The sequence below is a fragment of the Silene latifolia genome, chromosome 11 (assembly GCF_048544455.1).
Source record: "Silene latifolia isolate original U9 population chromosome 11, ASM4854445v1, whole genome shotgun sequence".
Classification (NCBI taxonomy): Eukaryota; Viridiplantae; Streptophyta; class Magnoliopsida; order Caryophyllales; family Caryophyllaceae; genus Silene; species Silene latifolia.
Window position 1 is genome coordinate 30082935 of NC_133536.1, and position 72089 is coordinate 30155023.

Consider the following 72089-nt stretch of genomic DNA (forward strand, 5'->3'; position numbering starts at 1 on the left):
TTACTTCTCTTGTTGAATTGCCTTTCATTTTGTTTAGTCTAGTTGTTAGATTAATAACCTCATTCTTTTATTGTCGACTTAGCTAAGCTTAAGGATTAAAACGATTAGTAATCTTCCTAGCTCCTTGTGTGATCGACCCTCAATTTTGCACAACGACAACCGTGCACTTGCGAGGTATAATTTGAAACCATCACTAACATTTACTTCGACCAAATTGTTTGCTAAAACACGTGTTAACCGACATAGTCTAATTTCACATGCTAGGATTAATCCATGTTTGTTGCATTGCATGCATTACATCGACGACATATCAATTATGAACTACTTCCCTAATCATTTGTAGAGGCCGCTATCGAGGCGGGCGGGATTAGGTGTTCGAATTAAAGAACTTCCTGATACGTACCCTCATCCCTTACTCCAGTTATCTCTGGACATCCGTGTTCATTGGTATCTCAAGAGTCACTCTAGACAGAATGCTAAGCGTAACGAATTCTTAGTGTTCATGTCATTACTTTGTGTCTTGACATGGCACGAGGTATTCGAACGGTTTCCAATTTTCCACAATAAATTGGTGGAGACTCCACAAATGCAGTCTTATTCAACCTTTCACCGGTTTCAATGCCTCACAAATCGGTAACGGCCCATGACGTGCTTTGGCAAACCAAGGTTCCGTGGGAGAAGTATCGTCGCCTCGAAACCAAAACGCGCGGGTAGCCCTGTCCACACTGTGTGAAAAGTGTGATAGAGACAGCACATGCGCTATATATATAAGGTCCAAAACCCTAGGTTTAAATAAAACAAAATTGGGCGAACTCCCCATACCATCTCGACTTTGCCGAGTGACCGAACCACTTGGTCGAGTGAGCCCTACTCGGCCGAGTGGGAACTCACTCAGTTGAGTGAACACCCACCAGAAACTCCCCACCCAAACCACTCGATCGAGTGGCCCTATTACTCGACAAAGTCACTTTTATGGTAATACGGAATATTATATTACAAATTATAGTGTCTGGCATGGAATAGGAGGAAGGAAATTAAAGGGAGGAGGGAGAAGGGAAAAGGAAGAGGAGAAGAGAAGGAGGAATGGGCGAGGAAGGGAGGGTGGTCGGTCGGCGGTCCGGCTGTCGGAACGTGGTGGCGGGGTCAGTTGGAGCAGCTAAGGTGGAGTCGGGGCGTGAGATGCGATTTGGGTTTTAATTATTGGAGTGAGGATATGAAGGGAGTCGCGTCTGTTTTGGTTTTGGTCATTTATAAAAGACCTGCTATGAACGGTTTGTCGCAGAATTAAAAGACTTGCTACAGATTATATGTAGGCATGTAGCAAGTCCGTCACATAATTCACACCAGGGCCGGCCTAATGGGTGTACAACCCGCACCAAGGAACAGGGCCCCCAATTTTTTAGGGCCCAACTCAAAAGCCTGATATGTAGTAAAAAAAAAATTGCCTAATATGTGATCACTGATCAAGCGTTCTCTGCTTCCCCATAATCCCCAAATAAACAACCTTCCATCTTCTACTCTAATCAAATCCCTAAGATCTCTCCATCTTCAATTATAAGAATTATTCTACCTTAAATTAACATTATACTTCTTTTATTCATGAAATATATTCCTATTCTAAATCAATTCTCCATAATTTAGTCTATCTCTTGTTCAATTGAACCCTAAAAGCTACTGCAAACATTTGAGACTCATCATTCTCATCAACAAATCAACAATATTTTCCACTATTAATGGTTAATTTTTGTTTGTAATCAAGTTATCAAGGATCCAAGGTAAATCCCCTTTTTATTATGTTTCTAAGCTTTAACTTTTATGGTATAATCACTCTTTTGTTCTTCAATAATCAATTTCATGCCTACTTTTTAATATTTTTTCTACAGGTTTACGATACAAAAGTTGGAACTTTGAAGACCTATGGTGGTCTAGTGCCCGACGAAATATTATAATAGGTGTTTTCCTAACAATTCTTTGCTTTATAATTATATTGTGCATTTGTGCCGTCTTTTAATTCACAAATGATCATATTTTGTTTGCTAATTTGAATATTTATTAGAAATTTAGAATGCATTGCAAACTCGAAAATATGAATCGGGTTATGAAAAACGTAAGAAAAAAGAGAATTGAAGAGTTAACCCTTTCTAAAAAAGGAGCACTTGATAAATTTATCATCAAAGAGGTTGAAAATAACATTGCTGTCAATTTAAATGAGAATGAGAACATTGATAACATTGATGACATAACTCTACCAGATGAAACAAATAGTGAGCACTCTGAACCCGTTGATGATGATGATGTTGATAATGTTAGTGCTGTACCTTCTGAAAGTGGTGAACAAGATGTTAATAATATTGATCAGTTAATTCTGATGAGAATTTTAATGTCAATTTTGAAGGTGATATTTTTGATCCACGGAATTGGGATAAACTGGATGCTAAATCATTAGACGATTTAGCAGTTAAGGGTCCTAAACGAGATTTGAGTATTGAAAATGGTCCTAAAGATAGATCAAAAAGACATTTTTCGTCAAATTTTTATACTAGAATTTTGCCAAGTGGAGAAAAATGGGATAGAGAATGGCTTGTTTATTCAAAAGAACTTGATAGAGTGTTTTTTCTTTTGTTGTAAATTATTTAGAAAATTGCAAGGAAGGGGTGATTTAGTAACTAATTAAAGGATTTAATGATTGGAGTCATCTTAGTGTGAGACTTAAAGACCATGAAATGAGTGTTGAACATGTAAAGAACATGACTACTTGGTATGAATTGTATTTGAGACTAAGTAAGAATAAAGCAATTGACGAGCTGAATCAAAAACAAGTTTATAAAGAGAAGGAACATTGGAAAAATGTTATGGTCAGAATTATTTCTGTGAACCCCCGCGATAAAGCGGAAAATATAACTAATAAATTAATGCAAAAATTAGGAAATTTTTGAAACTTTTAAAGTTTAAGCGCGGGTTCGTTAAAATCCAAAACATAAGTAAAGAATGCGGAAATAAAGATTAAATTTATACAAACATGATAGTCAAGGTGAGGGAAAATATATCCCTCGAATGACAAGAAAGCGGGGAAAAGATATCCCACGAATAAACAGATAAGGGGTTTCTAAACTAGTAAACTAAGATCCAAGGGTTTAGTTCTCGCTAGCCCACACGTCTTCCCCACGTAAGCATCTTCACAACCCGTCATTCATGTAAACATGAACGCCACAGTCAGTGGGGAGTAACTCAAGGTTCTCCCAGCCACAATATGTCGAAATGCAAGTAAACAAATACTTAATTAAACATACTGATCATGGAACATATATGGACAATAAAGAACAAGAGAATATAATTGATAATCATGATGAGATAGGCATAATGCATTAGAATAAATATGCAAACAAGAAGATAGAATAACCAAGTCAACCAACTCATACTGACACAACTCACAAGTGTAAGACCAACACAATGTGTAGACGGAGTATCCGGCTCAGAGGCTACCTTTAAAGCATGTCCGAGATACCACACACAAGACTACATCCTAGGCTCCAACCTCCTGGTAGGACGACGATCATAATACGGTCCTAGTCTAAACCTGGATCCAGACTCTCGGGATGAACGTCACCTGATTCGACATACGATATACCAATCGTATCCAAGACTCGAAACATGGCACACTCCTAACCAAAGGTCGAGTAACCTCTAATCGGGAACATGGCACACACCCGTAACCAAAGGTCCGAAGAAAGGCGGAAGGATATCCTAATCCGGAAACATGGCACACACCCGTAACCAAAGGTCCGAAAGAGGAAAGGTAACCCAATCCGGAAACATGGCACACACTTGTAACCAAAGGTCCGAAAAGGGTAAAAAGGAATGTCAAGTCGTCATACAATGTAAAACGTCACACTCGAGTCACAGTAAGAGTAAGAATGATCATGCAAATATTGACACGATAGAATATCATATGACACGGGATCACTAATGTCACATTCCTACTTATGGCTTGCATCTCACCATAAGTACGGATGGGAACATCAATCCCGATGATCATATCGCAACTAGAAGGCTTATAGCTCACCTCTAGTATCCGATAGGACCGAGACTCTCACAACCGAACAATACAAGACATAATCAAAAGTATGACTCTTACAAGTAGTTATATTAAATATCTCATGCTTGTATTATATTAATGAACATTCCATTTTATAATTTAATATGCCGGTTAAATAAAACATAATAAGTGATAGTGAATAATTTACGTTATAAGAATTTCGAGCTAAAACATAGACAACCACAAACGGGCCACTCATAAGGCCATACCATCTTATAAAATTGACCCAATACCATGAGATATGAACAAGTCCAATATAAGGCACAACAAATATCGGACAAAAAGAGGAAGGGAAACAAAGTGAGTAACCAAAGATATGTACCACAAAACATAGCCCAATAATAAAATAGAGACAAGCTCAATTAACTTAACAAGTTAAGCCCAAATGGATGGGTATGACAAATCCAATTAAATTAATATGTAAATGAATGATATTTAACGAGTTACGTTATATAAACCATGAGATGGAAATTAATAATATTTTACATAAACCAACTAGCACTCAACAATTTATAGACACGGCTCAAAAGCTTTTATGGCAACCTCACACTCGACCTCGCAACAAACCACACGCGGCCTCAACCCGTAACTAGCTAGGCCACTGCCTAGGCCACGGCCAGGCCAATAGTAGGCCACGACAGGCCACTTCTATACAAGTAGCCATCAACAAGATCGTGTAGCAATAATCAAAACGAGACAAGCTTATGACGGATATTGTAAACTCTAATTATACCACACGTTTTAACCACTCTATTATCACCCCAAACAACCAAACTCAACCCGCAACCTGCTTCCCAAACCAACATAACCCATTTCAACACTTAACTATCGTCCCATGGCCGCCTACAACAGTCCACTCATTTGCCATTATGCGGCTGCCAACGGCCTGCAAAACGGCTCCAACACCCGAGTCAAAACTACTCCCAACCCACGGCTCAAAGGAGCCACCTTGGGCAGCTCACCACGGTCTGACAACCGCCCATAAACACCGTCCAACCACCATCGTTCCACGGCAAAAGAGAGAGCACTAGATAGACCCAACGACTCAAATTTAAGATGGAAATGAAAACCACGTGAAGACGTAGGCAAAACGCGACTAAAGCATGATTACTGCCCCTTTTAATCCGTCCTAACCATACTCGAAAAGGTCATGTTCATCGCTGTCACGGTTCTAAAACCAAAAACCAGTAACCCCGTTTCAGTTCGGCGTCAAGACGGAATTTAAAGCAAGGATGAGATGGAAATTAACATATGAGTGCGAAAAACACAAAGAAATAACCTTTACCAAACCAGAGCATATAAAACGACATAGAAGACGGAGTTTTGACATTTTGTCGAGTAACCTATCACCGTTACCTTTAACTTCACGAATTTCCGAGTAAACGTCCAAAAGCATGAGCCTTTCTTCAGTCTTCAGCTAAACGGAGGAAAAACGAGTCGATTAAGACAAGAAATCGAGTTGTCATTTAAGACGGCATTTTCAAAACCTCAACAAAGTCGAAGCTTTCTTACCTTAAAATAATGAGGAAGGAAAGAGGAGGAGAATGGTATAAAAATTAGAGAGTTTGGTTGAGAAAAGGAGGAGGGATCTATGGTTGAAGGTGCGTAAAAATGGTGGTACGGACTGCTGCTGTGTTACTGTTGTTGTTCTGTTCTTTCGAAAAGAGGGAGGAGAAGAAATGAGGGGGTGGGGGCGGTATTATGACACACACACAACCACATATAATAATAATAATCATATATATATATATATATATATATATATATATATATATATATATATATATATATATATATATATATATATATATATGAGCAAAGTTCTTCTAAGTCCCTTTTTTTTTGAGTCCATAAGTCCCTTCCACAACCCTTGGATCATGCATGGTGGAAGGTTGAGATTGAAAGCAAAAAACACACTTAATACTAATTAATTCACTTCTCTTTCTCTAGTTTTAATAATACATTCACTAATTCATTATTATACACAATTAACACCATATTTTGTCTTATACTTCAAAGTTTATGAAAATTTTGTTAACATTTTTCCTGTTTCGGTTTTTTTCTTTTTTTTTTTTCGAGACAAGTTTTCGACTGTTTCGTTTTTTTCGTTTTTTTTTTTCGAGACAAGTTTTCGACATTTTAGGATTTTACGAGTGTAATTCTAACAGCAAAAAGTGTAATTTTAGGGAATATTTTCGAGAATTTAGCGTTTTATAAGTTTAACTTCAATCTTTTCCGAGTGATTTTAACGAATAATATTTTGAATTTTTGTCATTTTATCACAAGTTATTGTAATTTAGCATTTTACGAGTGTTATTTTAATGACAAAAAGTGTTATTTTAGTCCAGGTAAGTGTAATTTCAGTCCAATGAGATTGTTATTTTTAGTCAAGGAGAATGTAATTTTAGTCCGAAAAAGTGTAATTTTAATCCGAAAAAATATAATTTCAAATCCACTTTGAGAATATAATTTTAGTCCATTGAGAGTGTAACATTAGTCCAATGAGAATATGAGAATATGACCAAGTCCATGGAGAGTGTAACATTAGTCAAATAGAGGTAAGTGTAATTCTAACCGAAAAAAGTGTAATTCTAACAACAAAAAGTGTAATTTTAGCCGAAAAAAGTGTTATTCTAGCAAAAAAAAAGTGTAATTTTAACAGAAAAAAGTGTAATTCTAACAACAAAAAAGTGTAATTTTAGCCGAACAAAGTGTTATTCTAGCAAAAAAAGGTATAATTTTAACAGAAAAAAGTGTAATTCTAACGACAAAAAGTGTAATTTTAGCCGAAAAAAGTGTTATTCTAGCAAAAAAATGTATAATTTTAACAGATAAAAGTGTAATTTTAATGGAGAAAAGTGTGATTTTAACAGAAAAAGGTGTAATTCTAACAACAACAAAAAATGTAATTTTAGCAGAAAAGGTGTAATTTTAGTCGAAAAAAGTGTTATTATAGCAGAAAAAAGTGTTATTCTAGCAAAAGAAAGTGTAATTTTAATAAAAAAAAAGTGTAATTTTAATGGAAAAAGTGTAATACCTTAAAAATAAGACTATATTTTAAATATATCTAAGATTAAAATCAACAAATAATCTTAGATCTATTTTGTACATCTAAAACTAAAATAAAAATATCTCACAAAATAAAAATAAGAACTAGTGTAATTCTAACAGAAAAAAGTGTAATTCTAACAACAAAAAGTGTAATTTTAGCCGAAAAAAGAGTAATTTTAGTAGAAAAAAGAGTAATTCTATGACTACAACATCTACAACACAATAATAAAAAAAATGTAAACAAATCTCAAATAAAAGAAAAGAAACTAAATACAAATTTAAACTAAAAATTTAAACATTAAAAAAATACCCACCACTATCCTATATTTTAAAAAAAAATAGATCTTAAATAACTGTACATAAAATGAAGCATTTACGTACAAAACTATAATTAGTTTATGTGAATTCAATTTGAAAGGAAACAACAGAATGAAGATCTTTTTTGTGTTCCTTTTCGTTGGGATAATTTTTGATTTTGAAAGTTCATCAATAAGTACTGAAAGACGAAGCAAAAAAAGCCCAACCACGACACAGCCAACCACCCAACAAACAAAAAAAACGAGAATGAAAACAAAAAAAAAGCAGATCTGATCAGTTGGGTGGGTGTTGGACGGCGGCGAGAAAGTCGGGTGGATGGTGTGAGGGTGAGGGTGAGGGCGAGACGGAGTGGTGGTAGTTGTGCATGAGGGTGAGTGGTGGTGTGCATCTGTGGTGCGTGGTAGAAGGAGGCGGCAGTGGGGTGGTGAGGAGTGGTGGCTGGCTGGTGGTCGGCGTGGCTAGAGCCGTAATGGTTGCAGATCTGGTGGTGCTCGGTGGATGGAGGGAGGCGGTGTACCATCAGGGTATGGTGCGTGGTGTAGGTGTGGTCAGAAAGTGACGGTGGCTGGGTGGTGGATAAGAGTGGTTAGAAGGCGGGTGGTGGTGTGTGGCGGTATTTGCGACGGGAGTGGAGTAGGTTCGGTGGTGGTGGTGGGTGTGGGTATGCGGTGGTGGTGGTGGTGGTGGTGGTGGTGGTGGGTTATTGGCGGCGGGAAGGGAAAATGGGGGAAATTTTTTGATTTTTTGGTTTTTGAATTTTTTTGGTTTTTGAGAGATGAGAGGTTTTTGAGATAAAATATGAGGGAATTGTGTAGATGAGAGATAAGTTAGGTGGGAGGAAAATGTATATATATTGAATTAGTGATTAATTAGAATTAATTAGTTTGGGTAGTGAGAGAGTGGTTTAATTAACTTTAATCCCCTTTTTTCTTGTGTAAATCCCAGCCATCCTTTTCCCTCATCCAAGGGCTCTAAGGAGAACTTATGGACTCAAGTGTAAGACATGGACTCACTTGATCTTTACACTATATATATATATATATATATATATATATATATATATATATATATATATATATATATATATATATATATATATATATATATATATATATATATATATATATATATATATATATATATATAATGTGAGCATGTTGTCGATTTCTGGTTGGTTCGGATTGAAGTAGGTACAAAGTGAAATGTGACGGTCTTATGCCGGACGGGAATTAAGACGAAAATTATTATTATTACGGTCATTATTATTATCCGATCAAAAATATGTATACATATATTCTTATATAAATTATGCCTCAAGAATATAATTTAATAATAAGTATTTTTATAAAAATGAGCTTTTATATAATACGTTTATACAAATCGTGTTTGACATAAAATTAATTAAATTGAATAATTCGAAAATATAAAATAAAGCAGTCAAACAGTTTAATAAATTTTAAATGTCAGAATGGGAAATTCACGGGTGTTACAATTTCAATTGTAAAGTTCCTTGGAAAACATAATTTAGCATTTCGTGGCACTAATGAGAAGTTGTATCAAAATAGCAATGGTAATTTTTTAGGATTAGTTGAGATGTTGGCTGAATTTGATCCTATTATTCAACAACATGTTAGTCGCATAACAAATACTGATACTCATCGTCATTATCTTGGTCACAAAATTCAAAATGAGTTGATAAGTTTGCTTGCTTCTAACTTAAAATCTGAAATCATCAAGAACATTAAGCAATCAAAGTTTTTTTCTGTTATACTTGATTGTACGCCTGATACTAGTCATAAAGAGCAGATGTCTATAATATTATGGTACGTGGATACATCTTTGGATGAATTTCGAGTTGAAGAGTATTTCTTAGGATTTTTAAATGTGAATGATACTAGTGGGTTAGGACTTTTTAATGCTTTGCAAAATGAATTAAAGTCTCTTGATCTTGAGATAGATAACATTAGAGGCCAAGGGTATGATAACGGGTCTAATATGAAAGGAAAACATCAAGGTGTGCAAAAGAGATTGCTTGATATAAATCCTAGAGCTTTTTATGTTCCTTGTGGTTGTCATAGTTTGAACCTAGCATTATGTGACATAGCTAATACATGTACTAAGGCTAGAGACATTTTTGGAACCATACAACGCGTGTACACAATATTTGCCCATTGTAACAAAAGGTGGGATATTTTGAAGGATAATGTACCGGGTATAACTCCTAAACCCTTGTCAGCTACTCGTTGGGAAAGTCGTATTAATAGTGTGAAAGCTATAAGATTTCAAATGTCGGAAATAAGAGAAGCGTTGCTTCGGGTGGGAGAAATTGATAATGATTGTAAAATTAGAGGTGAAGCTAAATCTTTAGCAATGAATGAACTTGGCAACTTTGCATTTTTGGTGTCAATAGTTATTTGGTATAAAATAAAGTATTTTGTCAATGAGGTTATTAAAAATTTACAATTAAAGAATATGGTAATTGATGTTGCTATTCTATAAGTAAAGGCATTAGTTTCTACCTTTGAAAAGTATCGAGAATATGGGTTTTCTAAAGCTATAGAAACAGCCAGACATATTGCTGAAGAAATGAACATTGATTGTGTTTTCCCTAAGCGACGTGAAATTCGAAGAAAAAGGCAATTTGATGAGAATGTTGACGATTCACCAAGTTTATCAGAAGAGGAATCATTTAGAGTTAACTATTTTTTATTTCTTATTGATCAATCAATATCATCTCTCAAAACCAGATTTGAACAATACCAAGAATTTGAAAATATATTTGGCTTTATGTTTACCACTGAGAAATTGAGTTCGCTAGATGATTCAATATTAGAGTCTTGTTGTCTTAATCTTGAGAACACACTTAAGAATAATGGGCAGTCTGATATTGATGGACATGCATTGTATTTGGATTTGAAATTTTTTCGAGAATTCATGCCTGAAAAAAACATGGGTCCGCTTGCTATTTTGAATCATATGAAAAACGTTGGTGGTTGTTTCCCTAATGCAGTGACAGCATATAGGATTTGACAATTCCAGTGACGGTTGCAACTGCCGAACGAAGTTTTCCGAAACTGAAGTTGTTGAAATAATATTTGCTTTCTACTATGTCACAAGATCGTCTCAATGGTTTAGCTATGATTGCTATCGAGAATCAAGTTTTGGATAAATTTTGTTATGAAGAATTAATTGAGGAGTTCGCAGCAAGAAACGCGAGAAGAGCTTCGTTGCTGAAGAAATGAAACTTTGTAATTGTTTAATTGGCTTGGATTGTATCAATATTTTGGGCAGGATGTTGAAATATTTTCCTTTATATAAGTTTTTTTCCCTAATGTATAATATTTGGGGCCTCTTTTTCAGATTTTACACAGGGCCACCGTAACCTCCCAGACGGCCCTGATTCACAAAAAAAAAAAAATTATCTATATCCGATCCTAATCACCAATCCCCCCCCCCCCCCAACAACCCGAACCGGCCGTTTGGGGCTAAGTCTAAAACGCCTGAAGTAAGGTTCATTTTTTGCAGTGATATTTACACTGGAAAATGAAGTGCTCCACGAATATTGCTAGACCACTTTTTTTCAATCGAGATATAAGAGCATTAGTAATAGTAGCTCTTTTTTTTTGAGATCTTCAACAAGAATTTTATTTAGAAAGTTGATCTACTAAATCATAAAGTTGGTGTAATCTCTTTGATTAATGATATTCACATTTCCACCAAAAAAAATTTAAGAATTGAGTTTTAAAATAAGAACTAGGTTGATAAGCATATGGAAATGTGATGACCAACGACAATGCATAGAAAATGTGAAGTGTCTTAAAACTTTGTCTATTTCCAAGGGAAAACAAATTTCCTCTATTGTGCATTAAAGTTCTTAAATATTAGAAATAGACAAATATGATATAACATGAGAAGAACTTTATATAGAGTTTTTCTATTGATATTGCTCTAATAAGTTTACTAGGTTTGTGACCCGTGAAATTCACGGGTTTATCTGTTTTAAGTTTTTAAGTTTTATCTTTTTGTTTATACTTGTCTGAGCAATTAGTTGATCCATTTAAAAAATATAGTCTTGGAATACATAAAAGTTAGTCGGTTTGAGTGTTATTTCTTTGACAACTTTGGTTTATTTTCAAAACTATATATTGTACTTTAGTTGTTTATTTTGATTAATATACTAATAACATATCATGTGGTTTAAAAAAAAATTAATTACCTTTAATAAGTCTAGTAATTCATGATAAATGTTTAAGATTACCTTTTAATTAGATTGTATAGATTATGTACTAAATTTTCTATGTGAAAGCTTGAATGTCCCTTTGTCATTTAGGCCAATAAAGTCAGTATGTGAAGATGAAAGAGTAAATTAAACCATAGTGGGTCTCCTGAGAGACGGTCTCTCACTAAATTTATTGAGAGACGTGTTGGGGCTGGTGTCCTCTACAGTTAGTGCAATAACATTTAAATCTCTAAAAGGATCAAAGGGTATACTTTTGTATTATTATCAGTTGGTCCACGTTTATCAATAACGGTTGGCTTGCTAGATAAGTTTGACGTTATTCTCATACTGATGGCGGTGATCAACTGGTCCCTAAAAGTCACACCTATAGGATACGTTTGAGAGATGTGACGGTATGAAAATACAGTCATGTTGATGCCTAATTTGACTAAGCAGTTAGTCGGAGTTATTGACTAATAATTAGTCAAACGCGATGTTGAGATAATTATTTAATACGGATTAAATAATAATGCCTAAGGCGAATTAAGCAGTTAATTCGTAAATTAAATATAAACGGTTATATTTAATTAATGTATATTGAATTAATTAATTATACAATATTGTCATTGTCGGACAAGTATTAATATATCGACTGAGTCATGTTACTAGTTGATATTTTAATAACCGATAACCGATGACGATTTATAATAAAAATCCCGTCATATACATTTTAGCATTTTGAGTCGGATCACGAGTTAAAAAATAAGGAGGAAGTGAAAGCCCACTCCCTCCCCTTGGCTCACGGTTTGGACGAACCAAACAAAAGGAGAGGCTCTCTCTCCTTTTGCCCTAATTCATTCATTTGAAAGAAAATTAGGGTTTTGGAGCTCTCTTCTCTGAAATCCTAGATCTCTCATCGAAAAACCTCACAAAAGGCTCTCTCAATATTGCAAGACAATTAGAGAGCAATTCTAGCACAAGGGGCATAGTCTCAGACGATCTTGGGTGCAACGATTAGGAGGAAATCTACTTTGATTTTTGTTCTTAGGCCGAATTTCAAAGGACCCGAGGTTGATTCTTGTTCTTTATCGTTTCTCTATTGTTTTTCGTTTATGACCATAAATCGCATGTTAAACTTATGTTATAGTCCTAAAATTTAAGGGTTTTATACGGATATTACCCCACAAGTGGTATCAGAGCGAGGCCACGTTAATTTTTCATTGTGATTTTCATTAAACGAATTGAATCGATAATTTTTTTGCATAAAAAAAAAACCGTGCGGCCGAATCATTATTCACGGCTGTTTTTTTTATTTATTTTTTTTGCATTGGGAGCCGTGTCACACGGCTTACTGCTGATCAGTCTCAATCGTCTGATTTTGTTTTTCGATTTGTTTTTGCATATTGTTATTTTAAACGATAATCATAGCAATGTGTTAAAGATTTGTCAATTGTAATTTTGTTTTAATACGGATTATGTTCAAATTGCAATTGGTGTTTTTTGTTCAATTGTTGGATTTGGCCGAGCTAATAAATATTTTGAGCCGCTGAAAAATTTTTTTCCTTGCTCTCTTTTGCTCTCGGCAATTCGCTGATAAAAAAAAAAAAAAAAAATTTTGTCATGGTCCAGCCGTGAAAAAGGAAAAAAAAAAAATTCGTGTTCATTTTTTTTCGGCCCTATTGTGTAAACAATACGGATTTTTGCACTCGCTTGATAGTGAAACGATTCACTCACGTACCATTTAGTTATTTTAAAGCGATTTAAAGTAACGGATTATCATGGATTAAAATTAAGTTGATTAAAGCGGTTTTGTCACATAATTTTAATCATTAAAGGTGGTTTGGATAAATTTAACATAATTACGGAATTATGTCACGAATAAATTTTATTTTAATTGATGCATTTTTATTTATCGTTATTTTGAATGCCTTGAATGTTTTAATTACGTATTTAATTTTTACAAACGGTTGTAACTTAGTGTGGCCTTAGTAGAACGTGTTACCGTAATGATGGAACACGGTCTTGGTTGTATTTTGAGATCTCGCATCTCCATTTTGAGTTTTCCTTGTAATTACAGTTTTAATTTAGAATGTAAATAGGTTTATTTTTGTAAATTTTAATTGTAATTTTGAGAAGACCAAAGATGGAGATCGGATGCTCACTCCAGCTGCATGGACAAAGATGGAACATCAAGACAAGCTTCTCGGGTCCAACGGTGGATTCCAAAGTTGTATTATGTTCTTTTTACTAGGATAGGCCACACGAAGACTTTTATTTACGTTTTGCATTCTTTTATTTATTTTATCGTAACGATAGTTTGCATCATTTTCCGCCTAAACCAAACCACCTAATAATTGCATGAAAACTGACTCATATAGAGGTCACGCGTTAGTTTTCTATGATATACAGATATCACACGTTTTTATAAGCCATCACCTAAATTAATTCATTCATGCAATGCTAGTTTTTCGTTCACTTAAAATGAATTAAAACTAAGTTGATGGGATCTTCTTCGTATAACCAAAAATTGAGAATAGTCTTTATAGGTCAAACTCCAATGAATCCCTTCTTCGTCGGTAGGCATAATATGACCCCTTCTACGTCGGGTAAGTTGGAACTGATTGACCTATTTTATCTCAACACTATGGTCACTCGTACGATGCTGTGATTATGGTGGACTATAGATAGGATTTACGGAAATCTATCGACCAAGAGTTCTAACGATAGAACTAGCTAAACAGTTGGCTTATCAATTTACGGAAATTGAGTCTTGGGATCACTTGTATTATTCTTGAGGGAGATCAATTATGCAAGTGCAATGAGTCTACACGATTAAAATGAATTTTAAATAGACTTAAATCACCTCGATGAGTTGCTTATTTCGTTTTGTTTTTCCTTTCTTTTGCGGTGTAGATCACGATCACTTAAACTGCTAATAACAAAATGGCTGGCCGTCTTGACGACCCAATGCCAAGTGCCACATTGGACCGTGAGTCCTGGCTTCGGATCTTCATGAATCGGATGAATCGTCTACTCGATCAAGAATGATGGATCAAACTTCGCGGACTGGGAGGCGGCATTACGGAATGCTGCCGCTGCTGACGGGAAGCTCAAATATCTGACAGAGCCCATCCCATCAAACCCAGGCCCCACGGATGGAGCTAACGAGATCGCCAAGTATAACGATTTCGTCATGGAAGCGGGTGCGATTAAAAACGTACTCATTTTTGCAATGGAATCCAATTTGTAGAAACGCTTCATAACCCAAGGTGCAAACAAGATTTTCACCACGCTCACTAAGGAATTCTCGAAAGCACCGAGAATCGTGACCTATGAGCATACCACTCGCTTCTTTGATGCGAAACTCCAGAAGGGCCAACCGGTTAGCCCACACATTCTCAGCATGATTGAGAATGTCGAGAGACTGGAGGCGCTTGATTGTAAAATCAGCGAGAACATCGTGATTGACCGCATGCTTCATTCACTCCACGATGGTTTTGCGCTCTTTAGAGCGAATTACTATATGAATGATTTGAAGAAAAGTCCTCATGAACTACACTCCCTACTCGTACAGACCGAGAAGGATATTAAGTTTAGTAGGAGCTTGAAACAGGATGTTCTCGTTGTGTCAAACAAGGGCAAGGGTAAGGGCAAAGCTCAGGCAGACCTAGCGGTAGGCAAACCGAAGTTTAAGAAGTCGGGATCAGGTAAGAGTGGGCCTGGTGAGTCGAGCACCTCATCAGGCGAGACAAAGAGCAAGACCGAAAACATGGAATGCCATCACTGCCACAAGACTGGGCATTGGAGGCGTACATGTCCTGTTTACCATGAGGACATAAAAGCAGGTCGCGTTAAACCTGTTGGTATGTCTTCTTCCTCTTCTACTTTTATTCATATGATTGAGATTAACCACGCAAGTTACGGAACTTGGGTACTAGATACTGGTTGTGGTTCTCATCTGTGTAATCATGTGCAGGGGCTCCGAAACATCGAACCCCTCGTAAAGGGTGAGGTGGACTGCGTGTCGGGAATGGAGCACGAGTGGCTGCCGTCTCGAGGGGAACATACGTGATCCGCTTCCTAGCGGATTTGAGTTATTTTTATATAACTGCTATTATGTACCCAGTCTTTCTAAAAACATTATTTCAGTTTCTGCACTTGACAAACTTGGTTTTTCATTTGTAATATAGAATAATACTTGCATTTTCTCATTACACGATATGATTTATGGCAAGGCGCTTCCATGAATGGAATTTATGTTTTAGATCGGACCACCGAAATATTACACGTAATGAATAAAAAGTTAAAGGTTGGTGACAAAGATCAAACTTATCTATGGCACCGCCGTATGGGACACATTAATGAGAAACGCGTAAAACAGCTCATAAAGAATGGAGCTATCTCGGCCTTTGATTTTCAATCATTTGGCACGTGTGAATCATGTCTCATTGGTAAGATGACTCGAATTTTCTTCAAAGGTGTTGGAATGCGCGCTGCTGACCTATTAGGACTCATACATACGGATGTGTGTGGACCTATGTCAATCACCGCACGAGAAGGCTATAGGTATTTCATCACTTTCACGGATGATTTAAGTAGATATGGCTATGTCTACTTAATGAAGCACAAAAGTGAATCCTTTGAGAAATTCAAGGAATACCGAATCGGGTACGTAACCTCTTGGGTAGAAAGATTAAAACACTGCGATCAGACCGTGGTGGCGAGTATCTTTCTCACGAGTTTGATCAACACCTCAAAGACTGTGAGATTGCCTTGAAGTTAACTCCACCTGGAACACCTCAGTTGAATGGTGTGTCCGAACGGAGAAATCGAACACTACTTGATATGGTTCGATCCATGATGAGTCACACCGTGTTGCCCGACTCATTGTGGGGTTATGCTCTTCTCGTCACTGCTCTAATACTTAACCAAGTCCGTCTAAAGTCATTGACAAGACTCCATGTGAACTATGGAGGGAACGGTCCCTAACTTGTCCTTTATACGGGTTTGGGGCTGCGAGGCTTATGTCAAGTGGAGACACGAGGATAAGCTCGGCCCGCGATCGGTCAAGACATACTTTATAGGTTATCCTAAAGGAACGCTTGGTCATTACTTTTATTCGTCAACCGAACAACGTGTATTTGTTGCGGCAAGTGCGACATTCTTAGAGAAGGAATTTCTCGAGAATGCAAAGAGTGATAGAACCTTCGAACTGTCGGAGATTTCAGAACCAAATACCGAGCAACCATTGGAGGAACCAATTCCTTCAATCCCGGCTGCGGTTAATATTCCTGAGGAACCTAGGAGGTCGGGAAGAGTCTCTATTCCTCCACACAGATACATTGGTATGGTCGAGGAACATGACATAGATGACATTCTACTCTTAACGAGTAGTGAACCCGCAACCTATAAAGGTGCCATGACTAGTTTCGACTCAAAGCTATGGCTTGAGGCCATGCAATCCGAGATGGACTCCATGTATGAGAACAACGTATGGGATCTTGTTGACTTACCTGCTAAGGTTCGTCCCCTTCAATGCAAATGGCTTTACAAGATAAAGCATTCTGTGGAAGGTCAACAAGATATCTATAAAGCACGACTAGTTGCTAAAGGTTTCACCCAAGTGCCAGGTTTGCACTACGATGAAATTTTTGCACCCGTAGTCATGTTGCGTTCCATTCGGATTATCTTAGCGATTGCCGCTTTTCATGACTATGAAATTTGGCAGATGGATGTGAAAACCGCCTTCTTAAACGGTTTTTTGGAGGAAGAGTTGTACATGGTACAACCCGAAGGTTTCATCGATCCTGAACATCCTAAGAAAGTGTGCAAGCTTAAGCGTTCCATTTATGGACTTAAGCAAGCTTCTAGGAGTTGCAATCATCGTTTCGACCAAGTGATAAAAGAAAATGGATTTACTCGATCAGTCGAGGAACCATGTCTATATATCAAGTCGAGTGGGAGCAAGATTGTCTTCCTAATATTGTATGTCGATAACATACTCCTGATTGGGAATGACATACCTCTCTTAACTTCGGTAAAAGTATGGTTGAAGAACCATTTCCAGATGAAAGATCTGGGTGAGGCACAAAGAATTTTGGGCATCCGTATCTATCGAGATAGATCACGTCGGATGTTATCTCTCAGTCAGGAGTCTTATATAGACAAGATACTAGAGAGATTCAGTATGACTAACTCCAAAAAGGGGTTTCTTCCTATGACTTCAGGGGTGCATTTGAGCAAGTCTCAGGCACCAGAGACACCGGAAGAGAAAGAGCGCATGACACAGATTCCTTATGCCTCGGCTATAGGATCAATCATGTATACCATGATATGCACACGTCCGGACGTGGCATATGCATTGAGTATGACAAGTCGATTCCAACAGCATCCAGGTGAATCACATTGGATGGCTGTCAAGAACATTCTTAAGTACCTATGGAGGACTAAAGATTGGGCATTGACTTATGGAGGCGAACAAAAGCTATGCGCAACCGATTCTGCATTGCTAGCTTCCAAACGGATCGAGATGACTCGAAATCTCGATCTGGATTCGTTTTTACTCTTAATGGCGCCGCAGATCACCGGAAGAGTTCCAAACAAAGTGTTACAAAGATATTCTACGACCGAGTCCGAGTACTATGCCGCGTCGAAGGCCGCAAAGGAAGCGATATGGATGCGTCAATTCTTACAAGGACTATTCGTAGTGCCTAGTTCGAATGACCCGATCACCATCTATTGCGACAATAGAGGTGCCATCTTCCAAGCTAAGGAGCCTAAGTCTAGCAACAAGTCTAGACATGTACAACGGAAAGCTCATCTAATCCGAGATTACGTGGAGCAAAAGGAGGTAGTGATAGAAAAGATTGCTACAGATGATAACATAGCAGATCCTCTCACTAAACCATTACGACATGATAAGCATGAAGGACATGTTAATTCCATGGGAATTAAACGTGTTCCTGAGTTGTAGTACTCTTTTATGGATTAGATTCATTCTCTTTTGTACTCTATACGACATCATCATTTTGATATTTATATATTTTGTTTTTCATGTGGATTTGTACGACAATTTTGAACACCACAAAGTGAACTGAACAAACATTATATTTTTGGTCCTTAATTGCCCACGTGAGCTGATAACTCTGGCAATTATTTTGTGACGTTGGTTGATGGTGGGTTGAACGAGCCATAAGTCAAAAGGTTGACTGACCAATCACAGAGGCGAGTTATACGGATATCTCGTAGGACACAATTGTGACATCGACATGGAGTCCTAAATGTTTTATAACATTCGATGCCAGGTCGTGGATAGGACCTCCATGGTGATCCTAAGAGTCGATTCTTTTGACTATCGACTGTCTCTTGAGACTAAGGCAGAATTTGGGTGACTTTAGTTTCTTTCTCACGGTCATCCGTAACAGGGGGCCAAGTAGGTTTTTTTCTGGGTCATTTCATGCTGTGCTTAGATCGGCAGGAGTCGAATTGAAGGAAATATTCAGCCTTTATCAGGTACTCGATATTTCTCAGGGCCACTCGAGGAGTCAGAATCGAAATGCATGGCCATGCTCGAATACGAATTCGTTTTATCAGTTAAGTTACTCTCTAGTCGGGGAAACCACTCTTGATACAGATCGGTTGTAAAATACGACCTTTGCGGATTCGGATCTGCAAATTGTTTTACATTGAGTGGGAGAAATTTTAAATGAATATGAGAATCGGTTATCGCACCTACACTTGTACGGACAAGTGGGAGTTTGTTGGAGCCGTGTCCTCCAGTTAGTGCGGATAACGTTATTGCACATACACTTGTACGGACAAGTGGGAGCTTGTTGGGGCTGGTGTCCTCTACAGTTAGTGCAATAACATTTAAATCTCTAAGAGGATCAAAGGGTATACTTTTGTATTATTATCAGTTGGTCCACGTTTATCAATAACGGTTGGCTTGCTAGATAAGTTTGACGTTATTGTCATACTGATGGCGGTGATCAACTGGTCCCTAAAAGTCACACCTATAGGATACGTTTGAGAGATGTGACGGTATGAAAATACAGTCATGTTGATGCCTAATTTGACTAAGCAGTTAGTCGGAGTTATTGACTAATAATTAGTCAAACGCGATGTTGAGATAATTATTTAATACGGATTAAATAATAATGGCTAAGGCAAATTAAGCAGTTAATTCGTAAATTAAGTATAAACGGTTATATTTAATTAATGTATATTGAATTAATTAATTATACAATATTGTCATTGTCGGACAAGTATTAATATATCGACTGAGTCATGTTACTAGTTGATATTTTAATAACCGATAACCGATGACGATTTATAATAAAAATCCCGTCATATACATTTTAGCATTTTGAGTCGGATCACGAGTTAAAAAATAAGGAGGAAGTGAAAGCTCACTCCCTCCCCTTGGCTCACGGTTTGGACGAACCAAACAAAAGGAGAGGCTCTCTCTCCTTTTGCCCTAATTCATTCATTTGAAAGAAAATTAGGGTTTTGGAGCTCTCTTCTCTGAAATCCTAGATCTCTCATCGAAAAACCTCACAAAAGGCTCTCTCAATATTGCAAGACAATTAGAGAGCAATTCTAGCACAAGGGGCATAGTCTCAGACGATCTTGGGTGCAACGATTAGGAGGAAATCTACTTTGATTTCTGTTCTTAGGCCGAATTTCAAAGGACCCGAGGTTGATTCTTGTTCTTTATCGTTTCTCTATTGTTTTTCGTTTATGACCATAAATCGCATGTTAAACTTACGTTATAGTCCTAAAATTTAAGGGTTTTATACGGATATTACCCCACAAGACGGTCTCTCACTTTATGGAAAAGTGGTACAAAAAGTAATAAAATAGGTATGCATGCTATAAAATGAGGTACAAATAAAATGTTTACAAAATATGATAAAATAGGTACGATTGTTATGAAAACATGTACCAAATGAAAGAGACTTTTTAAGGCACGACCAATAATAAAAGGGGTACGAAAAGTATGTAAAGAGGTACGATAAAAGTAGTCTCTCAATAACTTATTGAAAGACCGTCTCTCCAAAGTTTTGGTGAATATTAAATTATTGATCCTTTTTTTTCTTCTTTTTTTCGAGAATAATAAATCTCGAAATGTAAGGAGTTAAGAAGATATAGAATTATAGGACTTTTTATCTTTTCAATCTTTTAATTCTCATAAATCATATTTTCTAATAGTAGCATAATTATGAAGTTTAATAAATGATAATCTTAATATATTGTTTATATCAATTTATCAAAAATCCTAATTTTTAAAATTTTGCATAAAAGATAAAATGAGTTAAATGGTAGCCTACTACAAATCTCATTGCAATCTCATTTGTGCTATTTTTTTTTCTGGTTACAATCTCATTTGTGTTATAAGACATACACACAAGATAATATGACATGTACGCATAAGTATTAGACAATAATTTACATTTAGCTATTATCAATACCAAAAGAGATTTTTTTCTCCAACTTGTTAATAAGATTGAGATCCTCGCAACTTCAATTTCATTCTATGAGAGCTATTTTTCAAAGAAAAAATGATGAATAAAAAAATAACACATACCCAAATAAAACATATAGTTGAAAGTTCCTGAAATAAAAAAAAAAATTATGAACCTAAAAACAATTACTCATTCACATTCATGTTGTCAATCTTGTAGTTAGTTTATAACATAGTATTGAGTGTAATGGGGGAGTATTTGTTTAAGCAATTATAGTACTTGTCTTCTTCATATAGTCTTCTTTCTTCAATTAACTATCCATACAAAAAAATCCATTGAGTGATTAATAACAAATAAAATAGTGGAATTTGATTTATATAATATTAACCTTATCGTTATTAATTTAAGTTTTCTCTTACCACTCTTCTTCATATAGTCTTCTTTCTCCAATTAACTATCCATACAAAAAAAAATCCACTGAGTGATTAATAACAAATAAAATGGTGGAATTTGATTTATGTATTATTAACCTTATCGTTATTAATTTAAGTTTTCTCTTAAATAAGGTAAGAAATAGGCATTAAATTATAAAGATATAAGTATATTTACCTTTGAATAGTTCAACTCCACAAATCTTGATAGTCTCTAAATGAAAACAAAATTACATATATATTAAGGTTAAAAATGTGAAGATTACTTCAAACCAATCGAACTTAAAAATAAATAAATAAATTATTAATTTAAAAACCTTAATACACTTACCTTGATGTTGATACAATGATAAGAAAGATTATTGACACATACATAAAATTCGTTTGGCAATAGGGTTTAAAAAAATTTGGCTTTAATTTTGGCTCACAAATGTGCCTTCCATAAAACATTTATATAGCCAAATGAGGATGCATTTTATGACTTTTAGACTTTTTTTTTTATTATTATTATTATCAAGTTAATATATACATAAATATGTAGAAAGGTTTCATGACTTTTGAGTATTCGTTTTCATTATTAACATATTTATTATAGACATAAATATAGAATAAATAGAAAGAAATGTAAAAGGTTTTTTTTCTTTTCTTTTTTTTTTTACAAAATTCACATTACATGGATATTTATTTATCAAATTTAACAAAATTGAGCAAGTTTATTTCAATAAGATTTAAGATGGAGTTGCACATATAAAAAGTTTAAAATTAGAGTGATATAAATTTTTAATTTTTCGTCTAACCTATACTAGTTTTAAAAATTAAAATATTAATATTTAATGTTGAGTATGTTATTATTTGCTCTTAATATTTACAAATTATTTATTATTTTATAAATGGTGTAAAATTATAATTATTTGATATTTATTTGTTGCTTAAAATATTCTAACAATAAACGTAAAAATTTTAAATTTAGTATGAATTTATTTTTAATGGTTGTTTAATTTATCTAAAAATTAAAAAAAGCTAAAGTGAATGTTTGTTATGCTATTTGCATTTAATGGTTCAATTTTTTTTTCTTTATAAATAAGAAACTAGTTTTGTGACCCGTGAAAATCACGGGTTTTGACTTTTTTTGTTGTTTTGTTTTTGGTGTATTGTTCGTGAAAGTGTTTTTCGGCTTTTTCTGTATTTTCTTTTTTACTTGGAGATGTATTATAATTAGGGTATTTTGAAATTTTGTGATATGAGTCAAAACTATTTAATGAGGAATGACACCAAAACTCCTAAATCTGTATGATGGTTTGATTTGTCTTAATGACAACCCCTAAGTTAGCATTCCATTTTAATATTCGAGCATTGTAACCACTAAATTAAACTTACTTAAGCGAAACAAAAATACTTGGTATATGTGAAATAAAAGTAAAAAAGAATAAAATATTAATTGTTTATACCTCAACATTTCACGTTTAGATCCTTGGTAAGTAACTCTGAAAATAAACAAAAATAAATTAGAATCCAATTAAATAGAGTGTAAAAGACTAAACAAAATTATGCAAATAAAAAATTATTGGTGAATGGAAGTCCCCCGCCTTTTTGTGGTCCTATATATAATCTTGGATTATATGACTTTTATTGATATATCTCTTGAGTTATCGGTTATAATTGATCTAAATAAACCCTCCTAGTGCTAATGATAATGAGAGTTATTGAAATTAAACTTTAATGAATTATAATGAGTTGATGTAAACATCATTTTAATGAGTTAATTTAACCAATTTTTATTTTTTGTCTTTTTAGTTGCCAAGATCATTAACGATAATGGAGTAATGAACAATTTAATGCATATTTTCTTAGAGAGTTTTTTAAGGTTCTTACATAGTCATTTATTTAACCAATTTTTATATTTTGTCTTTATAGTTACCAAAATCATTACTCATGTAGTTATGAAAAATTTAGTGCATATTTATCTTTTTTTTTTTTTTTGTCTTTTTAGTTACATTAGTGGTTATGAAAAATTTAGTGCATATTTATGTTAGAAAATTTATAAAGGTTCTTAAATGATCACTTAGTTAGAGTAAGATGATGTCACTTGATACTTAAGCAATTGTTCAAAATATCATTTTTATGTTATTGTAATAATAATAATAATAATAATAATAATAATAGTAAAAAAAATAGTAATAATAATAGTAATAATAAGGATAATAATTTATGAATGAATGGATTATAAAAATGTCATGTGAATTAATATTAAATGATTTAGGTAGCCTTTTGATTGTATATTCGTTTTGTCACCTGTGCAATGCACGGGATAAATATAAGTTTTCTTACTAAAATTTAGATGTGCTTTTTAATACTCAAAAGTGAATAATAATGTTTAATTGAACTAAATGTACAATAAATTCTTGCACAAATCAAGATATAGTAGTATAGTAGTACAAGACAATAATTACACATTGTGTTTGAAACATAAATAGTTTGATCTACGGAATTAAATATGAGAAAGTGAAAAAAAATTACCCTAATATGAACAAAATAGTTATACAAAATCTGTTATACAGACTTTACAACTCATTGTCATTTGACACAAAGTACATTTTTTTGTCTTTATCTACTAATAAAGCGATACATCAATGATTTATTAGTTTATACCTTAAGTTTTATCTTTAGTTTTCGCCTTAGTCTTGTGCCTTTTGATTATCTTCTTTCTTCAAACTACTTGTATGAGGCTCTACCATATCTACATTCACGTGCCTTTGATGATGCTGTAGAGTTGATACACATGTTTTATTGATCAAAGAGAAAACATCAACATGACAAAGATTTAACAAAAGAATCGAAGTATTCTCATATGTAGGCCATTTAAATTAATCCAGATGAAAAGTATAAATTCCAATATAAAGCAAACGATTCATAAGAACGAATAACATAAAAAATTAAAATACTTTATCATACTACAAAACAACAACAATAACAATTTCATATAAGAGATGTTAATTCATTTTTATATACCATACGTTCATACTCACCATAATCAAATATAATATTCAACAATGAAATAAAGTATGTAATTTGAAAATTTATGAACAATGAATATTAAACGGAGGATTAGTGAATGGAAACTATTAGTTTTATATACATTATACAACCATTAGCTTTAAACTTTTCATTTTACTTTTCATTTATTTTGTGAGTTATGAGTATTATTAAATAAGATTATACAACCATTGATTCTCATTTTTCATATTCCTTTTCATTTATTTTGTGAGTTATGAGTATTAATAAATAAGATAATTGATTATGAGGACCTTAATGAAGGAAATGTAGATTCATATACATACTAACATATTCATATATGTCTAATTTAATTTGTCATAAAATTAAATATGGATTTTATGCATGCAAACTAATAAACAAAATAAGGAAGAAAAATAATTTTCTCACCATAAAATCGGATTTATGGGCACAAGTGAGTTCACCTACTCACTTGTTCTTGAGCTCTCCAAATGGAAGAACAAGGACTCAAATGTAGAATCCCTCCCAAAAGCATATACCCAAGGAATACATCTTAATAACCAATATTATTTAGATCTAGCAATAATATTAGTTTTGCATTAAAATATGACACAAAAATAATTTTTGTTCTCTTGAAAATTTCGGTCAAGAGATAGTAATCTTTGTGAGTTTATTTATCTAGATTTCATAATATTTAGAGAGCATGTGAATTTTTCTTACTCTAGGAAAAATGTTAGTAAAAAAAATGAATAATAATAATGAATAGAAAAGGAGAAGCTCTTCTCTCTTTCTATTAGGGTGGCCGAAAAGAGGAGCATTGGGTAGTATGCCCAATGCCTTTTGTTTGTGCTCTTCACAAGAGACTAGGCATGCAAGCCTACTATCAAGTGTTATGATTGTGTTTCTATTTAAAATAAACAACACAATATAAACCATGTACACACACCCACATTTTTTGGTTTTGGCATAAAATGGAGAATCCATTTTATTTTGTCATTTGTCAAATTTGTCACATGTAACATGTTACATGACATGTCACAATGTAATGCATTTTTATCATATTAAAAATCAACGTATTATTAAAAATACGTCACATACAAAAATCGACTTAGTAATATCATAATTACTTGTACCAAAAATGTTTCCGAATTATAAACTACAACATTCTGTATTTATAATAATTTATTCATTCCGTTTCAATTGTTTCTGTAAACAATAATTTCATCCAAGTAATAAAATAATTCGATTACTTAGACCGTGTCTTATTTAATCATATTTACAATAAGATACGTAAATTATACTCACAAAATCATCCGTCAATTTTAAGCAATTTAATTAACTCGTATCGGTATACGATTAATTAAATAATCAATTAAGAGTATTTCCCTATAGGTATGACCTAAGGGGATCAATCGATCACCACCGTCGCACGACGACAATGTCAAACTCTAGTCAACCAATCATTACCGATATGTGTGGACCAGTTGACTGTAAAATATTACATCCCACATGTATTCTTAAAATGAGATTTAATAATGATATTTAAATCATGTGATCGCATTATTGTTGAGGACACATTTCCCAACAATCTCCCACTTGTCCTCGACAAGTGTGCGTCACCAATTCTCTTGTCCTATTACTATCTCCCACTCAATGCAAGGTGTCTTTCAGGTCGTACTTGCAAGTGATCATATCGAGAGTGGTTTCCTCGATCTGGAGAATAACTGATTGACCGGATTTATCCACTCTGGATACCTTCCGAGCGTGGCCACGCATTTCCAGTTCATTACTCCTCGAGTGGCCCTGAGATATTGTTCTAACCCTGACAAGGGGATGGACAATTCCTATCGCACTCATTCCCTTCGACTAGCCACAGCCATCATAACCCAAAATATGCCCATTTGACCCCATTTACGAAGGTCGTAGTAACACAAATCAAAGTTAATCTGAAACTGTGCCATCTTAGGCGAATAGTCTTTAGTCAAAAGAATCGACTCATTTGAATACTATAGCAGCTCTCGCCACGACCAGGCTATATAAATTGCCAGAACTCTATAAGCGGTCATAAGGCCCGACAAAATGTTCCTAACAGTCTGCCTATGTGATCGACTAGTCATCTCACATGACTCTATGGCACTTGAACTTACCATCAATCGCATCACACTCTAGTTACTTCGAGACGTCACCTCATACAAGTAACTATGGGCAAATACAATGTTAATCCGTGTTCACTTTAACGGGGTTCAATTGTCTCCACAACCCGTTTGGATGTAACAAAGTATAATAAAAGAGTTTTAAAAATAAAACTCGAACGACAAATGTGATTATCACATATGAATAGTCAATGCTTGATTACTATTTCATATTCTATAATCTAATTTGATCTTGTACGTAGTTGTTCATTTCAATTCAATTGAAATGACATGACTCATCATGTTTAGCCTTTGAGAAGGCTTTGGTTAGTAGGTTTTATCAACTTCTTGTACCTTACTCAACCTCACTACATACTTGTTTTCCTTTGTAATGTATACATTTGCATTACAAAACTTTCTGAGTACGTGTCGAGATCCAATCAAGACATAGGCCCTCTAGCCTAAGAATAGCTCCCACTGTTTTCACAGTGTACGGGACTCATCCTTCTTGCACATCTCATGATCGCAAGTGTACTCAATTTCCGTTATAAATATCTCTCATTGTTCTTTATTGCCTAGAACGATTCTAGAAAATCTACTTCTTAATTAACATTGCCACAATGGTATCTTAACCATCCTAATGTGTTTTGATTATGGTTTTGTCGGAAACCATGCGCAATCTCAATTGTCAATTGTCACTTGTGTAACACCCTTACACAAAATTGCATCATAAACACTTTGCTTTACTTCCTTAATGCTTCTGCATGCACTTAAGGGTAATCTTTATATACTAGGTAAAGATTACTTAAATTCGATTTTGAAAACAATTCATCATACTCAAGGTATATGAAGTGTTATACATCATTACTCATTTAATTGATCCGGCAAAATGCGGAAAAATGGAATCAATCAAATATATTCAATTTAATTGAACTAGTCATGAATCTTATCAACATAAGACTTCTTAACGACGCTAATATCATGTGGATTTATCTTCATAAATCCGGATATTCAAGATGTATTATAATACTCCAAAAGTCTTGAATCATTCTTAATGATCAATATGTCATCCACATATCGGACTAATTAAAATTTCCGTAACTCCCACTAAACTTCATGTATAAACACAACTTCTCGACTTATCGAGAAATGTTTTATCACATGATCAAAATGTTGATTCTAACTCATTGATGTCCTACTTAAGACCCTCTCTTAAGTTTCATATTATCTTAGGATTGCAAGAATCTACTAAACTCAAGACATGTATTGAATACATTCCTTCTAATTGAAGAAGTGGGTTTTAGATTCACTCGCTATGTATTTCATAATAATGAAACACAATCCCTAAGAAGATCCAAATAGGCTTAAGCATTTCAATTGGTGCAAAAACCCTTTGCAACCAATCAAACCTTGAAATCTCTCTTTATTAGTGCAAAACCCTTTGCAACTAATCAAGCCCTTTTATTTCGGATTTCCATGGCTCTAAGCCTTATATTGAGTTGTGACTTAAACACTCTTATGTAAGTCATATGTTCATTACTTTCTAGAAGTAATTAATTTGAATCAAACGATTTCTTTGTAAGTTATAAGCTCTTTACTTTCTTAAAAGTAGCATGAATTCATCATCTCCAACAAGTGACGAATTTAACCTCCTAGGTTTAAAAGAAACAACATCCTACAAAAACGTCTCATGTAGCCAAGAAAGACCAGTTTCTTGTGACATAACATTCTTTGTGGCTCTTGAATAATTTTCTCCCACTCTGTCTTCTAGAAATAAACTTGTATTTTAGAAAGACAGCTTCACGAGCCGCAAATCCGTCGTACTCGTGATAATTGAAAAGGAAAAATGAGCATTTGTTTCTTGTGAAAACTTACAAATATGGTACATTAACATTTCATATCTCATATGATTTAGTGGAAAATAATTTAGACAAAATGATAGAATCCCCAAAACGATCATGTAACTCAAAGTAACTTGATTGAAGTCCAAACCATATCGAATAGCGTTTGAATTCATATCCAATCACACATTATTCCATAATGTGTGTTAAGAGAGATTAATTTGTGATACAATATCACATTTCCTTTGGCTTATATCAAAGTCTTCACTTTGATAATCCCATCACGACTAAATCGTGATTCCTTGAACTCTTGAACTTCTTCAAAGATTTCTCTATTTACCGTATTAAGTGAACACACTAGTGTCAACTTAAATCGTTGGTAAAAGAAAATGATCAACCTATTTTGGATAAATGATTTACAATCTCGATCTCCTTTTTCAACCAAAAGGTACGAGATATCTTGCTTTGAATACAAGATACGCATATACCATTAACAATCTAATGGTTTCAAGAGTACTCGATAACTCTTTGCGTTCATCATTCCAAAATTTAAGGTTTGATCTTGGGTTACCAATTTGAGTCTTGCATCATCTTCATGATATATTATTCTAGTTTGGTTTAGAATATATTCACCTTGATAATGGGCTAGCCATACATCAAATCGTGGTGTATAGGGTCACAAAAGTGAAACCTCTTTTGTATCGTAACAAGTTTGTATTCTAATTTAGAGTTTATGTACTTAATAGTCATAATTAAGCACAACTCCAAACCCAAAAACTAGATTTAGTACACAATGACTCTTTCTCTCGACTTCATTGTTGCTAGTCGTCATATTCTAATCATCTTATGTATCAAGTACAATGATGAAAACCTCCATTGGTTTCTAATATTGACGAAGTATTACTAGCAAAATTTATGTTTAATCAAATAAACATTTAAAGAACAAGGTCCCATTAGATGTCCCACAACTAACTTGTTGATTCTTCAATAATTTGGGGTAGTTTCCTTTCTTGTGTCCAACATTTAAGACAATAGAAACTTTTTATTCGGTCGGGATTGATAGGTTTAGTATCGTCATTCTCAACAACTTTACCTTTAACATTACCTTGTATCAATTCCATTATAATCTTTACTTCTTGAACCTCGTCCTCATCTTAACGGTTTAAGAGAATGCTCCCACTCAATTCAATGAGTCTTTACTTAGAGAAGCAAAGTTGAATCTTATGAAGATTACTCTTCATTTGTTCGTTTTAGTCTTAAAACTTTCATTGAAGTGGTTGCGTTATTTTGGTCAATTACGAATTCCAACAAATCTAATTACCAAAACAATTTATCGCTTCAAGATACTTAATTCAATTAAGTATATGAATAACAATCCATTGCAAGTAGATGTGTTAGTCAAGAATCAAAACCTGTTTGATAATGAATAACTTTAATCTATACTCTTTACAAGAGATCCTTAGCAATGGTTCATTTGAGGTTTTAGAAGCAAATTCATATTTGTCTTTAGTTACGATATTTTAATGGAGATTTGAATCAAAAACGAAATGATATCGTATATGAATTGTGGTAAAGAAATAGAACAATATGATAACGGAATAGTGGAAAACAAAACATTTATCGTTAAATTAATACTTGTAAACAACAAGTAAAGCATTTACATAGTGACCTCTACCCAACTATGATAAATGATTCCAAGACCCAAATTCATATCGACTTAGGCACGGTATGGCCGATGAAACCCTTATCAATATAACTCGGTGGATTAACACTTTAATCGATTCTACTTTTAGAACTCTTGGTCGATAAAATTACTCTAATATTTATCTATAGCCCGGAACACATGCAACTACGGTCGCGAATACTTCCGTTGAGCTCAATCCAAATTTCGAATAAATGTGTCCATGATCCAAATCCACATCAACTTGGGCACGGTATGGCCGATGAAACCCTCATCAACATGAATTCGGTGGATTGACATTTATCACCCACTTCCCCTACGTAACAAGGTTTGTACCCCGGTAGGGCCGAGTGCACTCCCTCACGAAATAGGTTTTCATGGTTTCTACTATTTGGTAAGGCTATGTCTCAATTTATTGTTTTAGCGAGAGGTCATGTCAATTTATTATCTATCACGTTTTAAGTGAACTAAAGCGGTGAACTACGATAATTCTAATTGACACGGTCGATAAACTCGATAAAAGAAGATGCATGTTTAGTTATGGCGATTTAGCGATGCATGTGACATAAAATAAAATGCAAGCATAAAGGTAAATAAATCCTAGTATGGCCTTTCCTAGAATAGAAAAACTATTAATCTATTACATATTCGGAAACCAACTCCATTGGTCCCTTGAACTTCGGTTGTGGCACGCATCTCGAGGTAACACCGTCTTTATGTATCGCCATTCTTGAAGAAATCCGTCTTTAGGAACTCCGGAATGAATAAAATTACATAATAAATTACATAATTTCCTATTATACATTTGTAACTAAAATAAAATAAATCTATTAAATTACAAAACGGTGATACGAGATCACAATAAAATTACAACCGAATCGATATTCCCATACATTTCGGGAAATACCAATTAAAATCTAAGGCCATACTAAGTAAAATTACATAATTCAAAATTACATAAATTAAAATTATGACAATCATAAAGAAAAATGCTGCATTATAATATGTAAGAACATGCTCAATTTTATGCTAAATCGCCTTTAATTAGCCAATATCGTATATTACTCGGTTTTTACGGATTTGCGTGATTTCAACATTTTATAATCACAAAAATGCATAAACTCATATTTATGCATAAGTTAATTACCCTAACCTCTTAGGACTCAAAATTTAGTCTTCACTAATAATTTGACCATAATTAACTTTTATTTACATAATTGTTCATAAAAGGACCAAAAATTACAAAATAAGCTATTAAACTTCAAATAAATCCAAAAATTCCAAATAAATTCAAAATTCAAAATTTAAATTCATGAACATTCTGGAAAAATTCCATGACACTCATAATGTTCAAAATCTTAGGTTAAAAATTTCGAAAATTTTCCGGAAAAACAATGTTGCGGTTTATCGATATTTAATAAAAATAATCATAAAAACATGGAAAAATTATTTTCATTAACTTTTCAATTTTATATCTGAAAAATATAATAAAATGCAACATTAGACGTTTTTCCTAAGTCATAGATTATGTTTTATTAATTTTCCACTAATAATGTCACTATTTATGCTATTTTTCTTCAAAAATTCATAAATCATGCTAAAAGACTTCTTTATAGCCAATTATTTTACACACATCTTGTAAAATTGCATGTGACAACATATTAATTTTCTATGACCAGATTCGAAATTTAACTCATATTAACCTATTTTTCACTTAAATCCGTATTAAATAATGAAAAATTCATTTTTCGAGCATAACTAGTCCAAAAATTATGAAAATTTACAGGTTATCTCAAAATAATATATGTGACAACATATCCAAAAACCAAGTGAAAATTCGAAGTATAGCTATTTTTAGACCAAAAATGACATTTTTACTCATAAAATCACATTTAAATGCCATTATTGTAAATTATGAACAATAAAAATCCGAAAAATTAACCAAAATATCCTAAAACACTTTAGGACCAGAAATATTAACATGCATGTAATAATTTCGTGGTATATCATAATAACACAAATTTTTACAAGTTTTATTTGTTATTCATATAACTCGGAAAAACTTTTAACCAATTTGCATGCAAACAACCGTGGCTCTTGATACCGATTGAAGGAAATGTAGATTCATATACATACTAACATATTCATATATGTCTAATTTAATTTGTCATAAAATTAAATATGGATTTTATGCATGCAAACTAATAAACAAAATAAGGAAGAAAAATAATTTTCTCACCATAAAATCGGATTTATGGGCACAAGTGAGTTCACCTACTCACTTGTTCTTGAGCTCTCCAAATGGAAGAACAAGGACTCAAATGTAGAATCCCTCCCAAAAGCATATACCCAAGGAATACATCTTAATAACCAATATTATTTAGATCTAGCAATAATATTAGTTTTGCATTAAAATATGACACAAAAATAATTTTTGTTCTCTTGAAAATTTCGGTCAAGAGATAGTAATCTTTGTGAGTTTATTTATCTAGATTTCATAATATTTAGAGAGCATGTGAATTTTTCTTACTCTAGGAAAAATGTTAGTAAAAAAAATGAATAATAATAATGAATAGAAAAGGAGAAGCTCTTCTCTCTTTCTATTAGGGTGGCCGAAAAGATGAGCATTGGGTAGTATGCCCAATGCCTTTTGTTTGTGCTCTTCACAAGAGACTAGGCATGCAAGCCTACTATCAAGTGTTATGATTGTGTTTCTATTTAAAATAAACAACACAATATAAACCATGTACACACACCCACATTTTCGGTTTTGGCATAAAATGGAGAATCCATTTTATTTTGTCATTTGTCAAATTTGTCACATGTAACATGTTACATGACATGTCACAATGTAATGCATTTTTATCATATTAAAAATCAACGTATTATTAAAAATACGTCACATACAAAAATCGACTTAGTAATATCATAATTACTTGTACCAAAAATGTTTCCGAATTATAAACTACAACATTCTGTATTTATAATAATTTATTCATTCCGTTTCAATTGTTTCTGTAAACAATAATTTCATCCAAGTAATAAAATAATTCGATTACTTAGACCGTGTCTTATTTAATCATATTTACAATAAGATACGTAAATTATACTCACAAAATCATCCGTCAATTTTAAGCAATTTAATTAACTCGTATCGGTATACGATTAATTAAATAATCAATTAAGAGTATTTCCCTATAGGTATGACCTAAGGGGATCAACTGATCACCACCGTCGCACGACAGTTAATGTAAAACTCTAGTCGCCAATCATTACCGATATGTGTGGACCAGTTGACTGTAAAATATTACATCCCACATGTATTCTTAAAATGAGATTTAATAATGATATTTAAATCATGTGATCGCATTATTGTTGAGGACACATTTCCCAACACTTAAGAGGTAAATTAATTAGGAAAAAGGTTAATGAAAATTGTGGGTGTTCAATTGCCTTGTTTTTAGACGCGTGAATAGTTTTTCACATAATAAGTAAATTGGACTAATGTGAAAAATGTCATAGTTTTTCAATTGCCTTGTTTTTAAATAGTAGTTGAAGTAAAATTTCATACTTTTACTTTTAGGAATGTTATTAAACTACAAAATTATTTTTATTTTTAATTAAAAAGGTTTTAATTTTAGGAAAGTAAAGTATAACAATTTATAAAAAAAAAAATACAACACTTCCAACAAACACTTAATCAAATTTATAAATTAAAAAAATAAGTATGAAGAACTTTAAATCAATTCATTAACAGGTTTTATTACAAAAACTTTAATTAAAATGTTAAATTTTATTTGTGAATTTGTTTAGATTTCATTACTTTTGAATTTTTTTTTAACTCATGAAATATTTAATGTATAAAATTAATTTAAGAATAATGCTAATATCCTTCGATTTGGTTTAGCTTATATGTTACAATTATGAAATTTGTATGTGAATTTGTATAAATCACATCACTTTTGAAATTTTTTTAACTCAAGAAATATTTAATGTATACAATTAATTTAAGAATAATGATAATATCCCTTTATTTATTTTAACTTATATGTTACAAAATATATGATGACACTTTTGTGAGAAATTTTTGTAAATTTAATAATCAATACAATTTTAAAAATTATAAAAATGCAACATAGATTGAAATTTAATGATTATGCCACATGGAATTAAATTTAATGTTTTAAAAATCTTTTACTTTGATTTAATTTAACTTATATGTTACAAAATATATGATGTCACTTTTGTAAGAAATTTTAGTAAATTTATTAATCAATACAAATTTAAAAATTATGAAAATGCAACATAGGATAAAATTTAATGAGTATGCCACATGGAATTAAATGTAATGCTTTTAGAAGCCTTTTAACAATATTGTATAGATATAGTTATAGTAATATCGTCGTACGAAGTAATGCATTATAAAATGTCATTTGAAATAAAATTAAATGGTTTAGGTAGTCTTTGTTTAACTTTATCCTTTTAACTATAATTAATAATAATATAATATTTTATGGATTAATAAAATTAAATGATTTATGTATGTAGTCTTTTAAGTAAATTATATAGATATATATAGATCATAGATAGATAGTAATAAGGGAATGAAGTTGGTATTTTGGTGTCAGTGGAATTAGAAGTGAAATTGGATGAGGTTGGGTGAAATATGAATAATAAACTACTTTTTATTTTTTCATTTTTTTTGCTACTCCTTTGTCTCCTCAACTTTTTGACTTGTTAATTAGTAAATAAATTAAATAGATAATTAAAATGTATAGAAAGTAAATTGATTACTAATCCTATGCGGAATTAAATTAATTGCTAGTGACATGTGGAATTAAATTTATTGCTTTTGCCTAGCCTTTTAATTATATAGTATAGATAATGATGTGGCCTTCTATAATTGGTGACGTGGAATGTTGGTTATGCAAGGTGGCATTTAGTAATGCGAGGTGACATTGTCTACGTGGCTTTTAAGGTTTACTCTTTTAATAATATTTATAGATAATGATGTGACTTTCTAGAATTGGTGACGTGGGATTTTGGTAATACAAGGTGGAATTTAGTAATGTGAAGTGGCATTTAGTCCATGTCTACGTGACTTTTAATGTTTACCCTTTTAATAAGATTTATATATGCTAAATTTTTACCATAAAATGGTCACATTTATGTAGTAGCACAATACAACGGTCTCATTATAATTGTGATTGAGAATTAGACCCTTGCTCATTTTCTTTAATGCTAAATATCCAATAAAAACTCTCTAATGCAGAAATCTTATTCTTGTATAACAATGTCATAATCAGATTTTATCCATATAAATTGTCATTAACCAACAAAAAAATTTGAGAGATCTGAGATTGTCTCTAGATAAGTTATTGATATACTCCCTCCCTCCCGGTCATTTGTTGTCCTATTCCATTTTGGGTGTGTCAGTCAATTGTTGTCCTTTCTATTTTAGTATTGCATTTGATGAGTAATTTGATTCTTCACACCCAATTTGTCCCTTTGCTTGGTTTTTGTGCTAAAATCAAAGGACAACAATTGACCGGGACGAAGGGAGTATATAACACTAATCTGTATCCATTTATGCGTTTTCGTGACTTTTATTATATTGTAATCATGTCACAAAACGACTCTTTAACTTTGTATCTATTGTTATAATAAATATACTCATTTTATTTTTAACTGTGTTTTCACCTGTTTTGTTGCCCGTGGTACTGTTTTATATTATAAATTATGAAAAATAATCTAATAATAAATTTATTCTGAGACCGTCTCTAAAGACATTTATCCAATACTTCTCAAATCCAATTTATTAATTGTTAAATTATTTAATTTACATGTATAAGAAAAGGGGAGAGATTATAATAACGTGATAAGCTAAGATCGGCAACAAAACATCGTTTATTTCATAGTAAAAAAAATAATCAAACATATTAGTATTGAATTTAGATAGTAATCAAACATATTAGTATTTAAGACGAAGGTATCTGCCTTGAGCTTATTGTAAATCTCATATTAGCAACATAAAAGAAATTTCATGTACCGGGCCATTTAGTTAGTGGCCTATTTTCAAGGATCCTAAAAACTATGTTTAATGTGAAAGTGAGGTTTGGAGGGAAAAAAACATATAGTGGTTATTGTTTTATTATATTATATAGATAGATAATTGTTTCTCATAGAGTAGTTGAATTCCTCGCGGAAATATCACTACTCTTGTTTGGAAGTTGCATATTCACTTTTTCCTAATAGTTAAAGATAAATAAATTAAACAATAAAATTAAAATATTATATTTTATATAACTTTTTAAAATAATAAATAGAAAATAATTATTTTAATACATTCGATGTTAAATCAATTTTATACAACTTTTAAAAACTATTAAAATAATTTTATTTTTATATATGCTTTAATATTACGATAAATAATGAATATAATTATACTATTAATATTAAATATTTCCTTGTGTTTAATTTTTAAAAGCATATTTTTTTGTTTTAAAATGGTAAAATTAAAAAACAGCATAAAAGTTTAAGTGTCGTATTCTAACACTATTTCGATCCGAGATCCGTTTGTTTAACCTGATCCGTGCTTGACTTAACGCCTATTTAATATGACTCGTATTCTAACCCGATTCATATGAACCGATCCCTAAACCGTTCAGAGTAATTTATGATTGCAATTTGCATTTTGCAGGTATTCGATAGTCAAACTGTCAAACAAGTCTGACTATCACAAATTCACAATATTAAATCATCTTGTACTCATTGGTTTAATTTTGGCAGGTCAACTTTTGCTCGAAAAAGTGGCTTATTTGTCTTTTTTTATTATCACTTTGCGTGACATCATAGTCAATATAATCTAATCAATCTAAAACTGCAGCAGGGTTTGTTGACGATACTTACTACGTTCGTAAAACATGCAACTCATATTCTCCCATGCATGCTCGTAAGTACGTAGATAGCGGTTTGACGAAGCTAAACAAACGTGTCTCGGACTCTGTGTCTAAAATCCTAAATGTGCTTACTTAACCAGTTAACCCCACAAAGCATAATAGTCAGTTTGGTGAATCTATTGTTCTTCCTTGATTAAGCCGATCTCGAGTTTAAACAAGAGTTGAGTCGTATCACATTCTAGTGGAATTAGAATATAGGGATCGACTCGGATTTGTAAACTACTCATTTTTTTTTAAAACTATCATATATGTAGTTATTTATTTATCGTGAATATCTAAATTATAATTCAAATCTAGATAAGTATAAACGCCAAGTTTCTTGGAATTTGAATGGTGGCTGAGTTTCTACATGTGGGGCCCATGTTTCCTATTCTATTAGTTACTTTCTTTTCTCAATCCAATTCCTATTTCTATATATCTCTTATTCCTATTTTAATTATTTATGTTAAAATATAAGTTAAAATATCACAATTTACATAAAATATTGCAATTTACATACATCCAGCAGGTCTACCTTGTCAAATATCATTAATATAATTTTAATGAAATATGATTGTATATTATCTGATATTCAAATTTAATATTTATCAAATATTCGAAACTCCAAATATGGACTATTTATATTGTCACGGTATTGAACACTTAATCACGCTCAATTATATATTCATGTATCTAATAATAGTGCTTGCTATTACGACACGCTCATTTTTTTGCACAGGTATAACACTAGTTTAATAATTGAAGAGCTCTATCGAGCTTGATCCGAGCTTAAGCGTTATGCATTTGATGAGTTTCTGTCGAGCCCAAACTCAAAACTTTGAATTAGTCTCAAGTCTCAACCAGGCCCATTTAACTTTGAGCTTAAATTGGCAAGCTTACGTATTCGTTTAAAGGTATAGTAAAGAAAACTACCCTCTCTATCTCGGTCATTTGTTTACCTTTGATTTTGGTGTAAAAATTAAGAAAATAGGAGTGGGTCAATTATTAGATGACAAGTAAATCAAATTAAGTGTAAATGATCAAACTATTCATTAAGACATTTCCAAAATAGAAAGATAAACAATAATTAATTAAGATACCCAAAATATATGTAATATTATTGTTAGCAGCTGTTGCATTATGCTGTATGCCAGTATAAAAAGTAAACAAAAGCCCAATACTATCAATGCAAAGTAAACCAGGCAAATGGAGATATCTTTCAATACTCTCTATGCAACCTTGAGTCTTATAAGTATTTACAAATTATTATTTATGACTGACATATTTATTTAATGCAAGACGAGATAAGTAATATGGATAAAATAAAAGTAGAATACTCTAGGAAAAATAATATTCCGTAATAAATTTATCTTATACGTTTAACTGAGATGATATTTGACTTATTTTCATATTAAGATGGATAATACTTGGTATGAAGGGAGAGTACCTGTATTATGCGCTTATATGGTCGACGACTATCAAACAAGTCCAACTATCACTGTCTTCGATAATACTCCTACATAGTTTACTTGCAGGTCAACTTTCGCTCTAAAAAAAGTGACTAATTTGTCGGATTCATGGATCACTTGCAGGACATGACATCGTAACAACATTGACACCCAATAACATTGACCAATGCCTAAAGACAAACAGAGACATACAGTCCAGAACAATAACATCTTAACTATAAATCTAAATTACGCCAACTAAAATGTATGAGATTCTCATCTTTGCCGTAGGGTTAGACATACTCCGTCTAATCACTGTCTTAAAACAAAATGGAATTCATAAATTCTTGTTGACGATAGAAGCATCCGCCTTAAAGTTTATGACGGATCAAGTAAATACTAAATAATGGTATGACAAGTTGTCTAGAAAAGTGCCAAATTTTTCTATTGGTCCTATTGTCACCTGAGTGCTAGTGTTTGGATCCATTTTAAAGATAAAATGAATATGTACTACGTCTTAAGAAAGATCTATTGAAATGAATTTGATGGTGACATCTGAATATATGAATCTTGGTACTACAATTTCACATGCATAAGAGTTATTTCCATGGAATCGTATTGAAATTCATATCAACAAATGGCTTACGTTACGCCCCTTAATATAGGTAAGTCCTTTAATTTAATGTTTTAACGATAAATCCTTGATAGATGTATCAGTGAGCCACGCCAGTTAATTAAGATGACATCATAATAATTGATTTAAATTTGACCATGGAATGAATTCTCTGAATTTATATGTTTAACAAACGCGGTCATAATCAGCTGCCTTGTTTGACAATAATTCTACGTAAATCATGTTTGTCACTATTCTCCCATGCATGCACATTTCCAGCTTACGTTACGTACGTACCACAGATAGACTCCTTTACCTAGCTTATACCACTATAAATACTGGACTTAACAATATACTTTTCATCAACTCACTCTCATAATTATATAGTACTTTCTATAATAATATATATAAGAACATATTTCTTGTGATTAAAACCTTGGTTTTAATCTTAAGCCTATGGCTTCGACGAGCCGAATTATCCTTGTTCTAATTTTTATATCGATCAATATTGCATGTATCGCCAACGCACAAATGTCACCTTTTTTCTACGCAAGAACGTGCCCTAATCTTCAATTAATAGTACGTAATTCAATGAGGCAAGCCATAATCAATGAGCCTCGTATGGGAGCTTCGATCCTTCGCTTGTTTTTTCATGATTGTTTCGTAAATGTGAGTACACTTAATTATATACAAATTATTTTACAATATCTTAATGTAAAACCATTTTACATCAGACTTTATGTTCGTTATTAGATATGGTATTTAATTGTGTTTGTTTTCACGGTTATTAGGGTTGTGATGGATCCATTATGCTCGATGACACGTCTACGTTCATCGGAGAAAAGAATGCGCTTCCGAATAGAAACTCAGCTAGAGGATTTGAAGTTATTGATACCATCAAGTCCAACGTAGAGGCAGCTTGCCCTGCAACCGTCTCATGCGCTGATATTCTAGCACAAGCAGCCAGAGAAGCTGTATTTTTGGTAAATGCTAGTAACCTAATTAATTATAGTTACTTAATTCCTAGTACTAACCATCTCAAATATAAAAAATACACATCCAAGTTGGACTTAAATTAAATTCAAGGAATAAGAAATATCTTGAACTAGATTTTGTGCCCGTACGTTGTACGGGTTATAATATTGATTCGTCTCTAATTGTATCTTCGCAATTGAGAAGCTATGTTTACTTTCTTAACATTAGTTTTCTTGTGAGAATGTGAGTATATACTAATAAATTGAAATATTTTTTTTTAAGAATATGAGTATATACAAATAAATTAACTTTTTTTTTAATGATTTGCGTATATAAAAGTTATAATCGCCATGCACGAGTAACTAAATAGTATTCTGTTTGTAAGTGAGCTTGTACAAATGTAGTTTTTTTTGCATCTGGAACATTTAAGTTTTTCTTCGTAGAATAAATAACTAATGAGTTAATTAAAGGCCTTGACTAATTCAATATTAATACTTATATATTATACGGAGTATGTTATATGTTATATTTGAAGAATAATTAGAAATTATTATTATTTTAAATATTTTAAATTACAAAAATAATTGAAAAATCAAGTTTATATATTTTATTAAATTAATATAATTTTTATAAATTCTTCACCAAGTATTGTGAGTAATATTAGTTATAATATTATTGTTATTGAAATATACCATACCAATCTATATTTTGACATGTATTCTGATTCTACCTTGACCTGTGACCCGTATAAGCCCACCCATATTTAGTCTGACCCGTATTCGAGTTTAACATGTATGAACCGCCTCACCAGCCGACCCATCCAGCCCGTTTGAGTGGTCCAGCAAACCTTCCATCAAAGTCGTGTGATAATTATCTAAATTTTGTAGTCTGACCCGTATTCGAGTTTAACATGTATGGCATCGATATATGATAGCTTCCGGACGCCATATCTAGTTATCTACCCGAACGCGTAACAAAATAGACAAACTATCAAACAACTTCCTAACTCAATAATTTCCTTCACAAATGGCCCGCGTGTTTTAACGGACTTGTGCTTGACTTCAGCAAGTTAACCAGCTTGCCAATTTGCCTTGCCAATTTCAAGCTTAAAGCGGTAGCCTTGGCCTCCGCAAGGTGGAGTCCAAGCAAAATCCAAGTCCACGCATCATCTCAATAAACTCAAGTCAACAACACCCTTAGTCTTCTCCTATTATTTCTCCTCTGTTATTAGAGTTTGTGTTTACTTGAATCAATTGTATATTCCTTGTTTATAGGTTAGTTTCCTTGTTATTAGCTTCTGTTGACTTAACTCTAGGCTTCCAGTTATCTAGGTTTAGTATATATAAATATATATATGTAATATATATGTATCTTATGTAAACTTCCTAATCATCAATACAATCATCAAATCATTCAACTTTTTACACTCATCCACATAGATACTCATTTCGTTCCACACCCGCTGCGCTGCTCATATGGGCATTGATCGAGAGCATGGAGGTCAGTTTCAATCGCTCTATTACACTTGCCACACGTTGGATTAATTCCAGTAACTCGTGTATGAAAGTTTCCACCATTTGGAATCGCATCAACACACCCGCCACATGAAAGTTCATATGCCAGCGGATAAAGTTATATCTCATCTTGACCGAATACTCGCTATCTTTCGCATAATGCCATGTAATCTCGTCCTCTCCAGAATCTGGACTGATAGGTTCGATTAAAGTCCGATTTATTTTTCTGACATCCCCATAGACCCCGTTATTCCATTCTGCCACAATCGCATCCTTTGCGTACACGGTGACCGACCGGAAAGGACGAAGGAGCTGGCATCGTCCATTGATCGCCCAGAACCGAACCTTCTCCCTATCAATAGCATAATCTTACAATAACAGACATGTATAGCCCGTTTATGATGCCTAGCCTGGTGCTCTATTGATCAATTATGTTACAGAAGTACAATACATACAATCAAAACAGTAGATTACATCGGACCAAAATATTAATTTACACCCCGTATGCATATGATTAATCACCAGGAGGGGATCTATATGACATGGAAGGAGAGGAGCCAGCATTAGGGGGCTGAGAGGGATAGATTCATGGAAATTTTCATATGAAAAAGTTTGGCCAAGGGTACTTATAATCTTATATAAGATGGCGAGCACCTAGTATCCTATTGATACTAAAATTTAGCATTAAAGCCGCCTCGCAAAACTCAATCTTTATCTTTTTTTGTAATTTACTATATCTCTTATTTGATTAGCTCAAAATAATTATCTTCAGATGAGTTTATTATTAAAAATAAAAATCGTAATTATCTTCAGCTGAGTTTATTATTAAAAATAAAAATCGTGTTTTAAAAAAGTTGGAGTCTCTAGAATAGCTGAGTTTATTATTAAAAATAAAAATCGTGTTTTAAAAAAGTTGGAGTCTCTAGAATTGCCTGAAAAAAGCCTCTTTTATATATATATATTGATTTATATAGTATGTAACAAACAGATAATTACACTATAGTGGTCCTAGTTTTAAAAGGACTATACTCTTCAGTAGATGTCTTAATAAACCTAGCTTCAAGTATTGAAACATTAACTTATGCATGAGCACTTACATTAACCGGTAAAAGATTATTCTAACTTATTCAGAGGTCTTGAATTCAAGCTTTCAACATGCAGTAGTGTTAAAACTCACGAGAGAAAGATTTACCGTCCTAATGATCTTACCTGGCTCGACTCCAAACTAACTAAACTGAAAAAAAAAAAAAAAAAAAAAAAGACCGTTTTGTACTACTTAATCACCCTCGTTACATCTAACTCAACTTTCATGTTAACAAAATACACTAATCAATATGAATTTTGACCAATGTTTTTCCCATAATTTATGACAAAAACAACATTTGTAAACTATTTATCTGAAAATAATTGTTTTAGTATAATTTCAAAGTTTACATCAAATGACTATCAACGTCAAAGGGACACTAATAACTGAACTAAAGCTATTACTACGTAGTACGAAGTATTTGATTAGGAAAATGACGCAAGTTTTTAATTTGATTTGTAACAGCTAGGTGGTCCTGCATGGCCCGTTCAACTAGGCCGACGTGACGCCAGAACAGCAAGCCAAAGCGCAGCCAACACAGACCTCCCATCACCCAACGCCGACCTCACCACCCTAATCTCCAAGTTCGCCGCCAAAAACCTAACCCCTCGCGACATGACCGCCTTATCCGGAGCCCACACCATTGGTCAAGCCCGTTGCACCACCTTCCGTCCACACATTTACAACGACACAAACATTAATCCCAACTTTGCTGCAGCACAAAAGGCTACATGCCCGGGTCCTGCCTCAGGACCCGGGGACAGCAACCTAGCTCCAATGGACATTCTATCACCTAACCGGTTCGACAATGGCTACTTCCAAGACCTTGTGGCTCAACGTGGCTTGTTTCACTCGGATCAAGAATTGTTCAATGGTGGTTCACAAGATGGGTTGGTTAGACTATATAGTTTTAATATGGTGGCTTTTGCTAATGATTTTGTCAATGCCATGGTAAAGATGGGGAATATTAGTCCATTAACTGGACCAAATGGAGAAATTAGGAACAATTGTAGGGTAGTTAATTAATCATAATGATTAATACTAGTAGTGTAAGAGCGGGTAGGGAGCAATACTTTTCAAGTTTTTTGTTATGATGTATTCAAGCAAGTTTACATATCAAACAATGAAATACAATAAACCACATTTTAATTATTTTTTTCTAAAATAGGGAGACCAAAAAATTAACAATATGGGACTTTGTTGAAGCTTACTACCCAAAATGGTCTTAATAATTCAAGTCGCTTCCCCGCTAAGCGTCTACATCCCGGGTGACATGAAAATACAGTTGCTTTAAATTTTAGCCCGAACTTATGGGCCAGCGACTTAAGTGAGGCCCAAGTAGTATAGTGGGCCAGTGACTTAAGCCCGACTATGGTGTTTTACCTATAAAAAACAAAAACAAAAAAATGCACCTCAGGACTTAAGTGAGGCCCAACTTGGAGAGTGATCACTAAGATAACTAGGCAGGTGATAAGTGCAATTTATATGTACTTATTGTTCTGTTTGGCATTACATTTAACTTCTATTTCGCACTCTTTTGAGTTGTTTTTATATGCGTTTTTCCCGCCTTTTATTTGCTACTTTTATATTGCATACTTGTTTTACAGAAACGTATCCAAAGTACGAATTTTGGAACCTTAACCGACACATTTGGTGATGCGAAGGTACTTAACCCAAGTTCCAGTTGACAAGGGAGCTTGAGAGGTTGCTTAAAAGTGTCGAAAGCTAGCGGGATCATCACTAGAGCTCGAAAAGAAGTGAATGTAATAGCCCCATAAGTTGGAAGCCCTTCCTCTATCCTAACCCATAAAGGTGTCACATGTCTTGGTTTCCCAAGATTGTTGTGTGAACCAATGAAGTAAAGCAATTTAACATATATAAGTTTAACGTTAGGTTAAGTTAAGTTATTACATGTCCAGGGATTTAAATAGCAATCCCAAATATACAAACTCAAATAAATAAGGCGGAGTCTAAAAATTTCAAAAGCTAAGACAATAAGAAGTGACGACATACTAAGTGAGGACCGCTCCTAAGCCTCCAACGTATGTATGCATTGTGCACATGCAACCTATCAAGTCAGTGCTCCCCATATGAGCATGAGCGGAAACTATTAGTCTCCCTTGTGACGGATGATATCTGTCATAAGGTGAAAACGGAGCGAATAGATACCAGATTAGATAATATGGATATTGGTGGCCCATTTTTGCTATTAATATAATGAGCATGATTTGACAAGAGCATAAAAAAAATTAAAAATAGGGAACTCCCCATGTACTGATTACTCACATCCTCACTTTTCATTACACTTTTCAAAGCACCACCTTCGCTCTAACTCATCACATTACCTCTTAAAACACAAAATAATTAAAATATATAGCATCTTCATCCTCAAATCATCACCATCTTCATTGATGTTTTTGGTTGAACCAAGTTGGTATCATCTTCATCGTTTGGACCTTCATCAAGCCGATGCCAAAGGATTAATTAATGTGAAAAATAGGTTTTACGAATCTTGATTTTTTGTTGTTGTGATCCGATTTGTTTTCGTATTGATCATGTTGTTCGTATTAATTAATGTCAAAATTAGGACTTCGTATTAATTGTTGTTGTGATCTGATTTTACGAATCTTGATTTGATTTGATTTGTTTTCGTATTAATTAATGTCAAAATTAAGTTTCGTCGAAGACTGTGATGGCGAAAATAGAGAAAAATGTGATTTTGTGTTTATCTCGAAATTTATCTTAAAATCTTAATTTTATTTTCATGAAAGTAGAGATGCTTGATGTCATCGTTAACATGGTAGATGTTGCTGACAAAAACAAGAAGAGCAAGAAACGATATGCGCGGAAGATGGTACGATTGTAATCTGAAATTTATTTGCAATAATCTGAAAACGAAAATGTTACCACCTTTGTGTTGATAATGTGACTATATTAGTGAGAAATGTACTTATGTTTGAGTGTGTTGCTATTTATATTTATGTCTGCTTAGGTTTAATATGGATCATACCATGTTAACGTATATGTGTAAACATGGTGACATATGTGTTAGTATTGAAAAGTGACCACCTTAGATGAGAAATGTACCTATGGTTGAGTGTGTTGCACGTTATATAGTTATGTTTGTGTGGTTTAAAATGAATCTTAACATGTTAACATAGATGAATAGACATGGTGACATACTGTGTTAGTGTTCAAAATGTGACAACCTGAGTTGGGAAATGTACTTATGTTTAAGTGTGTTGAACATTACAGAATTGTTTGATTGGGTTTAAAAAGAACCTTAACATGTTCGCATAAATGAGTAAACATCACTACGCTAAATCTGGCAAACAATAAGGGGCGTATCACAACGGTTTAATGCATTTAATAACGACACTTAGGTTACCGTTTTCCAAATATTGGCGGAAACCTAGACCGCGATAATAAGAATAACGGTTTTCCATGAAAACCGTTGTTATTATAATGTGACAACGGCTACTTAACAAACCGTTATAAAAAACGTTTAACGGTTTCCAAAAGCTCGTTATAAAATCTCTCTTATCAACGGCTGTTAGACAACCGTTATCAGTGTAAGAAAATGACATTTCAAAAACCGTTACTAAATTAGCACCAGCAACTAGGGCTGAGCAAAAAATCCGATTATCCAAACTGATCCGATATCCGATCCGAATTTTTGGATATCCGATCCGAAAGTTAAGTTTGGTTTGGATATCTGATCCGAAATCTTTGGTTTGGTTTGGATATGGATATTAGAATTAAAACATTTGGATATCCGATCTGATCCGAAACTATAGTTTTCTAGTATAATTTCGAGAAAATAAAATTTTATTTGATACAACAACTTAATTAATGTTTAAAATATTAGAGAAATATCTAGGTGGTACTTAAATTTTATAGCGAGAACATTGGAATAAGAATACGAAAGAAAATATCATGTAAAACTATGAATATAATCGTGTTTCAAACTTAATTTTAAAGTAAATTCAAAAGTATGGATATCCGATGGATATCCGCATCCGATCCGATTATTTTGGATACCCGAACATTGGATATCCGAGACATTTGGTTTGGATATTGGATATCTAACTTCAGGATTTTTAATATGGATATCTGATCCGAACTAGCACTTTGGATCAAATACCCGATCCATACTCTGCCCTACCAGCAATGGTTTGTGGTACCCGGGCCCGTTGTTATGTTATAGATAAGGGTTTATTGTAACAGCTATCATTTCAATTATGAAAGAACGGTTTTTGAATTCAACCGTTGTCGCGATTTGATTAGATTTCTCAGTTTAACCACTGCATGCAAAATTTATCAGAACTTTAATAAATATTCAATTTGACCAATAATATTCAATTTGACCACAATAATTCTATAAATATGTCTTCATAATATTTTAGGTCAAAATCTAAATTATCAAACATTTACTCTTTAATTTCTATCTAAATTTCTTCTAAAAAAATATGGCTGGTGTATCGGAGCTACAATCACGTTCTCGTTATGCACAGCCTTTTACTTGCATTCTCCATAATCTCCCGGTTCGTTATGATGTGATGGAAAGGGTTTAAACCCTAATTTTGGGTGGTTGACGCAAATGCTTCATGACTCCGGCTTTACCGCGGTTTAAAAAGGGCACCCTATGTCTACAAACAAGCAAGGTTTTGTAGGCTTCGCTTTATCGAGTTTGACGAAGCCAACTGCGATGATAGTTTTCGTCAGGCAAGAAAATTAGGGGCTAGATTTGCGGGGAAAGATGCGGCGAAAGAGGACTTCTATTCGGATGCTAGACAAAAGGGCCCTTATCTATGGGTTGCGACCCATGTTGATCATCATCTGCTGACACATTACAGGAGGCATCACATTCCTGCCACCGTGCCTATGTCATGGGAGAAAGAGGCCATTCCACATGCGTTGCCCGTTGATAATGAAGTGCTGATCTACAACTTGATCTATGCTGAAGTTGTTCATGAAGACTATCCTAATACTTCATCAGATTCTAATTAAGTCTTTAATTATTATCTGAATTATGAGTTTTATTTTGATTATGATGGTTATTTGAATTAAAGTTTAATAATTTATGTTATTTGTTACGTTTTAATTAAGTCCTTACACTCAAATGCAATCCACCAAAGAAAATATTATAATGACCAACTTTCTACTTATAATAATAAAAAAGAATGGAAACGGCATAATAAGATTCAATGTGAAAACTGATAAGTTATTTTAAAGCCGTTGTCATATTATACTAATAAACAATGATGTTTCTTAAAACCGTTGTAAAAACAGATCAACTGTGAAAAATGAAAAGTTTGTGATTTTAGTTTACCAGTGTTGCAATTCTGACTTCACAGCCAGAACCCAGCTCGAGAACAGACACATGAAGTGTTGCGCCTCTTCCAAAGGATGCAACAGATGTTGCGCCTGTTCTAGGTTGGTTTCTGCCTCTTAACTCTTTCTCGCTTTGATGTAGCTCCTAATTATGGTTTAAATCACTATTATTTGTATTATCACCTTTAATCTGACATATTTTCATATTTAATTCTAATTTTATTTTTCTTTTATTCTCTTCTTCAAAATCCCATCTTTGAGCGTACTTTTGACGTAGATCAAATAAACCTTGTAATTTTTGTAATTTTAATTATTGTAATTCATTTATCGTAATTATTATGTATGATTTAATTGTATGACATTCACATTTATTGAATCTAACATTTAATTCGACCAAATTGTTTGCTAAAACACGTGTTAACCGACATAGTCTAATTTAACATGCTAGGATTAATTATTCATGTTTGCTTCATTGCATGCATTACAACGACATATCAAATATGAACGACTTCCCTAATCATTAGTAGAGGCCAATATCGAGGCGGGCGGGATTAGGTGTACGAATTAAAGAACTTCCTGATACGTACCCACACCCCTTACTCCAGTTATCTCTGGACATCCGTGTCCATTGGCATCTCGAGAGTCATTGCAGACATAAAATGCTAAGGGTAACGAGTTGTTAGTGTTCATGTAATTACTTTGTGTCTTGACATGGCACGAGGTATTCGAACGGTTTCCTATTTTCCACAATAAATTGGTGGCGACTCCACAAATGCAGGCTTATTCAACCTTTCATCGGTTTCAATGCCTCACAAATCGGTAACGGCCCATGACGTGCTTTGGCAAACCCAGGTTCCGTGGAAGAAGTGTCGCCACCTCAAAACCAAAATGCGCGGGTGCGCGCGACTCAGGTGGCCCTGTCCACAATGTGTGAAAAGTGTGATAGAGATGGCACATGCACTATATATATAAGGCCCAAAACCCTAGGTTTAAATAAAATAAAATTGGACGAACTCCCCATACCGTCTCGACTTTGCCTACTGACTGAACCACTTGGTCGAGTGAGCCCGACTCGGGCGAGTGGGGAACTCACTCAGTCGAGTGAACAGCCACCAGAAACTCCCCACCCAAACCACTCGATCGAGTGGCCCTATTACTCGACAAAGTCACGTTTATGGTAATACGGAATATTATATTACAAATTATAGTGTCTGGCATGGAATATGAGGAAGGAAATTAAAGGGAGGAGGGAGAAGGGAAAAGGAAGAGGAGAAGAGAAGGGGCGAAGAAGGGAGGGTGGTCGGTCGGCGGTCAGGCTGTCGGAACGTGGTGGCGGGGTCGGTTGGAGCAGCTAAGGTGGAGTCTGGGTGGGAGATGCGATTTGGGTTTTAATTATTGGAGTGAGGATATGAAGGGAGTCGCGTCTGTTTTTGGTTTGGTCATTTATAAAAGACCGGCGATGAACGGTCTGTTGCAGGATTAAAAGACTTGCTACAGATTATATGTAGGCATGTAGCAAGTCCGTTACATAATGTATGTTTGCTACGGACATTCCGTCACAATAATAAAATTCTATTGCAAATGAAAAAAAAATCTGTAACGAAGTTATATTTGTGACGGAATATGATTTTGTCGCTAACGTCCATTATTTTAGTAATGTAAATTGCTTTGAAATTTCATATCTTTTATGATTCATGAAATTCGATTTATATGTTGTTTTTATCGTTAGGTTATGTATATAGTTCACACAAAAAAATATCTATATCCGAAACTAATCACCAATCCTCCCACCCCCCAACAACCAGAATCGGCTGTTTGGGGATAAGTCTAAAATGCCTGAAGTAAGGTTCATTTTTGGCAGTGATATTTACACTGGAAAATCAATTGCTCAACGAATATTGTTAGGCAACTTCTTTTCAAAGGAGATATAATAAGCTTGTAATTATTTCTCGTAGAGTAGCTGAATTCCTCGCGGAAATATCACTACTCTTGTTTGGAAGTTGCATATTCACTTTTTCCTAATAGAGTTAAAGATAAATAAATTAAACAATAAAGTTAAAATATTATATTTTATATAACTTTTTAAAATAATAAATAGAAAATAATTATTTTAATACATTCGATGTTAAATCAATTTTATACAACTTTTAAAAACTATTAAAATAATTTTATTTTTATATATGCTTTAATATTACGATAAATAATGAATATAATTATATTATTAATATTATATATTTTCTTGTGTTTAATTTTTTAAAACATATTCTTTTGGTTTAAAAATGGTAAAGTTAAAAAATGTCATAAAATTTTAAGTGCCATATTCTCACACTATTTCGATCCGAGATCCGTTTGTTTAACCTAATCCGTGTTTGACTACTTCACTCCTATTTAATATGACTCGTATTCTAACCCGATTTGTATGACCCAATCCCGAAACCGTTCAGAGTAATTTACGATTGCAATTTGCAGGTATTCGAATGTCAACTGTCAAACAAGTCTGACTATCACAATATTAGATTATCTTTTACGTATTGGTTTAAATTTGGCAGGTCAACTTTTACTCGAAAAAGTGGCTTATTTGTCTTTTTTAATCACTTTGCGTGACATCATAGTCAATATAATCTAATCAATCTAAAACTGCAGCAGGGTTTGTTGACGGTACTTGCTACGTCCGTAAAACATGCAACTCATATTCTCCCATGCATGCTCGTACGTAGATAGCGGTTTGAGTGTTTGACGAAGCATAACAGACGTGTCTCAGTGTCTAAAATCCTAAATGAGCTTACTAAACCAGTTAACCCCACAAAGCATAATAGTCAGTTTGGTGAACCTATAGTTCTTCCTTGATTAAGGCGATCTCGAGTTTAAACAAGAGTTGAGTCGTATCACATTCTAGTGGAATTAGAATATAGTGATCGACTCGGATTTGTAAACTACTCTTAATTTTTATGTTTTTTTAACTATCATATATGTAGTTATTTATTTATCGTGGATATCTAAATTACAATTCAAATTTAATAATTGAAGAGCTCTATCGATCAAGCTGAAGTTGGAGGAAGATTTGTCAAATTATAGCTGTTTATACCGAGGCTTATAATTAGCAGATTTGGACCAATCAGAAGGGGCATGAATATACCATTGCTAAGGGGTATGAGTTTATTCGATAGAAAAGTCCCGAAATTTCCTGGGTTTCACAAATTTGGAACAGATGGTCTATCCCTAAACATAGTTTCCTAGTCTGGATTCATCAACACAATAGTCTAAACACAAAAGATAAACTACACAAGATAGGGTTTGCAGTACGGATTCCACTTGTTGCGTATGTGGCCGGGACAGAGAGGATAATGAACATTTATTCTTTCAATATCAATATAGCAGAAGAATTATTACTGAAGTTGAAAAATGGATGGGGATGAGTCTTCCTTACCGAGATTTGCAGGAATGGAGGAATAGCCGAAGGGGTTCCAAACTCAAAAGAGTTCTGATAAACTCAATTTGAATGCTTGTACCTACAGTATATGGTTTCAGCGAAATCGTTGTAGATTGGAGATGCAAATCCTTAGACCCACCATTGTTGCCAGACAAAATTTAACTGATATGAGAAGGCGCCTGCGTAACACGATCGTGTTCCCACTGAAAGACATAGACAAGCATTGGATCCATGGACTCCTAGTCTTGGATTGAAGTTGCGTGAGGAAAAAATGTATACTGGAGGTTCTTGTTTCAGTGACGATGATGCTCCTGGTGTTTTGTTGTCTGATTTAGGGGATTTGATCTGTTTTGTTTTGTTTTTCCACTTTGTTTTTGTTGGTGTATGGTTTCTTCCACTTGATGTGGGCTTAATTTGTATGGGCTGGATGTTTGTCTTGAGTTGGGAGGTGGCATGTTTTAGGTTGGTCCCTTCTCAATGTATGGTCTCCTTTTTTTGATATAACTAGTTGGTTGCACCGCGCGCGCAAGCGCGCGGTACCCCTAGATATTTTAATCTCTGACGTTTAACTTGCATTGATGCGTTTTACCTGGCTGTCATAAGTTTGCGCAAACATTTTCTTTAACGTATCATTGATTATTATTTAAACTTAGAATGTTGGAAAAAGAAAGCATCCAGCTTATAATAATAACTCACAGATCACATCTTATTGCCATAATACTTTTTGGGTAAGATGGCATAACATAGCGGTTATTATCATTTACATGCTACTAACCATTGCCTAGTTCAGTAATATGTCACTGAATTTATTCCTTAATATTAAACATGCGGGTGTTGCATGTCAAAACGTGCACTGTGAGCATAAGCTAGGCAAAAGTTTCCCAGCAGGCCTTCGAAGCGCCACTTTAGTTTCGAGACACTTGTTTGAGATACCACTCTAGTACTTGTGCCTTTGAGAGCGAATTTTTAGGCGCCACCTCGATGTAATTTGGCGTACATCTAATCTGATTTTCAACTTGGCCAAGGTAGTCTTCTCTTTCCTACATTCAAAATGATTCATATGGATGATTAGTCAGATATTATATATAACCTGTCAAGTGCAGTGCTAAGGGTGACAAGCGTGAAAAGGCACGATGGTTGTTTATATGTCCCTGAATTGCTGCAGTTCTTGTAATAGGCATTGTGTTTAGGGTAGAATAAGAAGGAATTGTTCCGTAAACTTAGAAGTAAAAGTACCTGCGGAAGCATTTTGTATAAGGTTGTTGCATCCACTTCTAGTAGTTGCTCTGCGTTCTTAGTCAATGCAGTGAAAAAATAGGCTCCAGTTTCATCTGTTGCTTCAAATGTTATGGCCATCCTGCATTTATAATTATCCCGCCCTATTAGATTTAATAGCCTGTTTCGTTAACATCTCTGGTTTATGGAATCTTTACCTAGGAGTTGAAATAGCATTTTCTGTGAAACAGTCGGTGCATGTATAGACAACCTCAACGTCTTCATAGTTCCCTGTTCCGCAGTGGCTGCAGCCCAGATATAAGCGTAGTCTTGTATGGTCAAATTCTTTCAGTTATACTTGCAACCAATGACGTTCTTCCTGTAGAGTGTTTGGAACCTGTCAATTGAAATGAACATTTGCAATTATCTATAGAACCTAGCTATCAGCGGGTACTGCTCATATAATTTGATGGTAATAAGATGGACACTTACTTTCTTCTGTAGGAGGGTTTGTATGGTAGTTATTATGCGTTGCGTTTTTGGACGACAGACTTCACAGATTTGTTGGTTCTTCGCAATGAGTAGATCTACATTTGCCTCTCCCCTGTAACATTTTCTTGTTTAACTCAGATAATTTTGGTGCAATGCAAGTATGACATGAGTTATAGAATTTTTACCAAGCATGCAGTGAAGCAGCATCCTCCCCTTGTGGATATAAGTTGGTAAATGTTAAACAGGTTTTTTCAAGTGAAAACCCTACATAATTAGAATAGGCAATTGTTTCAGCTGCACAAATTTGTGGGATGGTACTTAATCTGGAAATTCCATGGTGATTAAGAGTAATTACCCTTTTCATAAGACATCCTTAGAGCCGTGAATCCAATAACTGGAAAGGATGGTGCCATGGATTGGAGAGCTCTGTATGCGTTAATGGCTGGCTCTCCCCAAACTATTACTATCATTACCTGTTCAGAACTACATTACAAAACAATATGATAGGTGAGCCATGGTGTTAACTTTTGTTTGTATGTTTATGCTATGGATGAAGTTTTGTACCTGTGATCAATGATGATAACCTCACAGGCCTCTCGTGGCCGGCCACTGTGGGTCGGAACTTGGTATTTTGGACTCACATATACAACAATTCCAAAGGCATCTATAGTTTTATTGTTAGTTAGTTAGAAATAGAACAATAACAGATGTTGATCCATTTTGTAAGCAATACTAAATTTTCAATCTAGGAAATGTTTAGTGATGTCTCACCGTATCGATGACCAAGTGACAATTCCCTTGGGATAGATGCGAGTAAGATGTATTCAGGTAAACATGTGGAATCAGGTCCATAAATAGGCTGAATGGTTGTCTTACTGTTAAAGTAAATGTGATACATTGGCTTTTCTGGAGTTGCATAGGTCGGAACAGTTAACACATCCACCTCCGCATTGTTTATTTCATATTCCATTCCATCGTTTACAGCCTGAAAGATTTCTAGGTCTTCATTGTATAGTATAGTTTTAAGTGTAGCTCCCTGCAGTAGGTGTAGCTTTAAAATACCTAACATGAAAAATATAACAACAGTAGGTTTTGGAAGATTATGATCAACAAATTTTGGCTTGTGATTATTTATCGTGATAAGACAACACATAGTACATCCAAAATCTAAATATTTAGATCCATCCCTAACAGTGATCCGTCTAAATAAACATACTTTAACAACGAATATTTAAAATTTTTGTAGAACCTACCTCTTTGTCTTCAAACGTAATCACTTGGGATTCCAAGCTGCTGTTTTCTGATGAAGTATGGAAATTCGTTTTGTCGATGACCTTGACCTTCATGGAATGTGGAGTTTTGTTACCTGCAATCTGTTGGAATAAGTGTCCTCCGACAATAATGCGATCACAACTGTTGATCATAATGATCACATGTTCAAATCTCATTTTAAGAATACATGTGGGAAGTAATATTTTACAGTCAACTGGTCCACACATATCGGTAATGATTGGCTGACTAGAGTTTGACATTACTGTTGTGCGACGGTGGTGATCAGTTGATCCCCTTAGGTCATACCTATAGGGAAATACTCTTAATTGATTATTTAATTAATCGTATGCCGATACGAGTTAATTAAATTGCTTAAAATTGACGGATGATTTTGTGAGTAAAGTTAACGTGTCTTATTGTAATTCGATTAAATTAGATACGGTCTAAGTAATCGAATTGTTTTATTACTTAAATTAAAATATTGCTTACGAAACAATTGAAACAGAATGAATAATTTATTATAAATGCAAGTTGTTGTAGTTTATAATTGTATGACCCATTTTGGTACAAGTAATTGTGAATTACCAATTATTTTTGTATGTGACATATTTAATTAATATGATGATTTTTAATATGTTAGAAATGCATTATAATGTAACATGTCATGTAACATGTCACATATGTCACAATTGACAAATGACAAAAATAAAATGGACTACCATTTTATGGGATAACCGGTTTTTGAAGGGAATAGTGGGGTTGTGTTTTTATATTTTAAATGACTAAAAACAAAATGATTACTCACCTAATAGTAGCCATGCAAACCTATTTTCTTGGGAAGAAAATGAGCATCATGCATTGGCTCCCCTCTACCACCCTCCCACCGGTTTTCCACTATGAGGAACCAAATGGATTCCTCTAATTTTCATTCACTACTTTACCTAATATTTTCTAGTATAAGAAAATCAATTCTCTCTACAATTTTTGAAAATCTTAGAGAAATAAAACCTCACAAATACTCCCTCTTGAACCGAAATATTCAAGAGCAATTACAAATTATTTTTGTGTCAAATTTTAAGTAAAGACTAATATTATTACTAGTTCATAATAATATTAGTTATTAAGAGGTTTCCTTGGGTATATGCATTTGGGAGAGGTTCTAATTTGAACTTTGTTCATCCATTATAAGGAATCTCAAGAACTAACAAGAAGGAGATCTTGTTGGTGCCCAAATGGCCGAAAATAAGATGGTGAGAAATCGATTTTTCCATCTCTTTTTATTAAGTTTGCATGCATAAGATCTTGTATTTATTTTATGACCAAATAAATTTATTCATATATGAATATTTAAACTAATGAGATTTTTGATTCCTAACAAGCGGTATCATGAGCCTTAGGTTGTTTGCATGCAAATCGGTTTATGTTTTTTCCGAGTTATAAGATTAAAATACAAAACTAATTAATTTGGATTTATGAAGATAAACCTATAAATAACTTTGCATGTTAAAATTTTCTGGTCCTAAGTGATTTTTAGGACATTTTGGTTTATTTATGTATTTTATTGTTCATTTTATATATTATTGGCATTAAAATGTGATTTTTATGATAAAAATGTCATTTTTTGACTAAAAATAGCTAAACTTCGAATTTTTCAGTGGTTTTTGGATATCTTTTCACATATATTATCTAATGATGGCCTGTACATTTTCATGTTAAAATAAGTGGTTTTGCTCGAAATATGAATTTTTTAAGTTAAAATCGTATTTAAATGGGTAAATAGGTTAATATGAGTTATATTTCGAACATGGTCATGAAAATTTAGTATGTTGTCACATGCAATTTTACAAGATGTGTGTAAAATATTTGGCTATAATGAAGTCTTTTTGTATGATTTATGAATTGTTGATGAAAAATCACATAAATAGTGACTATAATTAGTAATAATGCTAAAACATACTTCATGACTAAAGGAAAAATGTCACATGTTGCATTTTATCATATATTTCAGATCTAAAATTGAAAAGTTGATGAAAATATTTTTTCTCATATTTTTATGGTCATATTTGTTAAAACCGATAAACCGCAACATTGTTTTTCTCGATAATTTTTCGAAATTTTTAACCTAAGTTTTGAATATTATGAGTGTCATGGTATTTTTGCAGAATTTTCATGAGTTTAAATTTCAAAATTTGAAATTATTTAAAATTTTTATGATTTAATTTGATGTTTATAGCATAAATTTTGTATTTTTGGTCCATAATGAACAATATTAAGAAATCAAGTTGAGTTATTGTCAAAATATTAGTGAAAACTAAGTTTTGAGTCCTAAGATGGTTAGGGTAATTAACTTGTACATAAATATGAATTTATGTAATTATTGTGATTTTAATAAGTTAAATCACGCAAATCCGTAAAAATCGATTAATATACGATATTGGCTCTTTAAAGGCGATTTAGCATATAATTTAGCATGGTCATACATATTATAATGCTGCATTCTATTTATGATTGTCATATTTTAATTTTATGTAATTTTTGAATTATGTAATTTTACTTAGTATGGCCTTAGTTTTAATTGGTATTACCCGAAATGTATGGAAATATCGATTCGGTTGTAATTATTGTGATCTCGTATCGCCGTTTTGTAATTTAATAGATTTATTTTTATTTTATTACAAACGTATAATAGGAAATTTTGTAATTTAATTATTTCGGAGTTCCTTGAAGATGGTGCCATTCGAGAAGGCGGTCCATGAAAGAAAGTGTTACCTCGAGATGCGTACCAAGACCGAAGTTCAAGGGACCAAAGGAGTTGGTTTCCGAATTTGTAATAGTTTATTAGATTTACTATTTTAGGAAGGCCATACTAGGATTTTATTCTTATGCTTTGCATTTTATTTATATGTTGCATGCATCGCTAAATCGCCATAACTAAACATGCATTATAAATCGATTTATCGACTGACAGGGCAGTCGTATACCTATCAAAAATAACCAACTGGCTCTAACTAATATAGCTAGGGAAGTCGGGTCGAATCCATAGGGAGATGGGAAAATGTCAGCTTAGTCTAAGTCCGTCTCGGTAACCGATTTGGGGGGTTTTAATTGATTGATTCTAAACTAATGATAAGGATAGGGAAGGAAAAATAAGAGAATAAAGATAAATCAAGTAGAGAAAACAGCTAAGACAGACGGTTCACCATAATCATTCAGTCAAGTAATCTAGGTCTCAGGTTAATGCAGATACGGTATGAGGAGCAGTGAATATCTCCTTTCGGTCTCAATTCGCCCTAAAGCATAAATAGCTTAGCTTTCGCCCTAACTATAATGCTCTATTGTTCGCTACTAGTCTCGCCTATTCCAACCTTTCGGTCCAGGTCAAGGGTCACTAAGATATAAATGCCTAATTGCGTCGACTCAATTAAACAGATACAATTAATTGCAGTAGTTAACAACAAAGATTATACCAGCATTAACCCTACGATTTGATTACTTTCCTTTCATAATTATGGATCCCCTAAAGTCTTAGTAGGGGGAATTAGCTACGCATCATCATTGAACTAGCAATAATAACAAATAGATAATTGAAGCTAAACATAATAACAAACTAATAAAGATCGAATTAAAGCAATTATGATAACAAATAAGGAGATAAGGAATTGAAGCAATGATTAAGATTAAGAGATTAAAGAAGAATAATAGTATCAAACGTAATCCAAATCTGAGTAGTAAAGTATAAAGGAAGAGTAAAATCCAAAGAACAATAGCAAGGTATAGAGTAAAGTGAATGATCGAAGAGAAGAAGCCGAGTTACGTTGTTCCCCTACTCTGTCTTATACGAAATTTCATCCTAAACCTAATCTATGGACTAATTACAAAGGCCCATAAGATAATTAGGCGGAAAAATTCTTTAGAAGGACAAACCACTCGATCGAGTGGAAATAAACCACTCGATCGAGCAACTGTGCATCAATCCTCTCGATCGAGTAGAGATAAACTACTCGATCGAGTACTCCTTGCTTTGTCTCCTCTTGTGTATACTCGAAATGGTCGATCGAGCATCCTTAGGCATATAAAGCATTCGATCGAGTAGAAAACTACTCGATCGAGCTATTTAGGCACGCTAGACTTGAAACACCTTCCGAAATCAGCTCACGCGTCTCCAAAATGTCAGATTCCAAGCTCCGGCTCCTTATTCTCCATAAATGCATGCAATTGGGACAATTTAGGCTCGATTTAGCTCCTCTCTGGTTTATTCCTGCAAATTACATAAAACGAACCAAAGTAGAATATTCGGGGGTATTTGTAGCTAGATGCTACATAAATAGTACAGAAATGCGTGTAAAAATGAGGTAAAAACCCTATATAAAATACACGCATCAAATCTCCCCAAACCGAACCTTTGCTTGTCCCCAAGCAAAATATGAATGCAACTAAAGAATAAACAATGGAACGGGACCAACGCATCAGCTACAAATCACCCACTCAAACTAGTTTAATGCAACAACTGACAAAGTGACTAAAGAGAAGTGCAAACGAGTTAAATCAATGTTTCAAACTTACTGAACCGTCGACCTTGCAAGACTCATAAGATATCGGACTCTCACGGGTCGCTCATCACTCAAAATTGGGCACAAGGTGAGTATATATGTGAAAGATAGAAAGAAGTAAAGACACTCGCCTAACTCGACTTATAAGAACATGCATGCAGTTAACATGAATAAAGTCTCCACAACCGTACATATGCATTCCAACCATACTAATGACCAAGACACATGCCGAGGACTTACATTTGGGTAAGTGAGGTAATGGGTAAGAAGGGGCTAAGATGAATTTGGATATGTGGAGTTAATAGCCAGGCTAGCAACAACGAAATCCAAATTTGAACTGCATCCCAACTTCGTACTCAATATAACAAGATGAAACGGTGCAAAAACCATGCACTAAACTCACAAAACACCAAGAACTCGTCAACTCCCCATATGATATAAGTGAAGCATGGGAGTGAAAATCATCCATACGATTTCTCGTTTCTTATTCACAAGACCTTTCTTTTTTTTTTTTTCTTCTTTTCTTATTTCCATTCTTTCGTTCTCTTTTTTTTCTTTTTCGCTTCATTTTTTTTTCATTTTTTTTTCTTTCGTTCCCTTCAATTCTTCCACTATCTTCTGAAATCAGATAAAATAACCATATTGCAATAAAACATTCCAACAACTACTCGTCACTAGCTCGGCTAGGGTAGGAAGTATTATAGAAAGTAGCTGATAGGACAAAAAGGCAATTTGGCTATGTGGGGCTCATGGGTAGAATGAAATAAAGGGAACTGCCTCTCCTAACATGTGTCACCATCCACAGACCGAATGCATACAGGTATTAAGAAGACTAGACTCATGCTTATGCAAATTGATGTTACATGCCTTAAAGAGAATACTACTCACATCCTAAATGAAACCGGTCATGAATGTCACCAGTTTATAAAGCTCTAACCTCAGAATGTAATGTAGCTTGCCGATATAATGAATCAAGTCTATTCGTTCAGATAAGGGAAAAACAAAAACTCGTAGATTATGCACATAATCATGCCAACTAAATGTCAAGAATATGCAAGGCTCAAGTAAGGATTCAATGTAGCGTCAAGGTTCAAACATTCCGACTCAAATTAAACGTGAAATTTTTTGAAATTTATGATTTTTTATGATTTTTTTGGAATTAATTGAAACAATAATGCATGTGAAAATAAATAAACGTGCAAGCAGAAATGTAAGAAAACATGCAGACACAGATATGGATGCATACCTCCCCAAACCAAACCGTACAATGCCCTCATTGTACCAAAAATAGGGAAAGAAATGAAAATTGAAGAGAAAAGGAGGAGTGGAGTCGGAAAACTTACAAAACGTCGTATAGAGGGACCTCCCCAAACCGACCATGAACATGGGAGGTCAAAGAAAGTCAAGCAGTAGCTCCATAGACGTAAAACAGTAGCTGGAAGACACAACTACTCGATCGAGCAACTTGGAACAGCTCGATCGAGTAAACTGGTAGCTGGAAGGGCTCGATCGAGTAGAAAACCACTCGATCGAGTAAACGTGATTTTGCATTTGGTCGATCGAGTGAATAATACCCCTGAAAGTGCTCGATCGAGTAGAAAACTACTCGATCGAGTAACTGGACCTGCAAAACACGCGTTAAAAGCAAGGAAATACAAAAAGAGTTCGTAAAACAGCGTTTAAAGTTCAACATAAAGCTAAAGAAAAATAAAATGTTCAACAAAAGTACAATAAAACAGTCCGGGCTGCCTCCCGGAGAGCGCTGGTTTAAGAGGTCCCGCACGACCTTTCTGGCATCAATTAACTGGCGCATCTAGCTCGTCGAAGTACAAGACTTCAACACGATTGTCTGCTTCATTTGCCTCGTGGTAATGCTTCACATATTGCCCATTCACCTTGAACCTACTACCTTCGGAATCTTCGAGCTCCACGGATCCAAATTTGGTGACAGCCGTCACCGTATAAGGACCACTCCACCTGGACTTCAGCTTGCCAGGGAACAATCTCAATCGGGCATTAAACAGCAGCACTTTTTGCCCAACATAAAACTCCCGAGGTAGAATTCTCTTGTCATGCCATCTCTTCGTCTTTTCTTTGTATATGCGCAAGCTATCATAGACATTGAGCCTAAACTCCTCCAACTCATCTAGCTGCAAAAGACGATTCTAACCACACAACTTAGGATCAAAGTTAAGCTCACGAATTGCCCACCAAGCCTTACATTCCAATTCAACAGATAAGTGACATGATTTCCCATAAACTAACCTATAAGGTGATGCGCCAATTGGTGTCTTAAAGGCAGTTCTGTAAGCCCATAATGTGTCTTCTAGTTTAAGACTCCAGTCCTTCCGTGATTTAGAAACTACCTTAGACAAGATCTCTTTCAACTCGCGATTAGAGACCTCAACCTGACCACTAGTTTGGGGATGATACCCCAAACCACGCCGGTGTTGGACACCAACTTTAGACAGAATAAAAGTTAGTTCCTTTTCTTTAAAGTGCATTCCCCCATCACTAATGACGACCCTAGGGACACCAAATCGGGGAAATATGACCTTTTTGAACATTTTTATCACGGTCTTGGCATCACAATGAGGTGAAGCAATTGCCTCAACCCATTTCGACACATAATCAACAGCCACTAAGATATACCTTTTACCTTTACTGGATGGGAACGGTCCTTGGAAATCAATGCCCCAGACATCGAAAACCTCAACCTCTATGATACCGTTTTGTGGCATCTCATGTCTCTTTGAAATGTTCCCTGATCGTTGGCAAGCATCACAAGCTGAAACAAAAGACTTAGCATCAGCAAACAAAGAAGGCCAGTAAAAACCAGACTGAAGTACCTTAGCCACGGTGCGCGATGGACCATGGTGACCACCATATGAAGAGGAGTGACAGCCTTCCAGGACTACTCTGACCTCCCATTGCGGAATACACCATCTGTAGAGACCGTCTGCACATTCCTTCAACAAATAAGGATCATCCCAGAAGTACTGCTTAGCGTTATACAGAAAACGCTTCCTCTGCTGATGAGAAAGGTCAGGCGGCAGCTTGCCACTGACAACGAAGTTAGCTATATCTGCATACCAAGGTTCTTGGTTAACAATAGACGATATAACATCAATTAAAGTATCGCCAGGAAAAGAACCATCAATAGGTAGAGAATCTTCCCCTTCTTGTCGCATCAGTCGCGACAAGTGATCAGCTACAACGTTTTCAGCTCCTTTCTTATCCTTAATCTGCAAATCAAACTTTTGAAGAAGGAGTATCCATCTCAATAGCCGTGGTTTGGCCTCCTTTTTAGCAAGGAGATGCCTCAAAGCTGCATGGTCAGTAAAAACAGTAACTTCTGACCCAACTAAATAAGAACGGAACTTCTCTAAGGCATAAATTACAACTAGCAGCTCTTTCTCAGTGGTAGTGTACTTCACTTGAGCCTCATCCAGAGTTCGGCTCGCATAGTAGATAGCATTCAGAGCTTTGTCTTTCCTTTGGCCTAGCACCGCTCCTAGTGCATAGTCACTGGCATCACACATAATCTCAAACGGCAAGTCCCAGTCGGGAGGCTGTATGATCGGCGCAGAGACTAAAGCCTGCTTTAACCTGTTAAAAGCAGAAAGGCACTTGTAGATACCCGTATCCGTCGATATTGGAATTTATAGAGAACCCGACAAACACCCGATGATGATAGGACACATGTATTCTTTAGTTGTCACTGTCATTATTTGGAGCTCGTTTTACGATGTAGAATGGGCGTCGTCGATGAAGTATTTTATTAATTTAAATGATATTTAAATTAATGTTTTTTAAGTGAGTTCATTTTATTAATTTAAATGATATTTAAATTATGGTTTTTTAGGTAAATTCAATTTATTTTATTTTATTTTGAATTTATTTTCCCAAGTTTATTTTATTGAAAATAAAATAAATATTTGATTTGAAAAATCATTTTATGAATATATTTGATTTGAAAAGTCATTTATTTTAATGGGTTAATTGATTTGAAAAATCGATTTTAAAAGCGAAGGAAACTCGTTTTTACACTTGTTCTTGAGCTCGTTTTTTAGCTCGGTTTTTGAGCCCGTTTCCTTTACGAATTGGCACGAATCTCGAGTACACTAACCCACCTAAGCCTCTACCCATCCACCCTTGTTCGAACCCCCAAACCATGGCCCAAATTCTCGTCCCAAATCGTCCCAAACAGCCCGCAACAAACGAGCAGCCCCCTGTTTTGGCAGCTCAATCTCGAGCCCAAAACCCGCTCCAAACACTACCAAAACCCGTACCCATTAACCCTAACCCATACCCTAGTATCCTACCCATATTATCCTAGCTTAATCACCAAGAAAACCCCTCTCAAACCCTCCCAAAACCGGCTGGACAGCAGCCATACGGGATTGAGCCCGATTGCCTCTCCCTCTATTTTAACCTACTTTAACTCCTTATAAATACCACCCCTTCACCATACATTCATTCCTCTAAGTTCTCCATACATCCAACCATCACCCATAAGCTTTAAACCTCAAAAACAAACCCTAACCATCCTCCAAAAACCCTAAACAAAACCGACACACAAACTGAAACTGTTTGTGTGTCCTCTTCGAAAACTCACTCGTTCCTCCATCAAACCTCCATAAAAATTCGAGTTTCTTGTTCCTAATTAACCACATAACATCCATATACACATTAGACAAAGAATTACGAGCCAAATTGCCCTTGAGAGTACACGAAATCCCTCGAAAAACAGAGTGAAATAACACTCTGTTTTCGCGGTTTCTTCTTGTCTGTCCAGTTCTGTTTGTGCTCGTTTTTCGTGCTCAATAACCCAAAACGAGCAGGGGTTGCTTTAAGATTCCTGTTCTACTCTATTTCTAGTTTCCAAAACATCTTTTAGATCGAATTTTCGTCGTGAAACGAGGGAGATATCACTGTTTTAAAATCGCTGTCCAGAAACTTTCCAAAACGCGTGTTTGCTTTATTCTTCGTCGACGACGGCCTCTCGAGATAAAATCTACCATCGATTACGACCCAAGACGGTGTCAACGATACATGTAGGTTGAGGGTGCATCAAATCCCCTTCTCTTTCCTCTTTTTATTTCGTTTTCTTATGCCTTTTTTTTAGTTTGTTTTTTGGTTTGTTTCCGTTTTGTTTATCGATTGTTTTTAAATTAACTATGAAACTAGTTAGTCCGAGTATGAGTTAAAGTACCACCATAAACACCCGCGTTGACTTGAGATAGGAAAAGAAACCGCTCCTTCTGTCGGTCGTACACCCCCGTCTCATTTACATATCCTCGTGTTCAAGGTAGGGCATAAATAAAACAATTGTCTAACTTCGTTCTTCGCTTTCGACCCCCTTTTGTTTCGGCCAAATCGACATACCCTAGGACCCGTTGTATGTTAGTTTAACCTCTGATTGTTAACCTATGACGTATTTAGATGACTTTAAATTAATTTAATAATCTAATTAGACACGATAGGTGGCTTCGACGTAAGTTATAAAATCAATCGACGATTCTGTAAATAATTGAATGCATCTCTCTCTTTCACCTAATTTCTCGCTAGTATAAGAGTGCGTGATTAGCACCTTCTTATTGACACTCGATGAGTTAAATTAATTAGCGAATTTGACCTAATTAGACCCTTTAGGCCGTGTAGAATGCACCCTCATGCGACAATCAATCAACATCGTTTTTAACTCGTTTTCTAAACTTGTTTCCTATCCCTTTTCGCAATCATTCGATCTAACCAATGAATCTAACTTAGGAACTAGGTTGACTTTGTCTTAGCCGTTGGTTGGGCCGTGAGTTGGCCGTGTGTCTTGCCTTTCTCGTTTCGTTTTCCGTTCCTTGTTTATCCTTTGTTCTTTGTTGTTTTGTAGCTTGTAATTTACAGTTTGTTTATCGAGTTGTAATCTTTCAAGTTTGTTTTACTTTTATCGAGTCAAAACCTTTTCTAAAAACCTTGGTCTCGTTTGGTTAGACGGTTGTTCCCAATGCTTGTAGGAGCGTAGTAAACCGCGTGTTGTCTAAAGCAACATGGCCCGGTTTATGCTAATGCATGCTTTGGTGCGTAGCCCTATGTCTAATTCGATGGGATTAAGTGAAAGCACACATTACGAGGAGTGACCCAAGGCCGTGTGTCATGTGAGCCGTGGGCCACCCCTCATGTGCACGGTTTTCTAGGCCAACGGCCGTGTGTGTTGTCGTGTATTGTTTTGTATGTAGAAATTGTATTTAGATCGAGTTGTATCTTTAATTTGTTGTTGTGTCGGCATGAAATGCCTGGTTTGTAATAGGTAGATCCCAACGGCTCCCCCATTCCCCCTTAAGCCTTGTTTGCTTTGTTTGTATGTTGTTAGATTAATCAACCCACATGCTAAATTACAACTTTGACAAAGTTAGTTTAGTTGCATCTAAAACGACATAGAAATTGTTGTCACATGATAGGGTTAAAACAACGTTTGCATATCATACATCGTAGTAGCTATGACCTTGTTTGAAATCCGACACTTGACTTAGTAGAGGCCGTTATCGACGGGCGGGGTTGGGTGTCCTTATGGGCTTCCCAACACGTACCCTCACCCCTTACTCAAGATCTATGGTTTGTGGATCCGTCTAAATACCATTGGATTACGAGAGTCATTCAAATCGAGTGATATAGGGTACAAGTCTTTATCTTTAATCACTCGTAGTCGATTGGCTTTATGCTTTTCGATGAAAGGTGTAAAGTTGACTTGAACGGTTCCAAGTTCCCAAAAAACTTGGTGGCGACTCTAATTTGTCTTAATTCGATTCGAAAGAACCTCGAGTCGATTATGCGGGTGTGGATCCCTCGGACGCAGCTTCCCGAGGGCCTTGTCCACGATTTGGCGACTCCCTGGGGAAAAGAGGACTAGTTACACTGTGTTTCTAGGGTCTTTTCCTCCGAGGTGAAATTTGAAAAGAAAGTGTTGGAAAGTAAAACATTACTCATAGTGCTACGATTCATGCATAAACCCTTAAGGACTTGCCCGGGCCGTCCCAGCGTTTCTTCGTGATGCGTGGGGGGCGACGTCCCACTATGTCAGGAAGCTGCACATTGCTCGCTTCCACTTCGCCTCGCGTGGTTCTTGGTAGTGGGGACGATCTTCTAGGTACTTTACCTTAAGACACCTTGCTCTATAAGACCGCAAAAGGATGGAGGGCATAGACCTTCTTATAGAAGACTTGCCGAGACTTAGAGATGTCTAGGAGCATACATCCTTATAACATGAGAATGACAATGTGCAATGTGTTTTCCCGAGTCTTGTTTTTCGAAAATTCCCATGTCCTTTTCAAAACCGAACTTTTGAACAACTTACTTTCAAAATAGCATGGTTTTAAAAACGCGGAATGCTGCCCAAATAGGACTAGAAATTTCGGCCCAAAATGAGCTTTTATAGCCGGCATGCTGCCCATTTCAAATCTCATTTTCAAATCAATCCTTCATCTTTTCAAAATCAATCCAAAATGTTTCTCGAACCTCAACCAAGCATGAAATGCGTCGAGTCGCGTCCGGGTCATGGCCGTGTTAGGCCGGGTATGTTTCGTTCTAAGAGTCTAGAACACGACCTGTTGGGTCACCCAAGCTCACCTCTTGGGCTTTGAGTCATGTTGGTCGACCTTTTGGTCTAGGATAGTCCACAAAAAATGTCCAAGCTAGGCCCTTTAGGACGTTTCACTCGAACCCATGGGCTATGTTAGCCCAATCACGGGTTTAGTCACACCAGGTCCAGTTTAGAATCGAGTTATGACAGTTTGAGTCATGTCGTTTTGTCGAGTCTAAAATGAACCGATGTCTAAATCAAACCGTGAGTCGAACCCTTGGTTAGTCAGTCTCAAGTCGAGTCTTTGTTTGAGTCAAGTTGGGGTCGTGTCCTTAAGTGTGCAGGGGCTCTTACTTTAAATATTGACTCAGTACGGGGTTTTCTTGTAGAAAGGCCGCCAAAAACCCGACGTCAAGCAATGGAAGATGCTGTTAACAAGCTCACTGAGGCCGTGAACCTCATGATGACCCGAATGGATGCAATCGAATCTAAGCTGGGTGAAGATTCCCCTCCACCTCGACGATATGGAGAAACGGTTCAAGTTCATCGAAGACCGTTTGAAGCTCTCCCGGGGAAGAACATCCACTATGAGAATGCTAGGGCCTATGCCCCGGTTCAGGATAAGTTGCCCACGAACATGGTACTCACCGACATCCCAAAGTTCAAGGGCACCGAAGATCCAGATCCACCATGTTAAGGCCTATAAAGGGTACTTAGCACCAAGGGAGTACCTGCGATATGCTCTCTGAAATTTTCGCTCAATCTCTAGATGAACACCCGAAGGCGTGGTTCTATAATCTGGACCTTAAGAACTTCCCCACTTTCGAAGATATTACGGTGGAGTTCTGTAAGCACTATGCTGACAACGTCGAGATTCAAATCAACATAAGAACTTTGGAGGTTATGACACAAAAGGAAAAAGAGGGCTTTACTGAATACCTCGCAAGATGGCGTGCTGAAAGCGTGAAACTAGCTAAGAAGCCTGATGAAGTTGAAATGGTAGATAAGTTCATAAAGAATCTACGACCCATTTACCGCAATGCTCTGAAATACCAGAATTTTGGCTCTTTCAAAGAATTGATAAGAATCGGGATAAAGGTAGAAGATGATGTCATAAGGGCAGAGGCTGAAAAGCCGAAAGGATACCAAGGGGCCTCGTCGTCTAAGGCCAAGGCCCCAGCAACAACCCATATTGATGAAGGAATCAATCTCTTAGAAGGGCAATCGAAGAAGTCGCAGCGCCAAACACCTAGGGCATTCACCGATATCGGATGCACTTATACATACGCTCTCCAAAGGCTCATAGCCCAAGGAAAGTCAAGCCTATTGGTCCAACTCCGGACCCTCCTGCTGATCAACAAGGTAAATGGTATAAACCAAATGCCTACTGTGCCTTTCATCAAGGGAAAGGCCATGATACTGAAAGGTGCTATCGACTGAAGCACGAAATTCAAGACATGATTGAGAACGGAACGCTCCCGATCCCAGCTGTTAAACCTAATAACATCACCAATCCATTTGGCGATCACTCCAACTTTATTTCTGTCGAAGACAATGTCGATTATTCCCATCTTATCCGCCCATGTCACTTGAAAGGGGTGTTTATCGGGAAAATATTTGTGGATTGCTCTGAATTCTTGCCAAACCCGAAGAATGAAATTCAAGTCGGGAGTCTTGCTCTAAAATGTACTTCTCTCGTTAACGAAGTTAATAAAGGACAATTCGATTCACCAACCTTCATCACTGGCGTAGATCCTCAGAGGACTGCCTCAGGATGGAGGCAGACCATCAAAGGGATCAAGGACAAGAGTCGAGCATCTAAGTTGACAGCTGAACAAGAGAAAGCTCATGACCAGATTTGAAATTATGAGTCGGGATCTGTTTTCTTATCTTAGTCGAGTCGATTCTAGGACTTTCTTTTCCTGAAGTTGAGTCGTTTGTTCCGCGATGACCTAGGGTGTGTCCTAGGAATCGTTCCTTCGAGTCTGTCAAGCATTTGTCTTTCCAATAAAAAGTTACAGTTTCGTTTCCAAATATGTCTTGTTTCCATTCCTCAATCATTCTGAAAGCATGATAAAATGCACAACACACTCAAAGGCATCCCTGGGGTGGAAATATGTCTCGTTTCAAAATGTAAGGTACACTAGGATCCTGTGTTTGATTCCTTTACCTATTCCATGTCTGGTGGTAGAAAACCTCCATCTGAACCAATGTTTGTGACAAGCTTTTAGATGATTCTATGACGAACCCGGACTAGCTCCTTGTTTCCCCTATCGATGATGGAAGGCAAGCCTTTTCCCCAACAAATCAATCCCATCTCGAAGAGAGAAGATATCAACCCGTTCTAACAAGGAATTGTTAGTTCCTACCCAAATTAGTTGGCGAAGCCCAGTTTTCAAGGTGTATCCATTTATGACTAAGAGAATGAATAGAAGATCTTTTTCAAAGAGAGAAAAAAGATGAAAGAATGAAAAGATAAAAAAAAAAAGAATGAAAAGATGAAAAAAAGAAAAGTGATGAAAGAAAAAGAAAAAAAAGAAAAAAAGAAAAAAAAGATGTTGAAATTATTGCAGAATGCTTTTGGTTGAATGTCGAAGTTACGGAAGCCAGAATTCAAGTCAAGTACCCATAGTTGAAGTTCAATGGGCGAAGCCCAAAAGCTTAAGTAGTAACCTTTTTACCCCTAAGTCCTTCCTGAGACAGTTACAAGGGGATAGTCGGGAATTTTGAGAATCATTCCGCTTGTGCTGTTACACCCCGCCTTTAGGGTCCAGATATGGAGATTTGAACCCACATTATTTTCTAACCCATTTGCACTCGGGTTTCATCAAACCCGAGACACCCATTCCAACCACATCAGCAGCCATAGACCTTGGCCTTAGCACCACAAAACAAACCTTCAGAATGATGGTTAACCATTCCAACTTGTTATTACCAAGCTCCACATCCCAAAAGATCCAAGCCTCTTACACCTAACCCCAAACACGGGATTTAACAGTACTTTACAGGCTAGAATGGGATATGACATGATACCTTAGGTGAAACCTTCGAGTGTGTACACACAATCAAAATGCCATGTTTATGCACCATGATCGAACTACGTCGGATTTGATTTCGCTCCACGCGAATACGTAGGCAGTCCTTCAGAATAAGGGATTCAATCCACTCATCAACCAAGTTGTCATCTTGTTAGTTTCTTACGGGTCTTAACCAAGTCCAAATGAAGCCACCTTTATTTGAGTCGGTCTTAGCACTCGATGTAGGCTAGGATAAGGATATAGGTTCAGATGAGTAGTGTCAAGTCTCGGAATGAGCTTTATCTAACGGTGTAGGCAAAGATGCTCAGTCAGATAGATGTGGGTTTGTGTTGGGAACAGAAAATATGAAAAACCCGCTGAAAAGAAAGAAGGCGTGGAAGAAAAATAGTAAAAGCCCGCTGAAAAGAAAGAAGGCGGTGGCAAGAAATGATGAAAACTCGCTGAAAAGAAAGGAGGCGAGGAGAAGAGTGGCAGAATGTTCCCAACAAGAGTGATGTGTGATGTCCAACTGCTTTCATAAGATCAGTCTGTGTTTAGTGTCGGGCGAAGCCAACGTTGTTGCTCTGTGATTTTAATCCACCTTGTCAATGCCAAGTGATCTTGATTCCCGTGTGCCCTCGGGAGCACGCCCATGACATACGATATCTACATCCTAAGTCGACGACCTTGTGATTCCCATTTGCCATCTTTTGGCGCCAGAAAGGCCAATTTACCTTTCTACCCCCAACAAGTCAATAATTGAATTAAAACCCGTGCACACTTCCGGTTTTATTTTCTTTTTTTGTTTTGCGGTAGCGGGCTACGCCCACGTTATTTACGGGTCATACAGAGTGTCTGAGTCGTATTTCATGCTCACCAATAAAGGTTCGATTTCAAAAATTTCAAAATTTCAAAAATTTCAAATTTCAAAATTCCAAAAACTTTTTGCGAATTGTGGATAGATGATCCAAGTAGTAGAATCTTTTCGGGTCAATTTCAAATTTCAAAATTCCAAAAACTTTTTGCGAATTGTGGATAGATGATCCAAGTAGTAGAATCTTTTCGGGTCGATGGCCCAATTTTTCAAACTTTTCAAATTCAATTTTTGAAGGGTCGATGGCCCAACATACCAAGTGATGCCAATTTCAAAATTCGGGTCGATGGCCCAATATTCAAAATTTTCAAATTCAATTTTGGGTCGATGGCCCAATTATTCAAAATTTTCAAATTCAATTTTCGGGTCGATGACCCAGTATTTCAAATGATCCAATTTCAAGATCGATGATCCAAATGTGCTTATGTGATGATTATTGCTAGTACATTTTCTATGTTTCAAATATAGCAGGATATGCTTCAACTGGGGGCTCTAAAGTCTTCGACTTTAGAGCCATTGCAAACTGGGGGCTCTGAAGCCGTTGGCTTCAGAGACCATTATCAAGATGTAAAGGACGATATCCACCAAAAATTCAATTCAATACAAGAGTATGAAATGGAAGAGTTCCGTAGCTGAAAGCAAATGATGAAAGCGGCGGCAACCTCCTTGGAAAGTCCCGTCCCATTCGGACAAGCGCCAGCAGATGATAAATTTTGGGCCAATGTCAGCAGATGATGAATTTTGGACATACGCCAGCAGATGATAAAACTTTGGGCATGTGTCAGCAGCTGCCGAACTACGACGCGGGTTTGATTCCGTCAGAAACGGATACGTAGGCGCCTAAGGATAAGGCTCAACCCACCATTTATGCAATTTATGGGTCGATGACCAACGATGATGTTTCGACGCAACAGAAGCAAGAGTCAACACCAACGAAGTTTCAGGTATGATCTCTTCTTATGGCTGGCGAGCTTATATACGCAAGTCTAATGGACTATAAACGACCCGAAGAATCCTCAGGTCGAAAGGGACCTGGGGTATACTTTGACTTTCGCCTTGTCCAAGCCTCAGTCAAAGTGGGGGCTCTGTAGATACCCGTATCCGTCGATATTGGAATTTATAGAGAACCCGACAAACACCCGATGATGATAGGACACATGTATTCTTTAGTTGTCACTGTCATTATTTGGAGCTCGTTTTACGATGTAGAATGGGCGTCGTCGATGAAGTATTTTATTAATTTAAATGATATTTAAATTAATGTTTTTTAAGTGAGTTCATTTTATTAATTTAAATGATATTTAAATTATGGTTTTTTAGGTAAATTCAATTTATTTTATTTTATTTTGAATTTATTTTCCCAAGTTTATTTTATTGAAAATAAAATAAATATTTGATTTGAAAAATCATTTTATGAATATATTTGATTTGAAAAGTCATTTATTTTAATGGGTTAATTGATTTGAAAAATCGATTTTAAAAGCGAAGGAAACTCGTTTTTACACTTGTTCTTGA

General features: G+C 34.9%; 1 protein-coding gene and 1 long non-coding RNA gene across 2 annotated transcripts; both read left to right on the forward strand.

The window, feature by feature from the left end:
• The first annotated feature begins 1481 nt into the window (after nucleotides 1-1481).
• LOC141611490 (uncharacterized) lies at nucleotides 1482-10824 on the forward strand. Its single transcript, XR_012528634.1, has 3 exons — nucleotides 1482-1775; nucleotides 1884-1952; nucleotides 10476-10824. It is a non-coding gene; the product is annotated as an uncharacterized LOC141611490 (long non-coding RNA).
• Nucleotides 10825-39629: 28805 nt separating this feature from the next.
• On the forward strand, nucleotides 39630-43969 carry LOC141614288 (peroxidase P7-like). Its single transcript, XM_074433047.1, has 3 exons — nucleotides 39630-39913; nucleotides 40036-40227; nucleotides 43283-43969. The coding sequence occupies exons 1-3, from the start codon at nucleotides 39701-39703 to the stop codon at nucleotides 43841-43843; spliced, it is 966 nt and encodes a 321-aa protein (XP_074289148.1). The 5' UTR covers nucleotides 39630-39700; the 3' UTR covers nucleotides 43844-43969.
• The last annotated feature ends 28120 nt before the right edge of the window (nucleotides 43970-72089 follow it).

Bases quoted from the DNA above. Each gene is read 5' to 3' on its own strand.
- LOC141614288 (XM_074433047.1), top strand. From the start codon at position 39,701: ATGGCTTCGACGAGCCGAATTATCCTTGTTCTAATTTTTATATCGATC. The intron at 39,914-40,035 runs GTGAGTACACTT...CACGGTTATTAG, and splicing joins TTCATGATTGTTTCGTAAAT to GGTTGTGATGGATCCATTAT. The intron at 40,228-43,282 runs GTAAATGCTAGT...GATTTGTAACAG, and splicing joins CCAGAGAAGCTGTATTTTTG to CTAGGTGGTCCTGCATGGCC.